This window comes from Sciurus carolinensis, unplaced genomic scaffold, assembly GCF_902686445.1.
Source record: "Sciurus carolinensis unplaced genomic scaffold, mSciCar1.2, whole genome shotgun sequence".
Taxonomy (NCBI): domain Eukaryota; kingdom Metazoa; phylum Chordata; class Mammalia; order Rodentia; family Sciuridae; genus Sciurus; species Sciurus carolinensis.
Window position 1 is genome coordinate 20,627 of NW_025920478.1, and position 66,935 is coordinate 87,561.

Below are 66,935 nucleotides of genomic sequence, written 5' to 3' on the forward strand. Positions count from 1 at the left end.
TACAAGTTTTTGTTTTTGCTTCTTTTTTCTATGGAAGGGGTCATGAGTTGAATTGTTTTATTTTCATTTTCTCATTTCTTATTACTGTTGCTTTGGGTGGAGTTACAATCATTTATGTTTTGGCTTCAGTTTGAGTTTCCTCAGTTTGACTTCCATGTGGAGATAGTGAGAGTTGAGAGTTCTGGGTGTCTCAGACCATATTAAGTACACAAGTGCCTGCTCTTATATTTTTTCATTTTTTTGTATAGTAAAAATATAAATGGGAAACAAGAATGAGAATATCATATACCTTATTGTTCTTCTTTGTTTCCTTGGAACCTTATTTTCTCTTTTCCTTCCTTTCCTTTACCATCAAATCTCCCAAGAGCACTTTTCACTTGAGCTTGTTCTCATCTTCCCCAGAAGCAGTGCCTTTTTGAGAACGACATGTCAAAGAGACTTACTCTTTGCTCTTAGATTCCTATTTTTCTATTGATTTTCCCAAAGTTATCATCCAGAAGAAGCATCTGAAAATAAAGAATGACCTGGAAGAATCATGTGGAAGGTATCCATTCTCTAGTGGCACACTCCCTGAGTGAATTTAATTTGGGACGAGTGACCTTGTGGACAATTTGATCATCTCAGTGAAGAACTTTGCTATTCATTGTTTATTAAATGCCTAGTCAGATCTCACCTTACCTGGGAGAAAAAATTCTCTTTGGGTATTAATGTAACTGTCAAGAGATCACTTCAATTCCAGACATGATCTATATTCACACTCTCCTGTTGATGCTTTCAAAATACCTCCAAAATTTTATGTTTTATATTCTCCAATACTGTGCACTGTTGACTAAAAATAGGTTTGTTCGGTCAGCAAATAGCAGTGAAGTTTTAATTTTTTTGCTTCTGGATATATTTTCTCAATAGCAACTTTCAAATTTGATGATACTTTAAGCATATTGACTGATTATTCTTGAAGACAACTTTGGATAAATACATGATTTAATCTGTAAAGTTTAATCTGCTTTTGAGAGTACAAACAGGCTACAGTACTTTTCTTTTCGTGTGACAAAACATTTATAGCAGTCACATCTGGATTGACATGGTGGCAATCCTGATTAACTTCATCAGACTCAGCCATCATCTTTTGGGACCAAAGGTAAAACTGCAGAAGCTTGGATTTGGAGTAAGTGACCAAGGAGGAAATAGAAAACCCAGGTTATATGTTTACAAAAGTTAATCACTACTATGATTAGTAGGGAAGCACAAGTTTACTTCAAATGAATTATATATCTTTCTTAAGAAGTATTTTTTTTTAAATTTACCTCAAAAGTTTTATGTCAAAACCAAGAAGGGAGTAGATCCATTTTCTTCATTTCAAAGAATGTTACTAAAATACATATGATGGCAATAAAATTCTCCATATTTTTATTAGAGGTATTTTAAATAAATACTAAATAGAGAAAGCTGGTGGTACAATAAAATAATATAGCATGAAATATTTATTATCTCTAATGTTTTTATAGTACAAAACATATCATGTGCATTTTTTATCATTTAGAGAATCTAACAATTTGTTTTTACAAATTGTTACCCTGCATATGGCATGAATGTTATTCTATTGTAAGTATATACCACAATTTGTTTATCCATGTATTAGTTGATGGACACTTGGGTTGTCTTTACCTTTGGGTATTATAAATAATGCTGGTATGAACCTCAGTGTATGAATGCTTTTTCTGGTCTTTTTTCAGTATGCTTTTTATGTATATGCCCCAACTGGCATTGAAATATGTTAAACTCCATATTTGCATATCAATTGAACATTAAAACTTACATTTTGTAGTATAAATTAATAACCTCTTATAAAATGTGGAATCTCATATTTAAAGAATTCTATTCATAAACCTACTTTTACCTATTGAAAGGATGCTTTAGTGGGAATAGAAGTTATGAATTTTGTTAGGTACAAGATCTAGATAATCTTAAAGAAAATGCCTTTCTTTCTATGGGTCAATCGTATGAATATTTTCTCAAATCTAGAGTCCTAAAAATATAGTGAATGCAACTGGGCACATGATATTATGCACTCCTTTACCCTCTGAATTAAAAATTATTCCTCAGTTGAATTTCAAAGATGATTTGAGTTGTGGAGAAAGAAAAAACAATGGATTTTCCTACAGTAATGTGATTGGTAAGTCTACATACCTGTAAACAATAGTGATTTAATAAACCCATCTATCCTCCAGTAATGCTCCATTGGGTACTTAAGAGAGCAATCTTTGGGGGAAATTCATACAAATCTACAAAGATGTGGCTTTAAGGACAGTAACACTGGGGAAACAAATGAGAGTAAATAATATTTTGCACTTATTGTGTTTATTATTTACCAGATAGTTTTTTTGTGATCTTACTTGCTTTATCATATTGGATTCTTACATTTTTTCTACGTGTTAGATGCTCTTACAATTTTTATGCTGCAAACAATGTTGAGTAATTTATCTAAAGTCCCACAATGGGAAAACATAAATTCTGAGGCTTAAATTCCAAACAAGAATTTAGAAACTGACATCTCAAAAGATTCACTAATGCAGGCATCCCAGTCAACCTTTGCAAAATTATTATACACACCTACACACAAAAACATCCAAACAAACAAATAAAAAATGGGCGGACCCTCCATATGATACAGGCAAACCATATTCCTTCTCTTAATTGGTTCTAAAAATACATTCAAATGTATGAAGGTTTTACAACAAAAAATTTAATTTTCTATGTAAAAATTAACTAGGAAAAAATGTTGTATTAATGTAAAATTCACTTGTTTTAAAATTATCTAATGAGTTGATTTGATTTTTATTAGAACCTAAAATTTTACCTCTATCATTTCTATTATTATTCATCTTTGGAAAAAGCTGTTGCTTATAGCATGTTTTGTCACCATAGTGATAAAGTATAGAATTTTGTGACATTCAGACAATCAATTATTTTCAACAGTCTAGAGTAATAATATGCTGAGGAATATTTTAAATACTGAAATATTTATGGAGCAGATACAATGTGGTATATAAAGAAGTGCTGTAAGGATTTGACATGTCAACAGGAGAGACCCTCCTACCAGAAGTTATCTCTAAATGCTCAGAAAGCTACTGTGAATGTCTTTACTTTCCATTATAAACATGGATATAGAATCATAACTGTGAATGAAGGCAATTAATTTCATATATATGCCATATCAGAAGACATAAAGATGGATATTTTTCTTTAGGCAGTTGGTCTTTTCTGCTGATAAATATGTAAGTTCAAAATCTGATTTTCCCATTTTTCTTTAACCTGTAAGATAAAGATTTCCAGAAACAAATGCTGATACTAACCCTCCCTTTAGGGCACCTCCTGATTGATATATCTGAATATCTTAGGCATCTCTACTCTCAAGTCATTCAATTTTCCATGCCTCCAACAAACCGTTTAACAATTGTAAATCATATTTGTGTTCTTCAGTTTCTGCTCTTTGCTGGTCGACCTGCTTTCTCTCAGTTATCTCTTATTTTATTTTTGCCCCCACTTGAGTGTGGCTTTGCTCTCATGGAAACACAAAAGATAGAATATTCCCCTGCTTTCATAAATGACCATTCAGAAATGTAGCACTGAATTGGGGCATATTAAAATAATTCTGCCAAAAAGAAATTGCATATATCACACATAAGACTAGCCCAGGATCGTGGCTGCATGGTCTGCTACAGGATTTATTTTCAAGTAAGAATGAATGTCTTCAACTCAGCATAAACTCAATAGCCAAGAACTACTTATATAAACAAAATGCTGCCTGAAATGATGACTTATGAACATGTAATCTTTAGAGTAGGCTAAGTCAACTCGATTAATACAAAAATGGTCTACCAGAAAAATGTGATGATGTCATTTCAGAGAATGTTGTCAATGATAAGTATTCAGAAACTCATGCATGTAAAAACAAACACAGTGTTTCCAATAAGGAATAGAGATGGGACACAAGTTTCACAGAATGACTTAGCTAAAATCAACAAATATTTCCAGACTCTCAATATAGAGTTCTTTCTTCTCTCCCGTGATTCTGTATCAAATTTTTTTACATTCTGAATTTATTCCTGGTTAGCCATTATCAATTGTAAACAAATTTGAAAAGTGTGTACAATATCTATGCAGTGCCCATCCACTTTGACATAATACTGAAATTCTGAGTTTTTTTTCTCTTTAATAACCTACGTTGCTATACATGTCAGTTCAGTTTGTGAATGTGTGTGTGTGTATGTGTGTGTGTGTGTGTGTGTTTTAAAAAAATCTGTTCTTTCATTGAATTTTCATGGCTAGAAATAAGTTAATATATTTATTTTTGCTCATTTGATCTTCTGGTGAGTTGTGAAATTCAGATTAATTAAATAAAGTATAATAAATATTCACTAAGCACTCACAGTGTCCCTGGTTATTTAATTACCATGAATTATTCCTAGATTCCTGGAACTTGTAGGAAAGTAATAGGCTGGCAAATACCTAAACAGTGACTTGTAATTTATGCTATTTATTGGATATTATTTTATATAAATGCAGGAATGAAGTCATTACCCATGAACTTGTTTTCATGGTAGATCTTGGAGGATGGAAATGTCATCAGGAAAATATAAGACCTATATAATGCTACAAATGCAGTCTTCCTGAGAGACGTTCTAGAGAATGTGACTTTATGATTGTTAAGGAGATAGTGTTGCAGATAAATCCTTTCACATGTTTGCCATCTAGAATCTTGAAGCCTCATCATTGATGCTGAATGAAGAGATTTATGAAAATAAGTACAATAATTGTGGGAAAAATTCCAAATGCTCCTTTTCTATTGCTTTGCTCTATGTGAGTCCATGGGGAGGAAATACTGCTGAGAAAGCCATCATATTTTCCTTGCTGTGTGTTTCCTTTTTATTAGCTCACAGTGATTGCTCTGAATTTTCGGTTTCATTGTGGCATATTCCTACCTGTGTACTACATGCTCTGGTCATTTCCAGTTTTCAAGTAGAACTTGAGATTATCTCAAATTCATTTTTGACCTTCTTCTTTGCAGGTTCTATCATCAAAGTTTACCACATTCTGAAGAACACATAGAAAACAGGAACAATGTGATTGAATTTATCGTTCTGGGCTTCATCCAGAATCCTGAAGGGCAAAAAGTTCTGTTTGTCACATTCTTGCTCATCTACATTGTGACCATAATGGGCAACCTGCTCATCATGGTGACTATCATAGCCAGCCAGTCCCTGGGCTCCCCATGTACTTTTTTGTGACTTTTTGTTTTTATAGACACTGTCTATTCTACTGCCATTGCTCCCAAAATGATAATAGATTTGCTTTATGAGAAAAAGTTCATTTCCTTCCAGGCCTGTATGACTCAAGTTTTCAAAGATCACTTATTTGCTAGGGTTGAAGTTATTCTCCTGGTGGTGATGGTCTATGATTGAGATGTGGCCATCTGCAAACCTCTTCATTACTTGACCATAATGAATCAGTGGGTGTGTATTCCCATGCTGTCCTTACTTGGATTGGGGGTTTTCTCCACTCCTTAGTTCAGTTTCTCTTTATTTATCAGCTGCTTTTCTGTGGCCCCAATATCATTGACAATTTCATATATGATATGTATCCCTTACTGAACCTGGTTTGCACCAATACCTACCTCACTGGTCTTTCCAAGACAACTAACAGAGGGGCAGTTTGCACTGCAACCTTCTTAATTCTCCTAGTTTATTATGGGATCATATTATACTCCCTAAAGACCCATGGTTTGGAGGGGAAACACAAAGCTTTCTACACTTGAGTGTCCCACATCACTGTGGTCATTTTGTTCTTTGTCCCCTGTATCTTTTTGTATGCAAGACTCAATTCCACATTTCCCATCCATAAATTCATGACTGTGGTTTTAACTTTCATAACTCCCATGTTGAACCCCTTAATCTACACCGGGTGGAATGCAGAAATGAAAAACACCATGAGAATACTTTGGAATAAAAAAGTGACAGTAGCTGGGAAAGAGCCGTATCCCTCCTTCAGAACCTGACCTTCTTTCCTTCTCTGAAGCAAACAATGCTTCGACCTTCCACAAATCCATTTTTATATCCATTCTCTTTTGGTGATTTATTCTATTTATTCTGAATCAACCATACAAATTAATCTTTAAGTGGAATATGCTATGGCCTTCCTGATTATTTGGTGGACAACAATATCTTTTTATTTCAAGTTCTTTTAATTCTCTTTCCTCTTTTTGAACTTGAAAGTTTATTTTTGATTGACATATGGTAATTAGATATGCTTATGGGATACAATATGGTGGTTAAATCCATGTATATATTATAAAAGTTTCAGTCAAGCTAATTAACATTCATTACCTCACTAACTTATCATTTATTTTTTGGTGAGGGCTGAAAATCTGTTCTTGTTTCTGGTTTATGATGCCTCCTTGCACACACAAAAAAGGTGGCCCAATAGAACTCATTCTCTTTGGTTCAAGAAAAGGACATTTTAAATGTTCTGATTGCCAAACTGTTAGTCTAGGAGCTTTCGATATAACTCTAGGAGCTGTAGAAAGCATGAGGCCCTGAGTTCAATTCCCTGCACTGAAAAACAACAAATACAGAATCCTTCCTGTCTCTCTAATCATAAACACAGTTCTTGGTCAACTGGATGGATTTTACATTTCATACCAAGTGTTCAAAGTTCAGGAGAAACTCAGAAGAAATTAACTTAGTTAACTTTGTACTATGTGGAGGTAAGATGCTCAGGTAGTAAATGGTTGAATTTCTACCTTCTGACAGAATTTTTGAAAATCTGCTCAATATCTTTGGGCATATACAGATCAACTGGGTTCTTCTAACAGAAAAAAAAATATTTTTAAGTCTGTCAAACCACGGTAGAACTTTCAGACCTGCTGACATAAAATCCAACTCTTTGGGTGCACTTATTTATGCTTTCACATATAAATGCTAAATGTTTTGGGAAGAGATTATTATATTTTATATGACAAATTCCCTTCTAATTCTCCATAAACTTTATGTTGTTGTTGACTTGAATGGTAAATTAAAGATGTTTCCCTGTCTTTGCTCTGTAGTGCATTTGGAGATATAACACTGTGTGTTACAAAGACCATATTTTTAAAAAGCTCTGGCATTACATTTTAGGCCTTGTTGAAAAGTGCACATATAACATAGATGATAAAAATTTGGCATTTATTTCTTCATCATTTTCTCAACTTATAATGGATTTACTTAAGGTACTTAGCAATATTAATGCTTCAGTTATTCAACTCATATTGAGTAAAAGTCAGAGTGAAAGTTCATTTCTTATTTAATAGATAAAATAAAAAGTACTCTGGTTATTTTCCTGAGAGAGGAATAAAATATAGAGAATGGAAAACTTTGTAATTATTGGAATTGCAGAACATGGCACCTGGACACAGGCGTGAACACAGTTGAGTTCTAGGATCCAAGATGTGCATGGTACAGAGATGAAGAAGCTGAACTCAGAAGAAAGCCCTTATGTCTGCTTCTTGAAGTTCTTCTTTGCCATGGTTGTACATAATGTTAGCTTTCTCTAAAACTTTTAAGTTTGTTTTCCAAATTTAATCCTTGTAGCATTTAAATTTTTGAATGTAGTATAAGATGGAAATACATTTTGCTTTCTTATAAAAGCATTTAATTTTTCCAGCACTTTGATTGAATAATCAGTTTCCAACTACTCTGAAATGTCACCCTTCCATGCATAAAAATCTGTAAGTCAAGTCTTCTCATTCTTAGTTTTTCTGTTTTGTTCATTTAGTTTGTCTTTGTGAGCCAATATTATAGTACCTACATTGCTGTAAAATTTCAGTTATATTTCTGTGTGCAAATCACCATAATATTTGTGGCCTACAATACCAACAATCACCCTATTACTCTATCAGATGACATTTATGGGTGAGGAATTTGTGAGCAGCTTAGCTGGGCACTCTGGCTACAGATATCTCAGCAGATTCAGTCAGAAATTGGTTGGTGCTGGTTATTTAAAAGGAACTTTCATATATATCTTGAACAGTTGGGGAGGCTTAAATAACTGGAACTTTCCTTGAGCACCTCTCTTCCTTTTTTTACATGATTTTCATGTGCTCTCTCAAGCATGCCAACTTCAACATGATGGAACTTTCCTTTTGGTGGCTCAGAGGTCTAAAGGGCATGAGTCCCAAGAGCTCTGGATTTGATCTCTTCAGGAATCAATCTTTCTTAATTTTAGCATATTTTCTTATGTGAAGAGGCTATAAATGAGAAGTAATTTTATATTTTAAGTCAAACAACCATTGCTGCCTTAGTATTTCATTGTTCTTCTTAAGCATGCTTCAGTTTCTACTTGAATAAGTAATTTCCAAATAGTATCATACTAATAAAAGCTTTACCAAAGTTTATGAAATTTTTTATTTTTCTTTTCCTAATGCTTAGATGAAAATCTTCAGTACAATCTGAAATCTGCAGTTCCCTTTGTGTAGTATTAATATTTTAGCAATATTATTTCTTCCAATCTATGAACATCGGATGTCTTTCCATGTTTTTGAAAATCCTCTTCAATTTATTCAGTCAATATTTTAAAGTTTTCACTTGTAGAGATTTTTCAACATCTTGATTAATTTTATTCCTAGGTATTTATTTGATTTGTGTAGCTATTGTTAATGAGATCACTTCTGACCTCAAGGCATGCTTTTGGTAGTCTTGTTTTGCTTGAAAAACCTATTATGCTGGAAGTAAGATTTTTTTTCTTGATTTTTTAGGTAATTCATCAGGAGTGCCTATAGTTGGTTCTTTTTTTTTTCTATCTAGTGAATTTATATCTTTTATTAAAGGAAATCTATCCATTTACACTTAGGGTTGTTATTAATAGATAATATGTTATCTTATCATCTTGTTAATTTTTTTCTGTCTATTTTACATAACTTTTTTCCCCTTCTGTCTTATTATCTTTGTGGTTTGTTGGGTTTCTGTAGTGATTAAATTTGATTCATTTCTTTTTCTTATTTGTGTATCTGCCTGGAAGTGAGTTTTGTAATTTTGCTTGATTTAATGATTGTAGTTATTACCCTTTTGCTTTCAAATGTATTACCCTCTCAAGAATTTGAAGGCCAGTCTAATAGTGATGGATTTCCTTAAAATTTGCTTCCTTAGGGAAGACTTAATTCCATGTTATTCCTGAAGGATATTTTGCTGCGAATGATATTCTAGGCTTGCATTGTTTTCTTTTGGCATTTTGAATATATCATCTTATACTCTTATGGCCTGTGGGTTTGATCTGTGAGATTTGCTGTTCCTGTAATGTAATTTCCTTTTTATGTGACTCAACACTTTTCTCTTGCTGCTTTTCAAATTCTTTGTTTTTGACATATGACAATGTGACTAAATATACCTGAAAGAGGACCTTTTTATGTTGAGTCCACTTAGCACCCTTGAACTTTCTGAATCTAGATGATTGTATCATCTGTACCAAGATTTAGGATATTTTCACTATTATTTCATCAAATAGGGTTTCTAGGATTTTTCCCATCTTTCTCCCTGCATTCTTCATTCAGTAGTCCAATAATTAAATATGCTTTTTCTTAGTAATATTCCATAGATCTTACAATCTTTCTTCATTAATTTTCCTTTTTTGTTCTTTTTAAATTTTATATTGCTAAGTTATTTAAAAGGACTTCTCTTAAAGTTGCAAAATTCTTCTGCTTCATTCAGTCCACTAATGAAACTCTCCATTGTATTTTTTATTTTATTCACTGAGTTCTTCATTTCCATAATTTGCTTGGTTCTTTTTAATTATACCTGTGGTTTAATTTTTTAATTTTAAATATGAATCTTGAATTGCTTTACTCATTTCATTGAGTCAATCAGCTCTACTATTTTGAATCACTTTAAGTTCTCTTAAATCATTTTAATTGCTTTAGAGGAGTTTCATAATTCCCTTTTTTCAGTATCCATTACTTGAGATTATTTTCCTCTATATGTGTCATGTTTTTAAATATTTCTTTGTCCCTACATTGATATCTGTTCATCTAGTATAATAATAATGTTTCCCCTTTTATGGAGTATCTTTCATAGTGAAATGATTTTTCCTATTTTGTCTTTTGCTTTGGCCTTGGGTGACTGCAGTATTACAATCTTTGTGTGATATTTTTCAGCATTAATCAACATTTGTAGTATCTGTAAGCGCTTTAGTGGGATAGACTTCAGGTGTCTATAGAGGCAGTTATACATCTTTGCTAGTGGTGGGGTCACTGTGTGGGCCAGTTTGAGACCCTGTGAGATATGTACTATGCACAGCAGGGTCACTGGTGCTGGAGGGTGGTGTTGCTTAAATCACGGGTCAGTGATTGGACTGTTCCCCATGTTGAATTTTGGGGTGTGGCAGTAGCAAGGTCAGTCCTCAGGTCTTAAGGTCATGTACTGTGCTGAGGGGATCACCAATCATGAGGTTTAGGACACCACATTTGAAATTCTAGTGTACCACCATGTTAATGCCCAATTTGGGATTGTTCTTTTCTTCTTGGGTCTTAGTTTCATCTTATGCAAAATGAAAATAAACAACTATATATTCTTCCCAAACCCATTGAAATCTTAATATTATTATTTGTTTACTTATCTATAGGTCATATTCTGACCTCAGTAATTTTATTGTTAATTTACACATCAAAGTCTGATCTCTTTGGACTTGAATTCTCATAAAACTCTTGCTACGATATAATATGAAGCCTAGCATTATTTGTTTAAGATGAAGCCAAGTCCAGCAATTTCCAGAGATTTTGCATTTTAGAGATGTCTTAAATCAGGCAGACAACATAGTGCAAATGAAAGAGAAGGAATTAAAGTGCAGGTCTATGATCATTAGTTACAGAATCCTGAGACAATAAATTATGCTAAGCCATAGCTTTTCTATCAATTGGAAATAATGTATTTCATTTCAAAGTTGTCTTGTAATTGATATGAAAGTGACTTAAAAATAATGTATAACCTATAAAAATTTTCTTTTAATAGTGAATGAAGGACAGATGAATAATTTGCTATTAACTGACCTTGAAAAAAAAGTAAATGAATGAGTTGGTGATTCTAAATTCTCCTGAGAGTGTACATGAGAAATTCACAAAGAATCTGAAAAGTTGACGTATTTCAAATACCCAGAGGTTTTTAAACTCAGTTTTTAATGCTTCCATGGGTTCAATTAAGAAACAGTCTTCTTAAAGCTGCTGTGAAAGGTGATGTTGAAGAAGGATAATGCTATTCAGGTAAGTTGTTACTTGGGAAATATTATGGGACCAAGTCAAAGTGAGGGCTTGAGGCAAGGCAGACCTGAACTCTACCTTCAGATCTGCTCCTCAATAACTACGTGCCCTGGAGCACAGGCTTGCCCCCTCCAAGTCTCAATTTTCCTATCCATGAAATAGAAGGAGTAAACATCCTGCCACAAATAGCTCTTTTAAAAACATATTAAATAAAACAATTCATGTTAAGTGTTTTTCACAGTGCTTGTGTAAATGAAGCAGTCAAGTAGTATTCATTTTTGATTACCATATACAATGATCATGCTTAACCATTTACACAGGATTTTATACCTCTCCAAATTATTCACATAACTTATGAGGGAAGTAAGCAAAATTTCCTCAGTTCTTAAACTTCTCAGAACTTGTCATATTTATGAGGCCACAAAAAAGGAGGGTAAAAGAAGATGAGAAAAAACTATAGAAACATTCAGAAGTATATTAAAATTTCTTTAAAATCATCTTTTCTAAAATAAGAATGATATGTAGTACTACAGAAGAATATTAAATAAAGCAAATAAAAAAATATTTAAAATGTCTCAGTTTTTCAGCAAACTATAACATAGCAGGACTGTTTTATGTATTTATTTTCTGTTTTTGCAATGTATAATTTTATATAATTGAATCTTTCTTTTCCAAAAAAGGAAAAAATTTAATAATATATGAATGATTGTATTTGTATTAAGGAAAAATTCTTGAAGAAATTCTTTTTATTTCCAGAAGGCAAAAGAGAATGACTTTTTAAAAACTCACTGGAACAACATAACATTTGTACAAATTGAATGATTAGAGCTTTTCCTTCTTGACATAATGTGTAGTTTGTTTCCTAATAAGAGATGTTTGCTTGGAAAGCTGCTCTTGGTTGTCAGTGTGTGTTGCTGTGTGAGGAAGTTAGTGAAAACATCACAGCTGATGAGGATGTTGCTTCTGGCATCAATGTTGAAAGCAGTCAAATCCATGCACTTCTTTCTCCCCCAGAGTTGAGATAGTTTTACTTGATAAAACATAGAAAATGATTGTAGCTTCATTGTTTCCAGATTGTTATTTTCTTTACCTGAGAAATATATCACTTGCTTTTGAAGAGAGAAACACTTGTTTCCCTCTACCAGGACATTAAAATAGAGTGTATTTATATTTTTCAATGCTGTATTTCTATGAGACACATAGTAGATAATTAAAATATTAGGCAGAAAGAAGAATATTCTCTATTTTCCCTGTTTTACTTTATTGCATTAAAAAAAACCCTCAAAGCATTTCAAATTGGAGAGCCGTGAATGAGTAGAAATTACTTTTTTTTGTTTGTTTTGTTTTGCTTTTGTTTCTGTTTTGTTTTGGAGGGAGGTTGCTGAGCAGTAAAGTAGAAAAGATGAGTTTAAAGGGAAGATTGTCAGTGAACATCAACTTTTGTAAAGTAAATATGTTATTGCATAAATTATATTTGACACTCATGTTAAAAATGTAATCGTGTCAAAGTTTGTGTATGTGTGTGTGTGTGTGTGTGTGTGTTAAATAGCTTACTAACATTCATTTTGATTAAGAAGGAAAATTCATGATCCATGTTGGGTGGTGAAAAGTCATGCAGAAAAATGATAAACACGTGAGTTACTCTTCGAGATAATTCATTGCTTTTGGGTAACATATATCAATGTACCTCAAAAAAATAACACTGTCATTTTAAAAGTTGTGGCACAGGTCATCCATTTTCACAGTAAGTTGTGGTATCCTATGCTTCTAAAAAGTACAATACAAATTAAAATAGCAGATGTTGGCACTTGCCTACTTTGTGCCAATAAGTGAGCTAATCTCCCTTTAATTAAGGTTACTTCCATTAGCTTCCCTTTACAGAAAATATTTAAGGATTTGAGGGATTAAACACATTTCACAGAATGACTTTAACCATTTATTTCAATGTCAGGTTTGGATTACAGCCTGTTAAACAAAGGGAGCAACTTCCATTCTGTCTCTAAGACTCATTTCACATCTTAAATCAGGATAAAATGGATCTGACTCAATGTTGAGGTAAGGATTAAACTGTCAGGAATTTGACATGCCTCATACATGTTGGCTCTGTGAGTTGTGGCTTCTGCACATAAAATTTCTCAATAAATGGCCTTGTTTATTTAGGGGATGGGGTAAGTAACTGGAGTGAAGTTTACACTGTTATTCCTTTTGACTTCCTATGTCAAGAAAATTCTACTAGGTCTAGTTTCATATTACAACTCTTTCCAACTTTTCCAGTTTAGTATTCACCCTTTTCCATCCTGGTCAAGATCCCAGTCACCTTTCAGAAGAATCCTAACTAGCCTCCCTGCATTATTCATTCAGTGGTCAGAGGATCCCACTGACAGATATCTAAGTCATGTCACGTGGAGCAAAACCACCCACTGCTGTGCTTGTCACTGAAAGCCATGCTCCTTACAATAACCTACAAAGCCCTGGGAGAGCTGCCCTCAGTCCCCATCCCCATGGCCCCTGGGTTATGGATACTGAGCCTGACCCCTCCTTGGGGATTTGCCCTTGCTGATGCTTCTGTAGGGAGTCGTTGTCTAGATACCTTCTTGGCTCTTTCCTTACATCCTTCCAGTCTGGTTATGTATTCCTTTTCCATGAAGCCTCCTCTGGAAATGGCTCTTCTTCTCAGACTCCATGCTTCATTGGTCCTATTTCCTTTTCTGATAGCAGGTGTTACAATCTGACATACTCTATCATTGCTTATCTTCATTTGTCATCCTCTTTCTCTCTTTCTCTACCAGGACATAAAAATAGAGTGCATTTCTATTTTTCACTACTACATTTCTATGAGACACATAGTAGATAGTTAAAAATTTTGGAAATGGCCATAAAATGGAATTATTAAACAGACCTGAAACCGTATTGCACTGAGTCAGCCCTTCCCCTCCACATATGCACACCTCTCTGGGGTTGGGGGTGGAGTTGGTAGGTTCACAAAAATATTCTTTAATAGCATTTTTATGTCCATTTGACATCAAATGAAAATATCCCAAATATAGGAAAACAGAAGAATTCATAGTGAAATACACAGTATAAGAATATAAGGATTTAAAAAAAAATTCATTGAACTTTCATAAGTAATTTTAATACCTAAAGAAAAGTATTTTTAAAAAGCATCAGAGTCATGACTCTGATAAAAATGTAAAAGAAACACATGACAGAGACTTTATTTTGCTCATTAGTGATGGAACTAGAAAATTATCATTAGTGTAAAGAAAAATGCAATATATCACACTTACATTGTTTAATCGGGGATTTGTAATGAATTCAGAAATAAATGAAAATGCTTTATGTGCAATACTCAGGAAAATAACTTGAACTTCCATCAGACAGCATTTGTATTTATTTCAACAAGAATTACTTGGATCATTAGCAGTTCTCTGCAACTTAAAGTATTTGTAAAATAGCTTCGGGCAGTGACAGACAAAAACTCCTCAGAATCCTAGACTCCATGCTTAAAAAGTGCTTTGGAGTGCACGTAAATTACATTACATTTTGCCTTTCACCAGAAAGTCTGAATGTTGCCCTTCAAAGTCTTTCCAGACAAAAGGTAAATTTAATTTTCAGCCATGCCATAAAAGAAGTATAAATGACTCCTGAATAAAATGCATTTTCAGGAAAGCAAAATCATTTTCTCATTGTTTTGAAAACAAAAAATATAAACTTTTTGCATCCATTGTAGTCCATAAAACAAAGTATAATAATCAAGTGGAACATTAAAAAATTTAATCAAGATTACTTACCAGTACAATTCCTAGATTTATACATGATGATAGAATTCACTTTTAAAAATCACACATAAATGGAGTATAATTTTTTATTTTTCTGATTATCCATATTGTGGGATCACATTGGTTATGCAGTCGTATAAGCACATGAGGTAATAATGTCTGTTTCACTCTATCATCCTTCCTACCCCCATATCCCTTCCCCTCCCTTTATTCCCTTCTACCTAATGTAAAGTAACTCTGTTCTTCCCTAGTGCCCTGCACCCCTATTGTGTGTTAGCATCAACATACCAGAGAAAACAGTCAGCCTTTGGTTTTTGACTTATTTCGCTTAGCGTGATAGTCTTCAAATCCATCCATACTAATCAGAACAAATACCAAAAATTAAAATAAACTAATCAGGGATAAGGAATAGGGTAGTAATAATAGGCAACCATTACCACAACCAATCCTGAGAGAGGTAGATGAAGGCGACTATGGGCACCCCAAACTGGAGATGTCATAACATCTGCCTGATAGAGCTGCTGTCTTGGTGAAAGTAACCCCTCATTTAAACCATGGAAGGGAGACAGGCAAACAGATCTCTTGGTGCCCTTCCCTTTCCACCTGGCCTTTAACTTTCAGCTGACCCTACGTGTTGGCCAGAAGTAAGGTCACTGTTGAAACTGGATGTGGAACACAGCCATCCAAGGTAGAGAGGAATGAGAGGAGATCTGGAATGCTGAAAGGAGCATAGGATCATGAGCTCTCCTGTTTGGAGTCAGCAGGGAACAAATGAAACAAGAAATCAGTAAAGAGTCCTTCAACTTATTTGATCAATATTTACTGAATACTTCTTTGAGTCAGACATTGAACCAAATATTGCAATAAAAAATAAAACAAGTTATAAACAGCCTTGTTTCTCTGTAGTTTACTTAAGAATTTTTAAATAGAAGGGACTGGATTAATTGGAGTGTCAAGTGTACAGAATTATTACAAGAGGTTTTTAAAAACTCTTCTAACATTTTGAACTGACTGAGAAGAAATTGGGTTTATTACCAGGCAGGCTCCCTATGCCTAAATGTCCTCCAGCAAAGGTCTAGTGACCACCTGTCAGAAGCTGTTGTAAAGGGGGTTTCAGCATCCTTGTTATCAGAAGCTGAATTGGACACCTGCAGAGGCTTAATATTAGCTCATTTTTCAAAATCAAAAAAGTGGTTTGCTTCTTCTTTTCCAGCTTACATGAAAGAAAATACCTTATATTCTTAAGACGAAAATTCGATATATTCCTCATCATATTTGCTACTTAAGAATATTGTTTTCGCAGGTTAATCCACAACTTCTGAATTCATCACCAACACAATAAAGAAAGAAAAGGAATGAATGTTACTGAATTTATCCTGCTGGGACTGACACAGAACCCCCAGATGCAGAAGATTCTATTTCTGGTGTTATTTATTACCTACATTGTCACAGTCACAGGAAACCTGCTCATTGTGGTTACTGTCCTCTGCAGCCAGACTTTGCACTCCCCCATGTATTTCTTCCTGGCTTTCCTGTCTTTGATAGATGCATGCTATTCCTCTTCCATAATTCCTAAAATTCTAGCCAATTTGTTTTCTGAGACCAAAGCTATCTCATTCAATGGCTGCAAGATGCAGCTTTTTGTTGAACATTTCTTAGGAGGTTCAGAGATCGTCCTTCTTGTGATCATGGCCTATGACTGCTATGTAGCCATTTGTAGACCTCTGCACTACGTGACCATGATGAGCCACCGCATGTGCTGCCTGCTGGTGGGCCTGTGCTGGGTGGTGGGTTTTCTCCACTCTTTTGGGCAGATTCTAGTTACTTTCTGGCTGCCATTCTGTGGCCCCAACACACTGGATCACTTCATGTGTGACATTTCCCCCTGATACAGCTTGCCTGCACGGACACTTTCCTCCTTGGTCTCTTGGTTGCTGCCAATGGAGGGGTGATTGCCATGATCACCTTTGTGATGTTGTTGGTGTCCTATGTGGTCATCCTGTGCTCCTTGAGGACTCACAGCTCTGCGGGGAGGAAGAAGGCCCTGTCTACCTGTGGCTCCCACATCACAGTTGTTGTCTTCTGTCGCGCTCCCTGCCCACAGAGAAACGAGACGCAAACCTGGTTCTTTTGAGCTCTTTATTTTGCGCGCTTACTTCCTCATAGTTCTTTCTTTGTTCTCCCTTTTGAGGAACTTACACTCCAATATATACAGTACTTGTAACCAATCAGCCTTTGAGCACGAGGGGAGAGCATGCACAGATACAGGCAGCAAAGGCAGGCATACAGTGGACCTGCACTGTCCATCAGGGAGCTCAGCCAATCCCTCGAACTTCCTCAATACGATGTCAGTTGTTTGTGCAAAAGTTAACTGCTCTGGCTCACTGCCAGGCGCCATCTTAGCCTTGCCACACCTAGGGCCAGGGGTCCAGCCGAAACCCCGACAGTCTTCTTCTTTGTGCCCTGTATTTTTATGTACATGTGACCAGTAACTACATTTCCCATGGATAAAGCAGTAACTGTATTTTATACCCTTGTCACTCCCATGTTAAATCCTGTTATCTACACAGTGAGGTACGCAGAGGTAAAAAATGCCATTAGAATGTTACTTAACAGGATTGCGATTCCAGACAATAAATGATCCAACTCAGATATTTTATCTCTGTCATGACCTTTGCAATTTTATATTTTATCACAGTAATCCATCTTATCATTCATGGGGGATACATTCCAAGACCTGGATTGGATGACTAAAACCAGGGGTATTATTAAACCCTATAAATATAGTATTTTTTTTCTTATACACATATATTGATGATAAACTTCATTTTATAAGATCAACCCCAGGTTAACAACTGATAACAAAATAAAACAATTATAATATGTAATGAAATTTTGTACTTTGGGATTATTATTGAGATAAGTGTTTGAACATAAGAACTATGATACCTACCATAACAGTCTGTCTGATAACCTAGACACATACTAAATGACTAACGGGTGGGTAGTGCATAATAGATGTAAATATGCTGGACAAAGAGGATGATTCATGTCCCACCAGGATGGGATGATGTGAAATTTCTTCATACCACTAAGGATGGCTTTTAATTTAAAATTTATGACTTATTTTTGGAATTTAAACTATGAGCATGGTTTACCATGGCATGAATACATGAAAATTGCTGTACTTTAAAGCCTTTCTCACACCTGTGGATTTACTGTCAAAACACTTTCACAAAGTAAATGTTATTTTCATTATTCATGTTTTATAGATGGAGAAAAATGCAGTTCAAGAAGTTTCATTAAATAGTTCAATGTCAGAGACAGACCTAGTGTTCAGATCTGCATTCTTTTAGGTCCAAAATCAATGTTCTTTCAAATATATCAAAGGGCATTAGAAAAAGGGAAGTGTTTGCATTAGAGCCTCTCTTGACTTGTAATGAGTTGAAAATTTTTCCATTATAAATTCAGATCTACACAACGTGCTGAATATATAATCAATTGGTTTGAGAAAGCTGTACTGCTTACTGGCATTTAAGACATTGTGAAAAAAAGACACAGGATTAGACCTTGGAATACCTTGATATATCTGGTTTTAAATTTATATTTCATTTCTGGTTGCACTGAGTAAATATTGACAGTAATAATAAAAATGAATTTTTTGTAAACCTATGTGAAAATTTTTAAATGTCCTCACATGGTTACAATGAACTTATAAAATTGAAATCTATTGTTCTATATTACAGAGAAAAAGGATCAGAAAAGTTAAATAACTAAATCATACAACACATACATTCACTCAATTCCAAATATTCTTAATACATATCCTGTGGTATTTTCCATATATAGAATTCCCTTGGGCTAGTGTTTAATTAAAATTTGGCATAAAATATTTTTATCATATGTCATAAGAAGTGCCAATTTATTAGGTTAAAAATCATCAGTGGTAACAAAATTCTGATTTTTTTCAAAAGCACACCACACAACTATTCCACTGTTAAAAAGTTGTTTTTATATTTAGTTCCTTGAATCTGGAATCCTTTTTGACAACTACTTTAGGAGATGGTTTATAATCATATAGAAAAAAAAAAAAAAACTCTACAGTTGACCAAAGAAAATACTTCTCAGCTAACCAGCTCAGCTTACTTAAAAGTCTTTGTTGGGAATAACTTTCAGGTCTTTCAAAAACTGCAGTCTGTGACCACAATAGAAATACAAATGTCATGCTTATAGATGTGTCTAAGCTGTCACTTTGGATAGAGTCAGTCTCCCACTTCACATCTACCACATGTTTTGTTTAAGGAATCAGTGGACTCTGATATGTAACAATATTTAGCAAGCTTATACTGATTGCAGAAGCTTCCTGGAGAATAAGAATGCAGGCTTCAGCATCAGGAAGCCTGGGTCTACCTCTCACTGAGTCATCATCTCATTCCATGACCTTAAATAGCTCATCCTATTTCTACAAGCAGGTTACTTAGGAAATTTAGAAGGTGTATAAGTGATTCTGTCCATGTTAATATGTTTATTACCTTAATTATTGTTTTATTCTACTTTACTAGAAGAAGTCAAACTGGAAGGCTTTTGAGAGATTATATATGATAGATGAATAATTGGCCATGTTTCTAAACTTTTTCATTTTTGTGAGCAGGTTAGGAGTGTCTTCCTGGGACAAAAGGGGTTTTGAATTGGACTAAGGCAATATGAGCCCTGCATGTGAGTATTTTGTTGCCCTGAGGAGTGTTCCTCTGCCTATGAAAGGCCATGAAAATTTCTGTAAGGCTTCCAGGTAGGCGGGTATGTGGTTTTTGTTGTCATGAACCTGTCAAATGTCATGCTAACACAATGACTGCCTTCCTACTGACTGCGATCTGATCCATACTTAATTTCTCCCATTTTTCTTTCTGGTTTGCATTATGTTTGAAATATCTGTGGTGCTGTCCCTTCAGAGTTTTGTAAACTCACTCCTTGGATTTCCTTCTGGAATCAGACTTTCCCTTATAGCTCTAGGAAGTCCTCTATTAAAAAGTTCCCTTCTTGTACAATGCTCACTGATCTGGACCTAACTCCATAGACTCTGCCTATCTCCAGTTCACAGAATTCTATGCTCTGGGGAGCTCAACTAGACAGCAGTGGGGAATCCAAAATATTCTCTACACATCTGTCTTTTCAGTAGAGGATGGATGAATGATGAATGGCTGTGAAGAATGGGTTTTAATCTTTATTAGATTGGGCATGAGAAATTTAAGTATGCGCTCCTTCTCTATTCTGAGATTGTGCGTTTATTCCAGAACTGAAGGAAAAATTGAAGAACTTTACACAAATGAAACTTTAGCAAAATGCATATTCATTATAGTTATTTTCACAGTTCCAATCCCTCATTCAAATTTCTTTGTCACCTTCTATCACAAATGTAATAGCACTATAATAATTCAAATATCTGGTCAAACTAGATTTGATCATTTGGTTTCAGTTTTCTGAAACTGTTTTTCTACGCTGATACACACTGCTCACAGTGATGACATTTGTGCCAATTCAGAGGTATGTACAATTTATTTTTCTTATTTTAGAAAATATATTTGAACATGGATGAGTGAATATAGTTCTATATAGGAATATTCCTGCTTTTAATTTAATTCAGTTTGTTCTTAAAAATAATTTTGAATATTAGTGGATGATTCCAATAGGCCTCACAACTGGTGGCAGCATAAAAGTGTTATCACACATTAGTTACAAAGCAAAACAATCTAAAAATAAAGACCCTGGCCCAATGCTTTTGTGTTACCTTGAGAGATGATGTTTTGATTCCTTGACTTAGTTTTCCATGCTATTAGGCAGGATGCCTTTTGTCCATTCCAGAGGGATTTTATTAGATTAAATTTAAATGGTTGAAAAATGTACTTTACAAGTCTAAATATAATTTGGGAATGCAATTATTTTCATTATAACATTAATCTAGTTACAGAGTTGGCATTAGAAACGACTGCTTTGAAGAAGGACTATGAATTGTACCTGCTGTGAAGTGCTGTTCTTATGACATGGGTCACAGTTCTGGGAGTGTAGCTCAGTGGTAGAGCCCTTTTCTAGCATGTTCAAAGCTGGGGTTCTATTCCCAGCACTGCAAAAACAAAAAGTATAACAATGAAGAATCTGTTGATAAAGACAATATTATAATAAAATTTAAGACATCAGAGTTACCTACTCAAATGTTCAATTTATAGCACACCAAATATTCAAACTCCATACTTATATACTAAGTTCCTGTGTTATCAAATATCCAAATTCTGTAATGATAGACTCATTTTTGCTGTGTTTTCTCTTGACAGAGAGATTTGTCTTCATGTGGATTTAAGGAAAAAGTTAACAATTAAACATGAGTGCTGTGAAAGTCCTCTAATGTTCAGTTAAGGTGAAATAATTGGGTTTTGGCAAGCTCTGCTAATGGCGTGAAACATCCCTGAGGTCTAATTAGCCACAGCTAAGATAGGTCACAGAAAGTGTCTACAAACAGGATACGTGGCAGCTCTTGCTAAGGCTCCAGAGAAAGGTACCATCCAGAGGTGCACTTATAAATCAACAAGGGCTCACTGTGGCTGAGCTACATGGCATTTTTACCCTCACTTTACCTCTTGGTGAACTAGCACCTGCTTGGGGTCCTGGCCATGGAGCTATGTCAGACAAGATGATAGGAGATATGTGAGAAACTATGTAATTACAGATTCACAGGATTTAATGCACCTTAAAAATCATATAACAACCTCTCATCTCTACCATGCTGACTTTTTAATCTCTTCTTTGGCATGTCAGTCACCAAGAAAGATTGAGGGGCTGGGGATATGGCTCAGTTGGGAGAGTTCTTGCCTTGCATGCACAAGACCCTGAGTTCAATCCCCAGCACCACCAAAAAAAAAAAAAAAAAAAAAAAAAAAAAAAAGATTGAATCAACTATAATCCTACCAATTTAGAAGTAAAAATATTTTGGGTCTTTTTTTTCCTTTTAGATTCAAATATTAAAATTAATAAGAATTATAGTAGAAATTAAAATTTGCATTCTTAATTTTACCCATTATTACAACATAAAAATTATGAAATTATACAAATTTTAAATATCTCTGTTAACAACTACCCATTATGGGATGCACTATATTATACTCATAAACTTATCTAATGTTGGACCTGCACAGTTTCCAATCTTCCATGGTTTTTGTAATTGTGCTGAATGGGTTTTACCTAAGAATTCTCCACTTCTAAAAATATTTCCCTAGATGGTTTATTTCCAGAAAGGTTATTGTGAAGTCAAAGAGAAAAGACAAAATGATTTCTATTTCTTCAGAGTTATTTCTCAGTCACTTTTATTATTGATTGTTTCTCATTTTACGTACACCATACTCTTCATATCTACCAATTAGACCTCAGAATAGTGGAATACAAGGAAAGTGCTCGATTTCCTTTGCCTTTATGTACACAATTTTTTAAAATTAAGAAAGAAAGCACTTTATCTGCTTAACTTTGAAAGGGAAAGAAATGTTTGCTTTTCTCAGAATACATTTGGTTATATTTATTTATTTTTTTTCTGCTCATTTCATTGGGGAATGTATGTCTCCAAATTGGGATGATTTTTCCCCATTCTGTTCATGGTGAAATATTCTTTAACCACGAGTTATGCATGATGGATGCTGTGGGAAGATGAAGATATGAGACTGTGCATTGCAGAAACATAGAGAAGTAGAGGATATCATCCAGCTCATGAATGGATGAGCTGCTGCTGTGTAGTGAAAAAACCAGGGGAGGGATCACTAAAGGATTTTGGTAGCGATGATTGTATAATTTGTATCCACAAAAATACATTAATATGCATAACAGGTATCTAGTGAATATTTGTGGAGTTGAGTATAATAGTTACTTGCAGTTATTATGAATCATGCATTTGTATTTATAGGTGTGTGCTGAGGCATAGTACCTTATCTATCCATCTGACCATCACTTTCTAGTCTCCACATTAAATTTCTTTTTTAAGAACTTTGTAATAAGGTTTTCTTTTGGCTTAGTAGATCGTAATAAACTGAAATCCAATTCAAAAGGCTTTTTTTGGTTCCAGTATATTTGAAATATAAATTTAATGAAAGTAATTATATTAAATTATATGTATAGCATAATTTTAAAGGAGTACTTTTAATTAACCAACATTATTATTATCTTGAAAGTCAACTTACCCAGTAACATTACATAAAATTATGCCAGAAACTGAACTGAAGTTTATGTTTGAGAAGTTTATGTTTTTCATAAGTAGATGATGTAGAGAAGCAGATTGGGAAGAGAGGGATACTTGAGTTCTTGGTTTATGGCCACAGAAGCTTGTGTATCATCACATATGGAAATGTAGGAAGTGAGGGAATTCACTGTACATTTATTCATTACCTCACAGGTACCTGATGTTGAAGACACTGTGCCAGACCCTGTAGTAAGTATACCAAGAAAAGAGACACAAATAGCATATTGCTATGGTAGGTGCCAGAGAGGTGAGTCTCCTGTAATTTATGTATATTTCCTATCTGCCTGCTCACTGCAGATATGTATTGTCCATGTCCTTTCAAGGGTAAAGCAGTGGGTTCAAATGTAAATTTTGGAAGAAAGAATAGCCTTTATCAGTGTGCAGCACTTTACAGCTTACAAAATACATACCGAAGTTATAATTTGTGAATTCACAGATGCAGAAGGGACTCAAAGGCAGAGGGCACTGGGATTATTAGCAGGATCACATGGAGCTGGAAACAGGGGAATCAAGAGCTTGTGTGTATAGCTCAGTGTTTTCTCAGTAAATTACACAATAACTGTCAACCCACGGAGGCTATAGGTAACATGTAGGTATCTGAGGAGAGGAAAGCATCATGGAGGAGAGTGAAAAAGAATAACTGAGGCAGTTACTAGGGTGGGGGACTGTGGGCAAGGATATGCTCCGCAGTAGCAATGACTGCTCCATCTCCATACTATGACACTCAGCATGCAATACATTTATAACTAGTGGGTTATTTTCTTTATCTTTTTTTGCAGGTAATTCAGGCCCCAGGAAGGCATTACTTCCTGCAAGGATAACCTCATGCCTCCAAATAACGTGACTGAATTTGTTCTCCTGGGGCTCACACAGAATCCACACCTGCAGAGACTGCTCTTCATCATCTTTTTGTTGATATTTGTCTTTACTGTGCTGGCCAATCTGTTCATCATCATCACCATCTCCCTCAGCCCCACTTTCCGCTCCTATGTACTTCTTTCTCACCTACCTGTCCTTCATAGACGCCTCTTACACCTCTGTCACCACCCCTAAAATGATCGTTGACCTGCTCTACCAGAGGAGGACTATCACTGTGGGTGTCTGTCTGACTCAGCTCTTTGTGGAGCACTTCCTGGGAAGCTCAGAGATCATCCTCCTCATTGTCATGGCCTATGACCACTATGTGGCCATCTGCAAGCCCCTGCACTACATGACCATCATGAGGCAGGGACTCTGCCGCCTCCTGGTGGTGGTATCCTGGATTGGAGGGATCCTGCACACAACTGTGCAAATTCTCTTCATGATAGCCTGCCCTTTTGTGGTCCCAATGTCATTGACCACTTCATGTGTGATCTCTTCCCATTATTGAAACTGGCCTGTAGAGACACCTACAGGCTTGGAATGGTGGTGGCAGCCAACAGTGGAGCGATGTGCTTGCTCATTTTCTCCATGCTTCTCATCTCCTACATGGTCATCCTGAGCTCCCTGAAATTCCAAGGCTCTGAAGGACGGTGCAAAGCATTCTCAACCTGTGGCTCCCACTTCACAGTTGTAGTTCTTTTATTTGTGCCTTGCATATTCACCTACACGCATCCTGTGGCCACCTACCCGGTGGACAAATTGGTGGTTGTGTTCTTTGCAATCCTCACTCCCACACTGAATCCTATAATTTACACAGTGAGAAACACAGAGGTGAAAAGTGCCATGAGGAGTTTGTTGAAGAAAAGAGTTATGTAGTCCATTCATCGTGCCAAGTGATCACGACCCTAAATATGGAAGATCAAACCTACTGCACACACAGTGTAAGAGGAGTAGCACATTTTACATATCACTGGAAAAACACAAAAGGGCTCCCTCAAAAAAACTAACATTTATTGGTTACTCAATCGTGGTTAGTTAGACTTTTGCTATGGTGCTTTTGGTAGTGTTTAATGTGTTTTACTAAAGCTGAAATGTTCACATGCAAAGGTTCTGGATCTTCAATGGAAAGAACTGTGAATCTTTGGTTTGATGATTCTGGAGTGTGTTTCTCCACAGTTTCAGGGAGAATTTAGTATATTCTTCATACATGGGTTATTTGTGTGAAATTGGCTTTCTACAGAAGGGTTTCTACAAATTGGTCTCAGAGCTTTAAAAAAAAGATTTGCTTGGCCTTTTGTGGTAAAGGAAATCCTTAGATGACCATATGAAGTGTTGACAGTTGAAGAGTGAAAGAATCATTGTTGATTTTCTTAATTTTGCTTTTTTTGCAACCTGAATACACAAAATAAAGAAAGGGACCCATAAAAGGATGAAAGGAACAATTCATATCCTAACAAGAAATGATTCCTGATCTGTCTCTGTTTCTCTTCCTGTCAGAATAAGTCAGAATTTTTGAAATTACTCTTAATTTCTTCTTCTTTTCTTAGATATTCTCATGGTTCAGTTTTTCTTGAATATCAAGGATTTTTTTTCTTACCAATACTTTAGGAGTCATTTGCAGCAACAAGTGTAAACATTCTTTTATTTACTCTTACTAAAAAGGTATGAGTTTGTAAAGCTGTTGGATGTGATATGTGTCATAAATATATTTATCTTATATTCAGAAAATATCAGGTCATTCTATGTTACCATAATATCTTTGTAAATCAAAGCTTCTGATTTTAACTGTCCACTTTTGTTTCTTCTAACAAATGTTTCCTTTCTCAGACTCACTGGTCACCTGCAGCTTTTTCTCCTTTAATTTCAACATGCAGTAAATTCAGATGCATAACTCCCATTTTGTTGTGGGGTAGGGGGACTGTATGTTCTGACTTATGCATGAATGTCTAAAATTCATAAGAACTAGAATCTTTTCCTAATAATGTATAGGCCTGGAAGCTCATGTAGTCAGCCCCTGATCTAGTAAAAATGATAAGTTTTCATTGCTGGTGAAAAATAATTATTTCTACAGACTCCAGACTGAATAATTTGTGATTCACTTTGTCTTATGATAGACAGGAGATAAAGGTAATGCAAGAATAAAGATGGGAACAGTAGTGAGAAAATTTTCATTTGTACTCCAAGTTAAACGAGAATGTTTGAAGGGGGAAACTAAGGCCAAGGGTTATGTCTTTGAGGTTACATCAACTGCTCAGTGGAGGATTGAGTTTAATGAAATTATAAATTTTCAACAGCAAACTTGGAAGGTGTAGGACTCAAAGGAAAATATCTAAGTAATCCTGACATCCTCAGTAGATGGTCTTACTGGTTTGTAAAAATTTTAGGGACTGTTAAGATGATCCTTGGCATCCAACATTAAGAATCTCTCATGCAGACACTGCATATGATTATTTCTAGCGCCTGAAAATAAAATAACCTAAAAAGAAATATGTAGGTTTTCTTCTAAAAGCTTTTAAGAGAAACTACATTGGAAGTTTATATTTAAGGATTCTTGCTTTAATCTCAATGTTTAATTCAATGAAAATATTAGCCATTATTTAATGAGGAGAGTAAGTGAACTATAGTTAAGCCTGCTGGGAGGCATGTGCATTGTTAGTTCCTTTACACATTTTATATCTCTTAATGCAGCAGCAGGTATTATTAGTTCAGACTGAATACATTTTGTGCAAGAGAAAAATGAGACTCAGCAAAGCTAAGGGAGGTTCCAGATATTTTGGGTTTTACCCTCTCTGCCATTCTTGTCACAACACTTCTTGCTGGTGGCATGCAAAACATCAAAACATGGCCCGGGTCTCTGTCTGTGTTGTGAAGATTGTTCTCAGGTCTCTCTCCTTGTTTATTTTGGGGTTACCTTCCTCCCTTTAGCTCTGCATTGGCCTCCACTTCCCAGAATACACACACTCTCTTTATTCCTCTTGTGTCAGGGAAAAGCCATCTGGCCCTCTCATTCCCACCCATGTATGATCATCATCAAAACTGGGATGCACTGAACTCCAGGAATGAATAACTAGTGATTCAATTCCAAGGAAGTTGACACATGGGTGAGGGAGATGCTTAGAGGAAGATAAGCCATGCAGTCAGGAAGATGGTTTGATGCCCTTTATGGATATAAGTTTGGGAACTTGAAGAGACAAATGATGTTTCTACAGGGATTTTCCCAGACTCTTCCATAGCATGAATAGGACTACTTGACAATTATAATCAGGAAATTTTGACTTATGTTATCTATTTCAAAATGTTGTTTAGTTCTTATAGTAAGTCAGATAATTTCAGGGGCTAGATAAACAATGTTTCACAATACAAAGTTGTGTTTGAACATAAATTTCAACTGGAAACTATTTCACAGGGTATTGACACATGGTAAGGACTAGTTGAATATCAGTGCTATACAATAATAATAATATTATTATCCATTATTCAATTTTAGGAAGTAGACATATAGATGGAAACAATGTAATCCATAATAAATAGAGAGTCCTTTAGCTACGACCTATCTCAGAATACTTCAGCTAGAACATTCTATACTTAAGTGTTCAATAAGTATATGGAATAAATCAATGGAAAAATCATATTTTTCTACGATCTTGGGTGTGAGAAATGAAGGGAAGTAACCTAGCATGGTAGTCTAAAAAACAACAAAAACAAAAACAAAACAGGTTTATTCTGGAAAACTGAATGGAAACACAGGAGAGAATGAGGGAAATAAAAGAAAGTTAAGCTGGTTCCATTTATCCATTGACTCCTATGGACCAATGGTCAGTGGATTCCCCAAGGGTGTTGATGTCTGCATACCACAGGAGTAGGTATGTGCACCACAATGAAGCAGTTTCTTAAGTGTCTCAGGCACAAGCAGTGGGACAGAGAGCAAGAGTTGTGCCGGTGGGAGGAGGAGGTGCTGAGGGATCAGTAGGGTCAAGCTGCTGTCAGGCTTCGATTGTTAGCTGGATTCTGTAGTAGCAGCTGGAGACAAAGGCAGGTTAGGAGGGTCTGGGACAGCACCTAGTGGTTGATAATTAAAAATGATAATCCTTCTGCAGATTTTCCAGTGCAGAGTGACATGCTGTCCTCAGCCCACATTCAATGGAGAATCCAAACAACGTGACTGAATCCATCCTTTTGGGCATTACAAAGCATCCAGAGCTGAGGAAAATGCTCTCTGGTTTGTTTCTAATCATGTATGTGGTCACAGTACTGGGAAACCTACTCATCATGGTGACCATAAGTGCAAGTCAGAGTCTGAAGTCTCCCATGTACTTTTTCCTTGCTTCCTTGTCCCTCATGGATGTCACCTACTTTTCCGTCCTTGCCCCCAAGTTGATCGTGGACTCCCTCTCTGAGAGCACTGCCATCTCCCTGGAGGGCTGCATGACACAGCTCTTTGCAGAGCATTTCTTTGGAGGTGTGGGGATCATCCTGCTCACCGTGATGGCCTGTGACCGCTACATGACCATCTGCAAGACCCTGCACTACAGCAGCATCATGAGTCCTCGAGTGTGCTGCCTGATGGTGGGAGGGGCCTGGGTGGGCGGATCAATGCATGCAACAATACAGCTTCTCTTCATGTACAGAATACCCTTCTGTGGTCCCAATGTCATCGATCACTTTATGTGTGACTTGTTTCCACTGTTGGAGCTGGCCTGCATGGACACCCACATCCTGGGTCTCTTGGTCATCCTCAACAGAGGGGGGATGTGTGTGACCCTCTTCCTTATCCTGCTTGCCTCCTATGTGGTCATCCCTGCTCCCTGAGGTCTTACAGCTCTGAAGGGAGCCATAAAGCCCTCTCCACGTGTATCTCCTACCTCACGGTGGTGGTGTTGTTCTTTGTGCCATGTATTTTCTTGTATGTGAGGCCTGTGGTCACTTATCCCATAACTCAGCCTGCCTGTTAACACACTCAAGAGGCCCTTCTGCTCCACCCCTGGAACACCTCTTCTCCTTGGAAGCTCCTGGAAGCAGAATTTTCTCCATTGCATGGCACTAGTAAGGGTTCCCCAACCCCATCTTTATGATTTTTCAGAACACTCTGGCCTCAAGTCTTCTCTGTTATATGTGACAAAACATACCCTTCACTCCAAGACCTGAATCTTCCTTCTCCCAAATTATGTACCCAGAAGAACAGGACTCCAGTTTTAAAGTAGATCATGTACATTTTTATTCATGTGAACCTTCCAAAGTAGAATTTTTCACCCCATATTGAATACAAACATGTTTGTCAGCTTTCTGCCACTGTAATAGAATACCCAAGGAAAGTAACTTATAAAGAGAAAAGGTTTATTTTGGCTCACAGTTCTCAATAGGTTGGTCCCATTGCTTTGGGCCTCTGGTGAGGCAGCACTTCATGATGTTAACTTATGGCAGAGTAAAACCAATTGTATCTCAAACCAGGGGACAAAGAGAGGAAGACAAAGAGGTTAGGGAACCTGGAACCTAAAGACCCTGGAACCTAAAGACCTCCCACTAGGCCCCACCTCTCAAGGTCTCCACCAGCTCCCAATGGCATCGTTTTGGAGACCAAGCATTTGACACTTGGGCCTTGTGAGACACTCATGATCTAGACCCTAGCAGCAAGGAAACTGATGCTTACAGAGGCTAGATCATGTACCCGGTTGAGTGACAACCCTGAGATTAGCTCCCAGATCCTACTGACTCCAAAGCCCACACACTTAATCCCCTGGCTCTGCAAATAACAACTGGTTATTTGTATTTGAGATTTGGTGACAGGCCCAGCAAGCAGCACTTGGAAGCCAGATTGGTAGATGTCTGTGTCTTTGCTAATCACTCTTCCAACTGCTGCTCCACACAAGGTAGGCACAAGGTGGCTGTTGACTGTGATCACTGAAAGTTTAACTTTAAAACACCGTGAAGTTACTCTCATGGTAATTCTTGGAACAGAAACATGAACAAGATGTACTGGGCTAAAAAAATGAACCCATGAACACTTGTTAATCTCTTTTTTGTACTTTTTAACTGAGTTTTTGCATCCAAACTGGATCACTTGTTGTGGTCCTCGCACTCATCAGACTTGGCAGGGAAAGAGCGAGTGCAGATTCAAATTGACCCCTCTGCGCAGCCCACATGTCCACTCAGCATCATCCTTGGATAGCCCAGTGAAGATGGTCAGGTCCCTGCCCTGTGCTGCATTTGGGGTGCTTGGCTGTACTGCCCATGGCTGAGCAGACGGTTAACAGGGACATGGGTGATGTGGGACTCATGGCGTCTCATCTTCGTGTAGAATGCAGGATGATAGAAGGATGGATAGAATGGCAGAGGAGGCCAGCCCAGGGAGGCTGGAGGAAAGTGCTGCTGTCAGAATAGCCCGGACTCTGGTTTGTTGGCTTCTCCCCATGAGCATTTCCATCCCAGCCTCACGGCCACCTCGCTCAGTCTTGATGCTCCTCCCGTGGAAGAGTCCTTGAATTCTAGTTCAAGTTAAAGAGGAGGTCTGATAGGACAGGGAAGGGCACTCTGCCCTCCTGGCTTGGACACTTTCGGGTGGGGGCCAGTGGGAAGGTTGAGCTTCCTCCTGACCTTGAGGGTCATGGCCATCCTGAGGGTCTACAGCAAGGCTCCCTGGAGTCCTGGCTCTGTTCTCAGCTCTGCTTATGACCCAGTCCTAAAAGTCAGGTCTCAGGTCCTAAGCTGGGGCCGAGGATCTGCTGGGGAAGGGAGGGAGGGAGGCTGGCTCTGCCCTGTATCCCTCTGCACCTTTGAATTGCACCTCGCTGTGGTGTAAGCTACTATTTGAATATTTAAAGTATTGAAATAAAGGGTCAACTGCCCGGAGCTTGCTTTGTGCTCTGAAGGGACACTTTGGACACTTGGTCAGGTAATCAGGTCAGAGTGAGGGAGCCTGCCCCTCCCCTTGCTGTGGAGCAGGCCCAACCTCTGCTTCCGCAGTATCATGGACTCGAGGTTGACACATCCATGTGCCATCTGTCATGTTATTTGCTTCATGTTATGAAGATATGTTCACTTTTAAAAGTTGAATTTAATACACTTCAAAAATACCTTTTCTAGCTCAGTGGACTTTTACCCATATTTTGTTACACAGCTACTAGACATCTGAACAAACCTTTTACCACCGTTGCTCTGACTGCCACAGATGGGACATACTGGTGGTGAGAAAAAAGACTGAGAAGACTCCTCACCAGTCAGGACCAAGCACAGGGAGCCCTCCCGGGCTCATTCCTAGGCCGGGCCTGGCTAGTAAAGATCCAGCCGTGCAGGTGACACCTGGGGCCATCAAGGAAGTATGGGAAGAGATGAGAATTTTCACACAAACAGGAACCCTACCACATTTTGGTACCAGTCCCAAATAAATGATGTATAGAATATGGACCCCTGGCAGGAGCTCACAGGAAGGGGCACCTGTCAGAGGCGGGGTTCACACCACAGGACCGTCCCTGTGGGCAGCAATCTAGGGTAGCCGCCCCAGCGGCCCACCTGCATTCCCTTCCACCGGCCCAAGTCAGCATGCGGGATCGCAGGGCCGCACCTCCATCCACCGACACTACACCCAGCGCCCTTCTCCTTAAAAACACCGCTGCAATGTCAGCATTCTGAGACTGGATTCCCGAGTGCATTAAAAGAGAAAAGGAGAACCAAACTTATCCCAAACCACAACTCTGAGTAAGCCTCAGGGGAGAATAGCAGTGTGGGCAGGAAGGGCCGCCCCACATTTGGGCAGATGTGCCCTGAGCGCAGTCCACAAGGCAAGAACGTCCCTGGGGAGGCCGGTGGTCAGGGCGACCGTGAAGAAGCAAGTTCGGGGATTGATGCTGAGAGGGTAACAGCTCTCTGTGTTTCGGGGTTTCTCAGGCCCTGTACACAGCCGTCTCCCCACCATCCTGGGGGTAGGTACTTTAGACATGAGGGAATGAGGCTCAGAGAGGGTAAGGGCCTCGCCTGCGGGCTCCTGCCTGCCCCTGACCCCCACATGCTCCTTAGCTCAGCACACTCATACTGTGCAGGGCCTTTGAGGGTTCTGACTTTGCCACTAGCAAGGAAAGGATTCTGGGGAATTCAGTGGAAAATCCAGAAAATGTGTTGCTTGCATTTCTGCATTTCAGCGTTTCTCATTTCTTTGTCCATGAGCCCCTCTTGCTTTCTTAAGATGGGGTTATTACTCAACTAGAGAGCCATGAGGTGGGGTATGGGGGGGTCTCTCACTTTGCAGGCCTGGAAGCAGCTTCTTTCCCCAGCCCCCTGCTGTCTCTGAGCCTTGAGCACCCTGCCCAAGTTCTGTCAAGCTGTGGTCAGGGGACAGTGGGGCTTGGGCAGGATCCCTCAGTGCAGGCAGGGTTCTGTGTGCTGGGGCTGCACCTGGAAAAGCACCCCCACCCCACTCTCCAGGATGTTTTAAATTGCAAGAGAAAAAGAAGTGGTATTTTTGTTGTTGTTGTTATTTTTCAAAATTGGGTTGAAGGAAATGAAGTTGGTCCCACATCTGTCTGGGCCCAGGGACTAGAAATCTGTCTCTCTGAGCTTGGCCCTCACAGGCAATGGCTTCCTTCTTGGTACCACTCCCCCATGTGAGGACGGTGGCTCCAGGCTCCATGGGCTCCCACCCTGGAGTTCCAGGTCAAGCCCAAGCTCCGGCTCCTTCTAGGCTCAGCGGGTCAGGAGCCCACCTCTCAGCCAGCTCTGGCACCAAGAGGGTGGACCTTCTTTGATTAGCCAGGCTGTGCCACATGCCCAGGAGTGGCTGAGCCCCACCTTCATCACATGGAGAGCGAGCAGGGACAGACATACCTTCCTGCCCATTCTTCACAGTCTGTTATGAGGGACCTCTGGCAGATAAAACCTGCAGCGCACACAGAGAGGGTGGGTTGGGGAGCTGGGAGCAGCATGCTCTGTGGCTCCCCTTCCAAACAGGTCTTCTACTTCCTAGAGCTGCTGGCCGGACCTACGCAGGTCATTGAACAAGTATGCAAAAAATGGTGTGCAAACATATAATATTGCTTATAGTAGAGAAAAACTAGAAAGTCGGTCCAAAGAGAATTGTTTAATGAGTGATGAAGTATTCTTCAGGGTTTGTACAATCTTTTCACATGACCACATCTGCAGTAACATGATCCTTTGCAAGGAATCCTTGTAAATTCTCCTAAAGTGGAACACGCTCAACTATTCATCTGTAATAGGTCTGAACTCCTATTAAAACTTAAATTTTCATTTAAAAGGGAATTGTATGAAAAATGGGATTTATTAAGACAGGAATAATAATTAAATCACTCACATCTAAATACTATGCAACCAATAAAAAATGAAGAACTGTATTTGTTCATGTGCACTATCCACAATGTATTACTGAAAGGAGAAACTGGTTCCATGAATCACCTCATGTTGGAAAGATTGTTGACCTTTTCTCTTGAGTCTGCATGAATAAAGAGGTTTTAAACCATTCCCCAAGCATTAGCAGTGTTGATTGCTGAGTTGGAAGCGCTATGGAAATTTTTTAGACTCTTACTCCTTTCCTGAATTTTTGCCACAGATGTGTATTTTTGTCATCAGAAAAAGTCAAGCTACTTATTATTTTCAAAGAAAACTCATTATAGTCTTAGTTAACGTAGGACTCTGTCACGCAGGTGAGTCCTAAATTGTTCATAGAATCTGTATATTCAAGGACGTTATTGCACCAGTGACCGCTAGGGAATTGCCCTGGGCTCCTCCTTCCTGAAGTCCCCTTCCTGTGCTTGTGTGGTCATCTGGGAGGCCTGGCTTGGAGCCTACCTGTGCTTCAGGAGGGTTTCCATCTCAGGTGTGCTGGGGAGGTGGCCTACTCTTGTAAACACACCTCTGATTTACCTGGCCCCCTTTGGGTTCTGCCATCTCGTCTGTATGCCTGGCACAGGGAGTCTTTCCTACCCAGTGTCTCTCCCGTCCCTCCCCATAGACGAGGCTGTCTCCAGTAGCAAGGCCACCAGGGGCCTTGTGTCTCCTCCTCTGGGCACATGAGCACCCAAACCAGCCTGAGGGCTTGCACGCTGGTCTGGAAGTTGAGAACCCTTTCAGTCTTGCCATTAAATTGCTTTGTGAAAAGGAACGCTCTGTCCTCTGACTTATTGTCACTGTTACTGAGTTGTTTTTTAAGCTGTCCAAAAGACAAATGGACCTTCCGCTGTGGCTCTTTGTCAAGCATCCATCATGCCTTCGTTTAAAATTCATGAAAGCTTTTCCCAGAGGTTGAGCTCACCTTTTGAGTTGTTATGATTTTAAGCTTTTGCCATTCTTCAGTCCATGTGTCACATGAAGTTATTATTAAAGGAAAAGTGCTAATTAATTTTGAAATAAGAAGCTGGAAGTTTCAAGGTGTTTATCTTGAGTCACAACGTAAGGCATAATGGCCCTCATGCGGTCCCCAAAGTGTAGTACAGAGATTGCACTCATTTGTACTTTTGCTCAACTTGAAAGAGTGGAGGATCATGGGAAGTGGTATATTTTCCAAAGAAATCTGTTTGGATGGTCTGAGTTTCAGCAAAGCCAATCCTGACACCTGTAGTGTCCATTCTCCATGCTGCTGCCACGTTGGTTACCTAAGTTACTAAGTCGAGTTCTTAGCAAGTAACTCTGCTGCTTACAAACCTCTGAGTGACCCTTGATCATGCAAGCATGTCCACACCCCTCACTGCAGCCCTGCAGATCCCTCCCCACTCAACCCAGCCTGCCTGCCCCTTGAGAGCACAGAAGCAATTTCTCACCTGTACATGGGTGACCCTTCTTCCAATGCCTGCCCTCACCCTCCCTGGGGGATCACCAGATCTCCCTGAGGCTGCAACCCCACAACCCTCACATTCCCTGCAAGGCCTGGCCATGTAGACTCAGAGTCAGTAGCTCATCTTCACTAGTTTCCATGGGAGAGCCAAGGCTGAGCACCTTGGCTGAGCACCAGGGTCTCCAGGGCACTTTGAGAAAAATACAGTTTCTAACCCCCATCAAACCAACAGCATTAGACCTTTCAGAGAGGTGCCTGGGAGTCCTATGAATTTAAAACAATTTTGCAGGGGGTTTGGATTAATAGGCAGGAGTGGGTACTGCAGGCCATGCACTTTCCATGGGCTCAGGCTGGTGATGTCCAGGAGGAGGCAGAGACAGGTGGGGTGGCTGAGAGCTCAGGCGCAGCACTGAGGGCTGTCTCTGGGCCAGGCTCTGCTCCAGGGAATTACACCTGCTCTTGAGCAATAGGTGTCAGCATGCCCATTGCTGCAGATGAGGAATCCAAGGCTCAGGGGGTTGGGCACCACGTTCCAGAGACATTGGTAAGAAGTAGAGCTCTTTGGTTTTTGTACCAGGGATTGAATCCAGGGGTGCTTAAACTCTGAGCCACGTTCCCAGCCCGTTTTTATTTTTTATTTAGAGACAGGGTCTCACTGAGTTGCTTAGGGCCTTGCTAAGTGGCTAAGGCTGGCTTTGAACTTGTGCTCCTCTTGCCTCAGCCTCCTGAGCTGCTGGGATTAAGGGTGTGTGCCCCACGCCCCACAGTAGTGGAGCAGTTTTACAACCAACCGGGTCTGCTCTCCATGGGCTCCTGTTGTTTTTCTACTTAACCCTTGTTAAGTTGGTAATGGTTAAAATAAATAACACTATATTTTCAAATGCTGGGTGCCTCACTCCTCTCCGTTCATCCAACCTGCAAGCCCCCTCTGTTCTATGGCTCATGTCCTTGCTCTGTCATGGAGACCATGGAAACAGACCCAGATTTCCAAAACCTTGAGCTGAAATACATCTTTCCTCTGTTTAAGCTGATTTATTTTGTCACAGTGATGACTGACTTACACACATGGTATGATTCTATTTGTGCATGTCCATAAAATTCTATGTGCATTTGTTTGCATATTTGAAAATTGAGAAAAATGAACAATGCAAATGTAGGCAGTTCATTCCTCTAACTGCCAATGGCTCTTTGCTGTCCTGTGGGTGAGTTCAGATTCTCTAGCCTGGCTCCAGAGGTCCTTGTTCCCTCTCCACTCTCCTGCAACTGAGCGCCTGCCTCTTTCTCTGTGTTGCAGAAACACATTTCCCTGTCCTTCATCTCCCCAGGGGCCCCCAGCTCCCTGCCCCTCTGCTCCCCTTTGCTGAGACAAATCCCCTCCATTTTCCTGGGTGACTCTCGCCCATATTAACTTGCATGTATTTAGGGTGTACGGTGTGGTGTTTTGAGGTGCATATCCATAGTGAAGTGGTTATTATTATGGTGTAGGTCTGGCTTAAGCACCAGTTTCTTGGAGGGCTTCTGCTGGCCCCCAGAAGTGTTTGGGTGTCCCGGTGTTTGTTCCTGTGGTTCGCTGTCCTTACTGAAGTTCTGTTTTATTGTTAGCCTCCTTGTCCATACTTTGCTTGGCTTTTGCAGCAGGGGTCTAGAGCTTATCTGTTGTATGCAGACGAATAAGAGCCCAGATCAGGGCTCAGGCATCAAGCATCATTCCCCAGATCTCACTGTGATGAGTGTAGTGAGTCGATCCTCCTTGCTCCCTGTGGCTCTCAGTCATGATGAGGTCTCTGGTTTTCCAGAGCAACAGGTCCTGACCGCACATGTCATCCATGAGGCCTGATATGTCCTCCCCAGCACTGTGACACTGCGCCCCCACTGCCCCTCTGTCTCTCTGGTCCCTGTGTTCCTTAGAGGCCCATGCCTCCCTGCTCTATGTCCTCTGCTTCTGTCTTTCAGTAAGAGCTCCCGGGCAGAGGAGCACTCTCCAGTGCCACTATAGAAGGCCACGACCTGGGACCCACCAGGAGGCTAATGTGGGATGGCTTCAACTTTCAGAATGTGTCTGGGGCAGCTGACGCTGACGCTTGCTGTACCAAAAGAAAACTGGCCAAGGCAGGTGTGTGAGGCCAGGGCAGGCAACGTCAGGGCGAATGCCCAGGGCAGGGACCCACTGTTTACTTAGTACTGCTCTGCTTTCGCCCCTCCCTCCGTCCCTCCCTCCCTTCCTTACTCCCTCCCTCCCTCCCTCCACCCCTGCCCCACAATGGAGAATGAACTTGCTGTTTAACCACTGAGTTGCATCCCTATCCCTGGCCCTTTTTTATTTTGAGATAGTCTTGGCAAGTTGCTGATACTGGCCTTGAACTCACAATCCTCCTGCCTCAGCCTCCTGAGCTGCTGGGATCATAGCTGTACACCCCTGCACCTGGCTTCTGACATTTTTTCAATTTAACAGGTTTATGAAAAACCAAACCCAGAATCACAGGAAGAGAAAAAAATTGAGTTCACTGTCAAACCATCCTGTTCAATTTTTAACATAATGATAGCTTTATTTCTGCAGGCAATTGCATCTCTGTATACACAAATGGGGGAAAAGATAGCAGAGAGCCTTTTTGCTGTGCTTTGTTTTGTTTTTGACTTTACAATTCCAGGAGATATGGGAAAGCCCAGTTTCCATTGAGATCTTTACCTTCTGGAAGTTGAGAGGAAACATTCAGATTTCAGAAGACGAAGAGGATGGGAAGCTAGTGTATGCTACGTGGATCTTTGAAACCGGGGGGGGGGGCTAATTTCAAGAGCTTTTTATATTAAACAACCAAACTTGTGATCCCATTTGCAGTCAACCTGTCCTCTGTGCAGAGAGGACTGAGCAGGATAGTAACTCCCATTAGCACTCAGGGTGGGGGGTTTCCCATGTAAATTCCTTCACAGGTGGGTGAGCAAATGGAGCCCCTGCTCAGTAACTCAGCATGACCTGGGTGCTAGCTTTTTCTCCTAGAAAGGCCCTTGGTGTCTCGCTCTCTTTGAAGCTGGTGAGGCAGGAAGTCCTCAGTGCACAGGGTCAGCCAGTTTATCCTTCTCATCTGGACTGTCCAGCACCCTCAGCCTCTTCTCCAGCCTCTGCTTCCATTCTTCCCAGAGCCTGGGGAGGGGACATAGCACATGAGGTCATCAGCACACTTGTCTCCAAAGCTGCCATCCCTCAAAACATTTTCTTTTTCTTCTCTGTAGTATTTTTAAAAAGAAGCCCAGGGATTTTACAGGAATAAAGGAAAGGAATAGAAAGATGGGTGAAGACTGTGAAGAGGTAGTTTCCCCAACATTTAATCTTTCCCAAATTGGTATTAGACTTCATGCAATTCCTATCAAAGTCCAAGGCAGGCATTTCTGTAGCAACTGACAATCTGGTTGCCAATTGTGTCTGGAAAGCTGCGTGCGCATAGTCCCAGCTTCTGGGAGGCTGAGACTGGAGGATCACCTGAACCCAGGAACTTTAGGTCAACCTGGGCCTTAATAATATACCCCATCTTAAAACAAACCCAGCAAAAATACCCCTATAATAATTTATATTGTCTTAATAATTAATATAAGTTAACACAAATTAATCTTAATAGTTAATTTATATTGTCTCAAAATCACTACCTGATCACTAGTTGATTAATATAAACCTGGGATCATTATAGTGTTACCTTGGCAAAGGAACAGGCAGGCAGGTGTTGGCACAGAAAAGAGTTCAGAAATACACACTAATGTGGCTAATTGATTTGTGGCAAGGGACAGAGACAACTAAATGGAGGAAGGAGAGTATTTAAAAAACAATGGGTGCATCAACATAGTTAAACATCTATGTTAAGAAAAATGGACTTTGAATCTGCTGTGGTGGGAATACTTTTCCCACACTCCCCCAAAAGCATGTATTGAAATCCTAACCACCAAGGTGAAGGTGTTAAATTTACTCAATTATGGGCTTGGAAGAAAATGGAAAGAATCTGGAGGTGCTGGGTATTAGGTAGTACAACCAGCTTAATACAGAAAAATCCAAATGTATAAAAAAGAACAAAGAAAAATTAGATGTGCATTAATTTTCCACTCTTGTGAATAACTCTCAAATGAATGCAATGCTTAATACTCTTTCAATCTTCCAGTCTACTTTCCTGAGATTCCCCAGGTGACATATCGTAACTTAGAGAAGACAGATATTTTGAAGACTCTAGGCACCAAATTGGCTCCAGGAAAACTTATTTAAGACTCTGCTCAATTATGGGCCCAGGAAAGAATGGAAAGAATTTGGAGTCAGCCTGTTGTTTAGTGGTGCTCATGGTTGAAGCACGTTAGCAACCAAGGACTAGAGTTGAAGTGTGGACAGAATGAGGGATGCAGGGGAAAGTCACAGGACATCAGCTGTCATCTTCCTCCATGTTAACTTAGAACAGAGGTCAATAACATTTCAATAGGCCTTGCCTGCTTGAAGAGGGGACAGAGGGCCTGGAACTGCTGTTCCCAGAGCGGGAAGATGGCCTGAGAAAAATGTGTCGAGCTTCTAGGACCTCTATTCTGATGTCCACCTACTAGTAATTTTTATAATTATATTTCTTCACTGGGTTTTGAACTAGTCATTCCGTGTCATAATTTGTAATCAGCTTCTTCAATCAGGAGAATGTCCAGCTTTACAAAAGCTCCCTGGTAGCCATCTCTGAAAGGCCCTGTAACAAAGTCCTCTTCTACCTACATTGACTTTTGTCACCTGGGTTCTTCCACCCCTAACCATCAAGGTTTGCTGCGGGGGTGGCATGGAACTTGATGGACTTCTTAACATAATGTGGATTCTTTCATTCACAAAAGGAGCTTGGCTCTGACTTGGGGCAGTGACCATGAAGACTGGGCTCTCGGATGTGGCCTAGGCTGACTGGGGGCTGCACTACCTGGGCAGCTGCTGGGGCTCTTTGCAGATATGGCTGTGTCTGCCCCCCAGGCAGATGCCAAGGCCAAACTTCCTGCAGGCTGCCCCCAGCTGGTGACCCAGCACTGCTGAGCACAGCCATTCCTACAGCAGAACTTCTTTCCCAGGTGACTTTAGCTCAAGGTCTCCCCATCAGTTTGGCCCAAATTAAGAGGCCTATCCTGCTGTCCACCCAAGCCTCCTTCCTCCCCTTCCTCGGGCACGGAGGTCAGGCCTGCATCAGAGTCTGAAGACTCTTGCCCCCTTCTCGGGTTTCCCCTGAGGTGTGCTGGAGCTGGCTTATGATACACAGTCTGTGAGGGCTATTTATTAATTATTAGATTTTTTAGTTATTAAATGCAGACACTATTAAAAGTAAATTATATAAACTTATAGTTAATTAAATTGTATCAAAACAAAAAGTGATAAATATACAAATTTCACCACTTCCTATTTTATCACGTCTCACAGACCTCTGTGCTCCACTGGGGTCAAGGTCTACTGCCTCTGTTTGGTGAGGGCAGTATGTGACGGTGAGCCGTAGCCAAGAATCACCTCAGAACTTGTCTGCATGGACAGCAACGGCAACCTGAGTAGACTATGGTGGGAACATTCACAACATGCAAATCAGCAAACACTATTAAACACAAGATTTGATTTACTTTGTTCACTGCCAAACAAAGAACTGTCCCTCCGGTCAAATTTAGACAGTAGCCTGTTTTTGTAAATAAAGTTTTATTGGAATAGGGCCCTATTTATGTGTTTACCTATTTTGTTGACAAATGGCCATAGTTGCTTTCTCGGTACAATGGCAGAGTTGAGTCATTGCTGCACAGATTATATGACTTATTAAACCAAAAATATTTACTACTTGGTCCTTTTGAAAAAGTATTTGCTGACTCCCTGGTCTACATTTAAGAGAGTCATTGAGGAAATTTTAATAATGCAGATTAAAGTTAGAAGCATGTCATGTGTATAGCTAACATTTTGGAATTCAAAAAATTGATGAAAATGCTCTTTTAGAATTAAAAAATTGATTATGATCAATGACATGAACTTTGCTGAGCTGGATAGTAATCAGACACATATTTGTTGTCTGATTTTGTCAGTCTTGGTTGAATTGCATGGTTTGCTGTAGATACAAGAGACTGGCAAAAACTCATAAAAGCAGGCTGGGAGAATGACCTGGCTACCTAAAATTTCCAACTCAATTTGGATTATGGGCATATGCCACCATGCACGGCTCGTAGGCTAACTCTTGTGAAAAGTTTGAAATTTTGGTTCACCTGGATGGCTCATTAAGAGCAGGATATTCTGTTGCTGGTGGCCACAAGCATCCTGATGGATAGAGCTGATGGGCAGGCATCAGAGCAGAGGGAGCGAGTGGGCTCTGGAGAGGCCTGAAGCTCTCTCCCCTTTGCAATGTCACCAGATTTGATGTCTGTCCAACACTGAGTTCCTCTAAATTCTGAAGAGGTACTTTAAAGACCTCACTGTTTGCCTTAATACATTACTTTTTCACTGAATCACTGTACAGTTTATCAGTTATAGCTATAGGCTGGTCACTTAGATTTAGATGTTGACAGATTTATCATCTAAACAGATGCTTTTAAAAATAAAAGAAAATGAAAGAAAGTTAGATTGGAAGGATAGCTGTAGGGCTGGCCCACCCCAGACAAACCAGGAGGTATGACTGGCGCAGAATCCACGCCATGCTTGACTGGTGTCACTCTGTCCCAGGGGGATGTTTACAAAGAGCCCCCAACATCTCCAGGGGAACAACATTACCACAGGGTTACTGGACTGGAAGGAACAAGGGGTGGTGTTGGACCGGGGTTTGCCTTCCCTTGTCCTGCCAGTACACACCAGGGGACAGTCGCTCTGTTAGGACAGTGTTTCAAACTGTTCACTCAGATCAGTGGGGGGTTAAACAGATGTTCTGCCTTTCTGGTTTCAGTTTCAAATTTTCTAGACTCCTCTTGGGCGATCTGGTAGCAAGAAGGTTTTCATTTGTTGGCTTCCAGATGAAGAAGGCTTCAGGTTTTCTCCTTTTTTTTTTTTTTTTTATTTACAGTTGATAAAAGTGTAGCTTTGGACAGTGGGCTTGAGAATGGGTGAACAGACCACAGAAAAGTCCTCTCCCACCTCCTCACGACCCTCCTGTCCCGAGCAAGGCAGAAGTGACATCCATGTCTCTAAACATCCATTTGGGAGAGATGACAATGAGGTGTATCGCGATGACACATGTCCAAGGAAGAGAACATGACCCTACACTTTGGAAGGGGTCCTTTCTGGGCATATGGGTGCCTGGGGAAATAATGCATTTGCTCTATGGATCACTGGCCATTGGTGGCCTTTTAAACAAATTTCTCCTAAATACCCAATGCCACAGTCTTGTTAGAGCAACTGGGGAAAGTAGGAGCATGCACGTCCCTCCAGTCCACCATTCTGCCATCTAAAAATAGCCACTTACAATATCTAAGCACATTTTCTTCTAATTGTTATCCTATACAAGCATATTACATGTGTTTAAACACACACACACACACAATTGCTATCCCTAGAAAAATCAAATCATATCAAAAAATTTGCCTTTAATCCAGCACTGCAGGGCTTCTGGAAAGGAAGTTACCGTACAGGGCTCAGTGTGGGGTCCGGCTTCCAGAGAACCAGTGGTCCAGGACTAGGGGAGGGAGGTGTCCTCATTCCCTGGCTGCTCTGGAGTGAGACCCTCCGAGAAGTGCCCAATTTTACCTGTATATGGAGAGAGGCTCCTCTCTGGGCTTAAAAGGTGTTTTTAAAACTTGATGTTGACAGCCAGGTGCAGTGGAATGCTCCTATAATCCCAGTGGCTCAGGAGGCTGAGGCAGGAGGACCCTGAGTTCAAAACTAGCCTCAGTAACTTAGGGAAGTCCTAAGTAACTCAGTGAGAGCTCGTCTCACAAATCAAAAATAAATAAATAAATAACAAGGACTGGGGATGTGGCTCAGTGGTTAAGCACTCCTGGGTTCAAATCACGGTACCAAAAAAAAATAGTTTAAGCCATCAGAACTGTGCCTATTGTTAGCTCAGCCCACACTGGACAGACACAGGAATCAGGAGCCCTGCTGTCCAGCAAGTCACGCACCAACCATCCACCGAGACAGCGAGCTGTTCCCACCCGATAAAGCTGCTCCAGGTCACTGCACACCTGGGGCAAGTGCTGGCCTCGTATCATAACCACACACACACACACACACACACACACACACACACACACACACATGAGACGAGACGCATGTTCCCCACACCCGTGAATGCGTCCCCTGTTCAGGCAGCTTCTGCCTAGAGCGAGAACGTCCGCCTGCCAACGGGATGGCCACGTTCCCCTTCTTCCCCATCTTCCACTCTTCCCATCCCACTGGAGGGTATTTTTGTGAAGCTGGTTTTGTGCACACACAGTCATCTGTCAGTGAACCCTGACGCTTCGTGTGACCTCACGTGCTGGAGACTGTAACAGTGAAGTGGAGAGGAAGAGCTATTTTTTTGGTTTATGGAGATACAGATGACAGGACTTCATTTTGTTTGCTATTTAAAAAGGTGTTTCCAACTCTGTGAGCCATTAGCTCTTAACAGGGACCCCTCCACTCTCCAGGGAACCTCTGTTCGCCAGATGGGAATGGAACACTCCAAGCCAGGCTTGTGCTGAGCACCTTACAAAGCACAAGACAGCCCCGCACAGCCAAGAGTCATTTTGGCTCTATGTCTAGTAGTGCCACAAACCCTGTGGCAAATGGAGTGCAGACACACCTGAGAAATTCTGGTGTGGATGTGGCAAGACTGGGTGCACAGCTGTACTAACCTTGGCTTCTAGTTTCTGTGTGATGTGTGTTTGGCATCTTAAGAAGCCTGCTGGCTGGGGCAGGGCTGCCCCTCCCAGAACTGGCCTTCTCCAAGGTGGGAGAAGGTTCAGCCAATCTCCAAACCAACCTTTGCTGAGTCTCCTCACCTGGCTGGCACACTCTGGGCAGGACATGCCCTGCCCTAGAGCAGCCTGGAGCCGGGACCATCTGCAGCCATGCCACAGCCCAAGGCCCACCAGAATCATTCAAAGGTGCCAACTGGGTTTGCACCTGTCCCACGGACCCCAGCAGGCTCTGGCCTAGACTCCCACTAGTTCCTGCCTTCTGCCACTTGACCCAAGCCTGGACATGTGGAGAGCCCTCCCTGGGACCTGCTTCCTTCCAATCTGCTCTCACTTCCTCCTGCGCTGCACAGCCCATGGCACCCCCTCCTCTGCCTGTCCTTGGACAGTGGATGATGAAGCTCATTCAGCCCCTGCTCTTCACGTCTGGCGAGTTTCTGGGGAAGCCTACTGACCAATGGTAATGGAGAAACAGTCCACCTACTTTCTCAGGGCACTCCTTCCCTGGCGGTCCTCCTCCAGCTCTCGGTAGCAAGTCTGTTTGCTGATTTCTTTTTCCCAGAAGCTCTAGAACTCGCGGCAGGTTTCACAGCAGAAGACTTCCCGGCGGATGTATTGATTGTTCATCCCTGAAGCATAAGAGGCACAGTGAGGCCCAGCCCTCTCAGTAAAGCCACTTTAATTTTGGGTGAGTCTGAAGCCAGCTGCTGCCTGATGCTTTTTCCTATAAGTGTAGACACACCACATGCTCACATTTGAATCTGTTTTCTCAGCTGCAGATGAAGATGACGACAGTTACATCAGAGAATGTTGGGAACACGTTTTTGAAGTGAACAGAAATAAAAAGGATGTCTGGTAGCCCTTCCAGACTGGTTCTGTAATGGCCTCCCTCTTCCAGTGCCTTTGAACAATTTTGCAATTCTGTAAATTATAGAAAAATTATAATAATGTAAATGATTCTCTGAACATAGAAATTCAAATGAATTTTGTCCAGTGGGATGCAAATGATAACACCTATGGATATCAATCCATTTGTCATCTGCTTGTATATTCATTTGAGGATTCCCGATTGCCTACATTTGTGTGTTCTTTGAATTTCCCTTTGAATATTGGTTGAATATTTTCTCACTATTTATAAGTAAAATAATATCCTTGGCATGCATTCATTCTATATCTGTATGAGATTCATGATTTAGACTTTTTAAAACTATCTTTACCATTTATTTTATAGTTTGCATGTGGGTGTGTACATGTGTGTATAAAATGAATAATCAAAAACTTTGGCCAGGCACCGTGGCACTTGCATGTAGTCCCAGTGATTCAGGAGGCTGAGGCAGGAGGATCACAAGTTCCAGGCCAATGTCAGCAATTTAGCAAGGTCCTAAGCAACTCAGCAAGACCCTATCTCAAAATAAAAATAAATAAGGGCTGGGGATGTTGCTCAGTGGTAGAGCACCCACGGATTCAATCCTCAATAACAAAAGCAAAAACAAAAATAAAAGCACACACAAAAACCAAACACAAAGCAGAGCAAAGGCAGGCACTCAGTAACTGTTATATTTTTTCCATTGTTCCTCATACAATGACATTGACCTCTACCATTTATTGAGTATTTACCTGCACTTTTACTTATCCCCAATAAGCATCTTACACACAGTTTCTTTGCTTCTTGCTGCAACCCTGTGAAATGGAGGACTCTCCACTCATGTCAGATGAGGACACTGAGGAGACCCTGCCCACAGCCTTACCACTGAACATGGGTGTGCTGGGTGGACGTGAGCCTAGGTCTGCTCATCTACCAGAGCCTGCTCCTTGCTCTTCCAATCCTCAGCACTAGGAGTGGCCACCATCTTTGCAAATGGCTACGTTCTCAGCCAGCTTGCTGGGCCTGTGTGTGAATCTCAGGAGAATGCCATGCTTCAGGGTGCAGGCTTTGTGCCGAAGGTGCCAGTTTTCTGGACCGCAGGGGCTTCATAAGGCAGGCAGATGGGAAGCAGAGCAAAACAGATCTCTCCCTGCTTCTTGGCCACACCTGCTCAAAGCCTCAGCCTGGCTGCAGATTGGAAAGGGACCTCGTTCCTCCTCCCCTGCTGTGAAGTCCAGTGATTCCATGCCAGACAGGTCCCCCTGGGTCAGTCCACAGGACTGGGTTTGGAGAGGAGTTTAAAATGGACTTCAGAGAAAAGAAATAAATTATTATTTAATATTTACAGTACATAAATTTCTACTACCATTATGTTATATTTCTAATAGGCTCTGAGGCCACTGTCAGAGGGACAGTGAAGCCTTCTCCACGGAAACGTCCTGAAATAGGAGGAATCTTGGAAGGGGAAGCAGCCGCTCTATCAATTCTGTAAGATTTTAAAAGCCCACGTTTCTTACTCTTCCTCCTGGGCCTGTCTTCTAATCATCTGGTAGTTTCTGTGGCCAGAGCCAGGATGTGGGAATGTGGGAAGGAGACTGTGGGGGACGGGGAGAGCACACTTCCCAGGTGCCCCCACTGGCTGCTCTCTGGGTAACTCCCACCTGTAACGCAGTCACATGACAGCCATTCTTTATTGCCCCCGCCTTTTCTTCCCCTCCATTTTTTACTTTTTTTTAAAATAGATATTTCTAGCAGCTCAATTCACAATAGCTAGACTATGGAACCAACCTAGATGCCCTTCAACAGATGAATGGATAAAGAAAATGTGGTGTCTATACACAATGGAATATTACTCAGCCTTAAAGAAGAATGAAATTATGGCATTTGCAGGTAAATGGATGGAGATGGAGGACATCATGCTAAGTCAAATAGGCCAATCCCCCAAAATCAAAGGCCGAATGATTTCTCTGAAAAGTGGATGATAATACATAACTGGGTGGGGGGAGGGAGTAAGGGAAGAATGGAGGAAGGATGGATTGTGTAGAGTTAGATGAAGGGTGGGGAGGGGCTGGGGAAGGAGAGATAATAGAATGAGACAAACATCACTACCCTATGTACACGTATGATTACACAAATGATGTAACTCTGCTTCGTGTACAACCAGAGAAAAGGCACTTGTACCCCATTTGTGTACAATGAATCAAAAAATTTAAAAAATAAATAAAATAAAGGTATTGTGCCCATCTACAACTGAAAAATATTTTTAAAATGCATTCTATTGTCACATTTACTTAATTAGAACAAATAAAAATAGATAATTACTAGGGATTTTTCTTAATCAGTGCATTATAATCATATGTGGTAGTAGAAATCATCATGCCACATTTGTACATGAACATAATGCAATTTGATCCTTTATAATTTTATTTTTTATTTAAAAGGTAAACACTATTTTTTTTTTGGTATCAGGTATTGAACCCAGAGGCGCTTAACCGCTGAGCCACATCCTCAGCCTTTTTTATATTTTATTTAGAGACAGGGTCTCACTGCGTTGCTTAGGGCCTCACTAAATTCCCTAGGCTGCCTTTGAACTGGCGATCCTCCTGCTCAGCCTCCGAGCACTGGCTGGTGCCTCCATGCCCACCCCAAACTGTTTTTAATTGACAAGTGAAACGTCCATACTTCCCACCTATGACATGATATTCTGAAACACCTGCACATTCTGGGATGGCTAAAACTATTGAAAGAACGCCTCACATTGCACAAGAGGAGGCTGATTGTAGAGGCAATTATTGCCACTGCCGAGGTCACAGGGCTGGAGAAGCGCAGAGCTGGTCCTGTCCCCAGTGCGTGGAGATGTCCCTGAAGAGCATGGCTTGAATCTGCCACCTCTTCCCCATGCACTCAGAGGTCTTTCCTGTGACTGACAGAGTCTTTGTGATAGGGAGCCCAAATTTCCTGGAGAGACTTATTTTGATATTTTTCATATGAAATGCCTCAAAGCATTTGGTAGGGCTTCCATATTCTTAACTAACTTAATCCCTTTATAAATTATTGTTTTCAAAAAAGACCTGGCTGGAGAGGACAATAGCTCCTTTGGAGGCCTCTCAGCTACTCAGGGGAGGTCAGAGAGGGAAGGGTCAGGGAAGAGCTCCATTCATGGCCCTGGGCTGTCTTTCCTGGCAGGACCAAGCCCTGGAGCCTTGTCAGGGTACCCGGGACCCCTAGCCCCAGGCTAAGCAGGATGGTGGCTGGCAGTTTGCCAACGTACGGTCCATGGCACATACTTATGACGCGATAAGCAGGAGTCGCGCTGATGCCGCATGAGGAAGTACTTAACTATTGGCTCCTGTTTCTCGTGTGCAGCGCGTGATCTGCTCGTGCCCCATACACTTACACATTGGGATCATGCATGTAGCTCATGCCTTGTCTGTATAGCTTTCTGATTGGCTGCCTTACTATATATATTCTTTGTGTGCTCCCCTGAGGGGGGACAATAGAACAATAAAGAATCTTGGAAAGCTCTATGTTGTCGGGGCATTCTTTCCTGTTGGCAGGGGGATCCCCGATAAGTGGTGCCGAAACCCGGGACACGGATAAGGGTGAGTGACGTGGGAGGCAGCCTCAAAGTTCGCGGTACGCGACTAATCGGACTAGCGAAAGGCAGTCCGGAGACAGAGTCAAGCGGAACGCGGCTCGGAGTGGACTAGCGAAAGGCAGTCCGGAGACAAAGCTAAGCGAAGAGCGGTCCACCTTAAAAGTATTAAAGTGAAAGTAGCACACGAAAGGCGGCTACACCCTGGACTAAGTGAAAAGCGGTCCACATTAAAAGTATTAAAGTGAAAGTGGCACTCGAAAGGGGGCAAATTAATCATGGGTTCTGAGGTGTCTAGAGTTCGCATGGAAGGACTATTAAAGGCTTTATTAAAGGCTAATGGAGCACCTTTAAAGGTTTCCTCAGCTAGGAAGTTTTTAAAAACTGTAGAAGATAAAGCCCCTTGGTTTTTAGATGAGGGACTGTTTGATCAAGAGAAACTATCACAAGAGACAGAAAAAGGCCCCCCTCCTGATCCCTTCCACGCAGCTCCATGGCCACCTAGGGAGGGAACACCCATGTCCTTGAAGCAGTCCTCCCCCTAGGCAGAGAGCTCAGCAGCTCCATTCCTCAAAAGTAGTAAGAAATAATGTTTTGTGATTTTCTGCCTTCAAACCTAACCTGATTTCTCAATCAGGAAGAAAAAGTGTTAAAAAGTCCTGGGTGATCCTCCCTCCCCCCTGCCTGGCCTTGCTGAAGCCTGCATTGGAATGTAAACTGCAGCAGTCTCAGCGGGAAAGGGGGGTAACCTGAAGATAAGAAAAAAAAAAAAAGTGTCTGTTTTAAACTTCTGGGCTGCTACACAGAACTAACTCATTTTCCAGGATTCTTGTTTTGTTTTGTTTTTCTTTAATGCTGTATTTTTGAGCTCATAATTTTGATCCTGCATACCTAGGTTAATGATTTTTTTTTCTTTTTGATCAGTTCTATTTTTTATTCAACTAGAGTTTTTGAACATCTGTTACATTGCAATGGAGATTCACCTATAAAGTTACAAGGCCTTTGATTTTGTGTTATGTGTATGTTGTGCTGTCTAATGTCATGTTTTGTCTGTATCAAAACTGAGCGCTCCTAAAATTAAAATTTAAAAATGGACCCAAATACTTTTATTCACGTGATTTAAAAAGGTTCAATTTAAATTGAGTAAACTAATAAAAGTGAAATGTCTTTAAAAATAACTTGCAAGTCTCTAGGTGGTCAAACTAATGGAATGTTGATGTTAAACAATGTCTAATATCAATTGTTTCTAGGACTTTTCTTCAACAGGAAAGAGACAGCAAATACTGTTCAGGACACTTGTCTAATATCTTGACTAAAAACAAGGTTACTAAGAGTTATGTCTTAACAAGTACAATTCTATATACAAAGGGTTCTAAAGGTTTCAACTGTGTTTCAGTTAGAGTACTATAAACAACAAAGTATTTTATCTTGTTAAAATGGTGTAATTTATCTAAATTCAGAAATTTCATAAGAGTTGTTTCAGAATGTGAACAAAAGGGGGTCAACACATAAAAAAGAAAAAATAAAAGGTTCTAAAAATACAACTATATTTAGTGAAGAAGAAAATCTTTCTGGATAAGAAAGTGTTATATAATGAAATACATGAGGGTCTAAGTAAGTGCTAAAAAAGTCTGTGTGTAAGTGAAGGGCAAGTTTCAACAAGTCTGTGTGTAACTAAGTTGGTTGTATGTATGTGAAACAGCTAAAGCTATTTAAGGTTTTTCCTAAGGTGAAGTACTAATGTTCTGATATAAGCCAAAGTTTAATCTATCTGGTAAAATGACATGGTAAAATAACAAGGATTTCTTAGAAACACTAATTTACTCTTAACTTTGTGTCTATTAAGTTTTATTCTTTAAAACAATTAGTCTTAAAAATTGGGGTTTATACAATTATGGTTAAACAACTGTTAAGAGTATTGTACTGTTACAGAGTCTAAATTTTTCTTTAAAAACTAAATTTAGTAAGATTAAAGTGTCAAGGTAATTGTGAAATGGTCACTCCTTGTATATTAAATGTATTCATATTTTCCAAGTATACAAGTTTTAAAGCAGGGTATTTATCAAGCTGCTATTCTCCAAACTTCTCTCTCAATGTTGGAATGCTTCTAGGTTCTCATGAGCAGTCTTAATGCCTATTCCTACCTTCCTACCAGTCCCAGTCTCTGTTACAGATACAGAACTACAGTGCTATTATCAAGAAACAAAAGAGATTTTGGCATCACAACAGCTGTGATCACTGCCACTGCAGCCTCTGCAGCAGCAGCCACAACCGCAGCAGCCGCGTTGACAACTACAATACAGACAACAACTACAGTTAATCATTTGGCAGAAAACACTGCCACTGCCTTACAGACTCAAGAGACCTTAAACCAACATTTAAGAACAGGAATCCTCCTAGTAAATCAAAGAGTGGACTTATTACAAGAACAAGTGGACTTGTTATAAGAACTTATGGGTCTGGGATGTGTTCTTTCTTTAAGAGCAGTTTGTGTTGCCCCTATCACTTTTTATAATGATAGCCATGCAGCTATGTTGTCTAGAAATCTTCTCACTATCTTACTTGTACTTGGTCATATGGGTTTGACAATTTAACCTCTCAACTAAGAGCTGAAATTATGAGAGTTAATACCACCAGGGTAAATGTGGCACCTGTATCTGAAATGGTCAAATGGTTCTCTACTGCTCTAGGTTTTGTAAAACAATGGGCAGGCCTTGGCTCCCTAGGACTAATATTTTAGGTGTTTTATATCTCATTCGCTTAATTTATCAATTACGAGCCACCAACAGAGAGATTGAATCATCCTTCAACAAGTCATGACAGCCTTAGAGGCCGGCAGTTCCCCTCAAGTATGGCTGAGTATGCTGGACCGGTAGTCAAAGACGGGTAATGTAGGAGGTGGCCGTATACCAACCTAAGACAGAAGCTGTAGCATGATCTACAGTCTTTGATGACAGGTAAGGATACGGGCTGACCTCTCAACCTAAGACAGGCATGGTCCCAAGCCACTTATAAAAATAATAAAAAAGGGGGAGCTGTCGGGGTACCCGGGACCCCTAGCCCCAGGCTAAGCAGGATGGCGGCTGGCAGTTTGCCAACGTACGGTCCATGGCACATACTTATGACGCGATAAGCAGGAGTCGCGCTGACGCCGTATGAGGAAGTACTTAACTATTGGCTCCTGTTTCTCGTGTGCAGCGCGTGATCTGCTCGTGCCCCATACACTTACACATTGGGATCATGCATGTAGCTTGTGCCTTATCTGTATAGCTTTCTGATTGGCTGCCTTACTATATATATTCTTTGTGTGCTCCCCTGAGGGGGGACAATAGAACAATAAAGAATCTTGGAAAGCTCTATGTTGTCAGGCGTTCTTTCCTGCGGGCAGAGGAATCCCCGATAGAGCCTCTCTGAACTTGACCTGTCTCTGCCCAACCGCAGACACGCTCCTGTCTCCCAGGGGCCTTATCTTTCACTTCTTCTTTCTCCCAGGATAAAGAATCCAGTGCAAGGAGTTCTAACAGATTCCTAGTGACTGGGATCCAAAAGAAAGCTGTTCATGAAAATAAACCAGCCTTTACATTTTCCCGGAACTAAGGTGGAGTGAAATTGTATGTGTGCGCCCTTCTGCAGTGACTGTATTCCCTGGTACATGTGGTTGGCGCTGCGGGGGGGTCTAAGTCCTCTGGTTTCCTTGAGACTCCAATGACAGGAGAGAAAGCAGCGCGCACTTTGATGAAGAGGAGCTTGTTAAACGTGTGCCTTGTGAACACACCTCACAGGTAGGACGAAAGCGCTCCTAGAATCTCAAGCTCCTAGCACGTATCTGGCACTCAGAAAGGACAGTTCAGCCAAATAGGTCCTCATGGAAATGTCTTCCTTTTCTCAATATTTAGAATTAGCATTTTAAATGGAAGAGCATCAAGGAGAAGAAAAGAGAGGCCCGGTCAGGAGTCCAGGCCTCAGATGCGGTACTCACAGGTCATCCCATCTGTTCATGGGAAGGTGGTTTCTGCATTTGGAGGAGGCTTTATTCCAGCAGCCGCACGGTTGCAGAATCGTGAGCTGAAAGCAGAGTGGTGTCCCCAAACCCAGACAGTAAATGGAACAAGAATGACCAAAGGACGCCAGGCAGTGGGCTATGAGGGGCAGCATGCTGGGCTTTCTTCCTGGTCTCTTTGGGGAGGAGGCATTTGGGGAAGGGACAGAGGACTCTGTTTTCATGAGGAACTGAGTGCAATGGCCGTGACCTTTGGGAGGACATAGGAAGGAGTCCAGAATTCTGATGCCCTCAGGGGCCAGGCTAACCTGAGCCCCAGGGAGTCCCAGCATGGTGCCTGCTGACCTCAGAGAAGGTGCAGGCTGAGGGCTGCCTCCCCGCTCCTCTCGGGGTGCACACTGCCTGCAGCTCTGGGTTGTGACTGGCTGCCTAGCTCCTGGCAGCCATCTCTCCTCCTCTGCACCTGAGCAGACTGAGAAAATCCACTGGACTCCGCCAGACCCCTGTTGGAAATGGAATTCTTCCCCAGGCCTCCCCTGGCCCCTAGGGGACATGCAGGCCTGGCTGCTCTCCCCGCCTTCCTGCCTGCCTCCCAGACCTGCAGGTTGCACCCTGGTAGCCGGAGGGGTGAGGGAGCTGGGAAGGGACAGAGGACTTTGTCACCACTGTGGCGTTGAGTAAGCAAGCCCTTTGCTCACTCCGGGCCCCAGTTTTATTACCCATGAAATGGAGACTATACAGGAAAGGGCCTCAGACATGACCTGCCATCTATCCCTCTGCCCCAGGGCTGCATGCTGGTCCCCAGGAGCTGGGGTCTGTTGCCTGCCCCTGGCAAGCATGGATGATGCTGCCTTGGCCACTGCCTCGTCGAACTCCCATGGTCTTCCAATTACACATGATGGCAAGTGCTCATTTCTTACTCACTCAGCCCATATTTAAGGTTCATTTATCTCTGTTGCTGGGCTGTCAGAATCAGAGAGCCTGAGATCATGGGGATGAGCGGTTTCCCAAAGTGTCCAAGGTCCAGTATTGGCAAGGACAGAGACGCCTTTGGCAAAGCTCTCAGTGATGCGTCTGGCCCTCCTACGATTTAGGATGCTGTATTTGTGGGCTCTTCATGGTCAGGCCTTGAGGCACAGTCACCGAGGGCTGCTGAACATATGGAAGAAGTGACTGTATTGCTCAGATTGATAGTTGCTCTCTGCTAATGACGGGGTTCAATCCTCTTGCAGTATTGCAGTCCAGCTGCTGGTTTTGCTGGGAAACTTGAACTTCAGGACTATGACACATTCTATAATTGGAAATACATTTTGATTCGGATACACTATGCATTTCTCCCTCCCATTTACATCTGCTGTTTGCATTTATGAGCAGCGCAGTAGTGCCTGATACCTGCTGCTTTGGACCCTCAAGAAATGGACTTGATAGACTTTTTAGGGAAATATCAAAATAAGGCAGAAAAGAGGAATTAAGGGTGTCCAGTTTCCCTGGGGGTATTGATGGAAAATCTAAGCTCTGATAATTGCTTTCTCCACACCCGCACCTGATCCAGGAGGAGAAAATCAACTCTGCATCATAGGCACACAGTGCTGCCCCCTGCTGGGCTCATGCAAGCACTGAAAGGCATTGCTTTCTCCAGTTGCTGTCTGTAGGATTCAGAAAAATGGAAAGCTGCTGTGATCTCCTGTGGGCTGGATCAGTAGTGTTTTTATAGTCACAGAAATAAGAAATGCTAAAGAATGTAGACACGTCAACTGGTTGGGAACCTGACCCATCCTGGGCCACTGTCGAAGAATTGCAAGATTAAGCTCCTCTTTTTTTTTTTTTTTTTTTTTTTTTACATGAGGAATATTTTAAATTCAGGTGTCTCCATTCTGTTCTTGTGTGATTGATTTTTTTATAAACCCAACTTCAGATCTTTACATTCACCCCCTCTAAGTTTCAATTTGTGACTTTCGGATCCCGTGGTGTCTGGATGGGAGGGAAAAATTTCTCATGTGAGTGTGTGAACGCTTTGGTCTTTTTCTTTCCCTCCAATTATGAGATTCGCTAAGAACAGAGAATGGTGCCTTTTCCTGACACCCAGAGAACTGAGTTGTCCCGCAGCCCCAAGAGCTTCAAAATCAAGAGCAGCAGATTTGACTACAGCAGTCAGAAGTTCATGTCAATGAGTTATTCCAGTTATTTTCATGAGGAACACTTAGGGGTACTGTCTGCTTTCCCATGCACACTTAAAAAATGTATCAGGTTCCCTGCATTTATGTTTTATCTCCCCAATTTTTATAAAATCTTGGGTAGAGAGAATTCTTTCTCTCCTTAAAATAAACAGGAGGGTGAAATGTATTGGCATTGGCCACTGAAATGCAGCCTTGGGGCAGGCCTGTCCCCCAGGGCTTCAGATCAACCCACCTCCTTGATTCGCCCAGGGCTGGTGGGCTGCGTGGCCATGGTCTCTGGGTTACTTCATGCTCGTTGTTGAATATTTCCTTCTCACCTTCCATCCTCACCTCCCCTTTGTTACCCTCCCTTAGCTGGGGAAGTGGAGAGGCATGCCACTGCCCAGCATCACCTGTGAACTGTGATGGGCTGGGATTCCAACCTGGCCCAAGTGAAAATATGGCCAGCCAGACAGAGGTCAGCTCCTGGGGTTGCTGGGTAATGCAAGCACCAGGTGTCCTTCTGGACTCTACTCAGACTGAAGATCTGAGCTCTCTCTGCACCTGCAACCTATTCTTTATCAGGGCAGAACTGGATTAATTTTTTGTCTCCAAGATTATTCCATGATATCGCATCACAGCAAACTTCCTTTCTCCTCTCCAGTACTTTCAGTCAAATATACTCATGGTGCCAGTTTTATGTGTGTCATGAAAAGAACCAAATAAACAAGATCCAGGGTCCTAACATTAGTGCTCCTCACCATGGGGCACCCAGGTCAGTCCCTTCCCCTGGGGCTCATGCCTCTGCAGGTGCCAGGGCCTCCCTGACACTCCATTTCCTCTAGGGGGGCTTTTCCACACCTGGTGGCAATACATTTAGGTCAGAAGTTGCTGGGTTCAGTTGCTAAGAGGCTACAATTGACAGTGGCCTTGAGACCACAGGGTTTCTTTCCCGTCCCACCGCCAGGCTCCAGGCTCCAGGGAGTAAATGTCTTCCTCCTCTTTCTTCCTTTACCTGCACCCATGGAAATGGCAGTGTGATGTGGAGGTGCCTCTCAGTTTACCAACTTGCAATAACACTTGTTTACTCCTCCCCTCCAACTTTAGTCAGACTCTTTGCATTTAAATCTTGAGTCTTGCTCCACAGTTTTCCAATTAGTATAATTAATATCCTTCAAAGTCACTCAGATTGTGCTAACAGTATATTGGGTCTTATTAAGAGGCTCAAGGGAAATAAAACTACCTGGAACCATGTAAGTTTTGGATAGCTGGATTTTTCAACTAAAAGATTTATAAAGAAAACATGCTTATTCTGAACATGTCCATCATAATTCAGTCCCATGGTTTCCTCTGGGTCTTGCCTGACTTGATTAGGGGGCATCATGGTTGGGATCCGGAATGTCTGCCAAAGGCTCATAATACTAAGGCTGATTCAGCCACGTTCAGAGGTGGGGCTTCTGGGACATCATTGGATCAGAAGGGCTTTGACCTCATCAATGAATCCATGCATGGATGGATTCATGGCTGAATGAACTCTCAGAGGGTGGTGGGAATGACAGGACGTGGGCACTAGTGGATCCCTGGGGACCTGCCGGTGGGTACTGTATCTCAACCCAACCCCTTCCTCTCTCTCTCTTGGCTTGCTCAGAGCCACGATGGGATCAGATCTTCTCCACCAGACCACTCCTCCTTGATGTGCCATCTGACCATGCACTGAAACCTCTGAAGCTGTGAGTCAAAATCAATCTTTCCTTCTCGGGCATTCTGTCACAGTGACAAAAAGCTGTCCATCACAGGGTGACCCTAAGTCATGAAGGAGGAACGCCAACAGTTATTAGGGAAGTCACTATGACTTTGGGTTCTTATGACCTTGGGAAAGGACTGAACCTTTCAGAAGCTTAACTCCTTTATATGAAAAATGCATTGTTCTGAGAATTAAATGAGGAAATGTAGCATGCCAACACTTAACATAATCCCTGGCTCTTAGTAAATGCTCTACATCATCTCTATTCTGATTAGCAACCTGCATTGAGTGAAATTCCAAGTGTTGTCTCATTTACTCTTCAATATACTGTGATAGGTTTTATTATGCCTGTATTTGGGGACATGAAAGGGATCCTGAGAGGTTAAGTGATGTCCCAGGTGATTTGTCCAGAGCTGCTCATTTCACAGTCCCCAGTCTGCCAGTCCTGCCTGAGTGACATCACACAGAAGTGCCTGACAGTAAAAGATGAATCAAGCTTTGCAATTGCTATTTGTCTTGAAAATGATCTCATTTAGTGATATCAATAGCTCCAGGAAGTGGGTCTTATGACTCCCTAGTTAGCAGACAAAAAGCCAGGCATGGAAAGTGCAAATGCTTGTCTGGATCATGGAACCAGACAACCCAGGGTTGTCTGAACCTGTGCCGTCTGATGCCCATGCACCTGCCATCACAGCCCGAGGTTTGAGCCACTTTTCTCACTCATTTAGGGGAAAGTTCAAGGACTAATGAGTGTCCTGTCACCGCAGATTATAATTATCCCAAGATGCTCTGCAACAGCGCTCCTGGACCCCTCCAGGTCCCAAGAGTCCCTGCTCCTGGTCAGGATCCCTGCTCCTGTGGAGCATAAGGGATGAGGCCTATCGGAGCACCATGGGTGCAGCTGGGTGCTCTGGTCAGAAGCTGAATTTCAGACTGTAACAAGGGCCAACTCTGAATGAACATGGATGATGACAGAGTGGTACCGAGGTTGGATTTCTTCAAGTTGACCCCTGTGCTGTGATTATATGGGAGTGACCTTGTCCTTGGCGAGAAGACGCTGGCATGTTTAGAGGGGAATGAGGGGTCACCACGTGTCAACTGGATCTCAAATGGTTCAGCAAAAATACGTAGGTGGACAAAGCAGCTGCCGAAGCCATCAGGCCACCATAGGCACACCTGGGCTTGTGCTGTGTGGAGTTCTTGGAATTATTCTTGTAACTGTCTGTAATCTTAAAATTATTTCCAAGTTAATGTTAAGACAATCAAAATTACTTTTATTTCCTTATAAGAGAAAGAAGCCCAGCAGTTTCCTGACTTCCTGGCCAACCTCTCAGCAGAACCTGGGTCTGTCTCTACACCGCCGAGGGGCATGGACTTACAGCCCTGGGACTGAGCTTTGCTAAGAATGAAAGGCTTAAAGGGTGGGTGGGGGCATTGACAAAGGTCAGAGAGCCATGCTGGAGCCCCTACCCAAGTCACACGGCTTGGTTACCCTCCAAAGACCGAGTCCGAATGGGTAGAAATGATGGAGATAAATAAATGAAAGAAAAAGAATTGTTCTTATATTTCCAATTAGTTGATGTAGAAGGAAGGAGGGGTGAGACCCTGGAGCAGTGTGGAGCCTGCGCAGCAGACTTCATCCACCAAAGAGGAACCAGGCCTGGAGCAGGCATCTGTGGAGCCTCGGGCCAGGACCTTCTTCTGTGCCCACCTACCTCCCCCAGAGACCAGATGACTTGGTGACTAGGGGAAACAGTGACGTTCCAGTGCAGAAACAGAGCCCACCTCAACCCGGAGGTCAGGGGCGCATCACCTGGGGTACGTACCACCGCATCATGTGCCCCTGATCCCACATGGTGCTACAGAGAGATGTGTCACCACTGTGGTGCACATCCCTGAACTCCAGAAAGCTCAGTTCTTCCTGAGAAAATTAGTCAAGCCAAAATTAGTCAAAGTCAGGTGCCTTCTATGAAATACTTGAACACCCGTATTAAAGGGTCAAGGCTGGGGCTGGGGTGTAGCTCAGTGGCAGAGAGATTACCTCACGTGCACGGGGACCTGGGCTCCATCCAAAACAGAATAAATAAAAAGAAATAAAATAGAATAAAATAAAACAAGATTAAGTAAACAAAACAAATGCCATAATCCAGGTCACGAAAGATAAGGAGAGACTGCAGATCTCTCACAGACTGGAGAGCAGGAGACCTGACGCACCCCTCGCCCCAATACTGTGGTAAGTGCATGCGCTCTCCTAGATTGAATCTGAGGACACTGTAAAGTGGGCAAAGTGGCACAAAGTCCACAGTGCATTTCGTTGCACCAGGGTTAATTTCATGGTTTTGATAGATGTTCTGCGGCTCTGTCAGATGTGCACATTAGAGAAAGCCTGGTGATAGATGTATGGGCACACTCTGTGTTGTCTTTATAACTTTCCCTAAATCTGAAATTATTTCAAAATAAAAAGTAAAGAAAAAAAAAAAAAGGCTATACCAAGCACATGCATATTCCTGACGCCACTGACAGGTGTGAATTATGGGCTGTTCTCCATCTAAGGAATGTTTTCAATGCACACAAGATCCTGTGTCTTAGAGCCAGTGGCCCCATGGAGCCCAGCCCTACTGTCAGGGAAAGAGCCCTGGACGAGGAGTTAGGAGACGCCTATCTCCCGTCTGGCCCAGGTACTTGAATTGAACCTCCATTTCCTCATCTGTCAAATGGAACAATACTTCACAGTACAATACAGTTAGTTCACAGGTCTAATCAGATTTCAGTCAAAAAGGCTACTCAGGGTAATGCTGAGCACCCCACGAAGTACATGCTTATAAAATCTTTTTTTTTTTTTAATATTTATACTGTTGATTATCCACATAGCACAGGCCACAAACTCAGAAGCCTAAGGGTTCTATGGCAAATATTAGAATGTGTGGTTCTTTCTAAAAGAGACATGGCCACTCAGCTCCCAAAGAATATTTCCAGCAGAGTGTGGTCCCTGCATGACCTCATATTCAAGTTTTTCAAAAGAAGATAAAAATCCTGAATTTTTAAAAAAGTATAATCTCCTTAATTTAAAATGTTTCTAATGAATTTAAGATATTTTAAAGCCTTGGGCTGAACATCATTCAGAACTCTCTGCTGGCCTAACAGGGTTTGTGTGTTCAAAACAAAGATGTCTCTGGGTTTGCCTGTCCTCACTGAAGCAGAGAGCTGACTGTCTGGAACACTGTCTCCTTGGTTCCGCGGTGGTCCTGCTAAATGACATCGGCCGTGGGTGGAGGCCCACAGTTCCAGCCCCAGCCAGCTGGATTACGGACTCAATACAGTGAGGCCCTCAGAAACTCAGGAGGCCCAGAGGAGGTCCCAGGAGGAGGCTGCCAGGGGAGGGGCAGTGAGGGACAGTGAGCTGGCCAGGAGAGGGGCGCTCCGCTCATGGGGGTGACTGACCCAGGACCAGATGACTGACAAGAGCCAAAAGCCTGGCGACCAGGAGCATGTGCTCCTTGTTCCTCTGAGTATTTCAGGGCCACCCCTCCCTTCGTTTTCTTCGTGTGGTGATGGTGCTTGGGTTTCAGGATGCGTGCGAAGTTACCGCAACCCATAATTTATTCATTCTCTCTTTGTCACAAAATCTCCAGAACTAAACAACAAACAAATAAAAAAACCCAAAACAACAATAACAAAAATAACTCCAGAATAATTTGGTCAAAGGATTAGAAAGTTCTACACTATTAGGAAAGATGTTCCTTCCAGATTGTATTTGAAAAAAGGGAAATAATGCCCATGGTAAAATGTGTACACAATACTGAAGGATATGAAATAAAAAGCTTTCCTCCACATTGCCACCAGCAGCACTTCCAATGACGTCCACTGTGAAGGATGCCATGTTCATATTTCCATTTTAATGAAAGCCTACGAGTGCATACTTCTGTGTATGTATAAACATATGTATTCTGTTCTTGCAAGCAGGGCCAAGCTGCGTGCACTGTTCCAGATTTTGCTTTATTCAGGGAAAACATTTTCCTACATCTCACAATGTTGTTCTAGGCTGTGCTCTAATCCCCTCACAGACATGCTGGGCTCTGTCTAATCGTTCCCACACCAATGGGCGTCCAGTACTGCTGGGGAATTAAAGGACACCTTCAGAGGGAATCACATCTGGTCACACACTTAGGTCTGAAGCATCAGGTCTAGGAGGATCATTGTGGGGCAGGAAAGACCAGGTTGCCCCGGATCTGCATTGTAGTGGAAGACAGCACAGATGAAGGTCACGTGCTGAAGAGGGTAGACCTGAACCTGTCACTCAAGGCAGACCCAGGACAGCTGTGGTTGCTGGAAACATATTTGTCAAATTAATAAACAAATGAATCATGATGGTGCTTATAGAGAGGCCGTCGAGATGTGTCTCAATTCAATTCTGCCTCAGCCATGAAAATCCTTCATCTGAACAGATAAATTTCAACTTTAACCAGTTTCATTGCGTTCTTATGCTAGTAGGAACCACATAGAGTTTGAGGTATGTAAAAAGAAATGCTGAAAGTTCTAACAGCAGATGGGTGTTCTACCTGGCTAACTATAATTTCTATTCTCCTGTTTTCTTTGAATGGTATTTGGTGTGTAGTTACCCTATGATTATTAATGTGCAGCTGTTTCTTAAGTACAAGTTTAAATGCTTTTTATTTTATGGGTTTTATTCACTTTGCTTGGAAGGTTTCTTTTTTTTTAGATGTTGGGAGAACTTTGGTTTTGAGTCCTTCTCTGTGGATTGAGGCTCATCCATGTCCCTCTGGCTCTGACAGTCAGGAAATCACTAAATTCAAGGGAATAATCATATCTAGTAAATTAGTGGGGCTGCGGGGGGTTTTGCTTCTTCACTTCGAGATGAGGGTATCTGATTGTCTTGTATATATGTGAGGGGAAAATATCAATAATTAGAAAGGCCTTTGGCAACAGGGACTGCTGGGGATAAAAGAATCTATTTCTTTGCATCCCCTACAGCAAAACTAGTTTTTGCTAGTTTCTATCTCCTGGGAGAATGAGTCCTATTTGCAGTACATCATTACCAGTTTGGAAAAGTGTTTATTCCAATGGTGATTTACTTTTCTGATTAACTTACACTTGAAGACTACTAGAATTCAGTCTTAAATAAATTTTGAATGACTATTCATTTAGCCAAATAACATTTATTGAGTCTTAACATTGTGTGGCTCAGACATTTTTATCTATGTAAGGAGAGGCTATGGAATTATCAATTGTATATACCAAAACAAAAGTGAATTCTACCATTTAATTTCCCAAGTCCCAGGTTACTCAGCCAACAGGAGCCCCAAGTTAAAGGTTAATCCTCCTGAGCACCAGCTTCTTCAGAGACTCCCAAGGTCTGGCACCTACAATGAAGGTTTCTTGGGACTTAGTTTTCATCAATCAGCATGGTATATTCCTTATTTTGGTTAATCTCAGAACCTTCTTCACTGAGATGGACACTGATTTCTGACTATTCCACATTCTTCAACTTGAAATTCATGCATCATTTACATTTAGAAAAAGATGGAAATAATCAAAGACAGAAAAAAAATCTTTTGGCTCATTTAAGTCATTCCCCACTGGTTATAGGTAGGAGAAAATTAGTTCCACCAAAGATCACATGTATAAGGGGCCATGTCCACTTCAATGTCTATCCCCAAACTGAGATGTTCTCACACCCAACACGCACGAGCTCAACACAATTTACCTTAAAGGTGAACTTGCAGGTGACCGATCTCCTGCTGGGTGCAGAGGAGGGCAAGCATCCAAGCCCCAGTCCTTCCTCCTCGACTCTGGTTTGGGAAGGTTGCAGGCTTAGTCCTGAGATCTCATGGCTGCAGCTCTTTATATATAGACTGGAAGGAGTTACAGAAATCCCTCAGTCTTTCAAGGTCATTTGAGCCAAATTAGTAGCAGAATCAGACAATATCTTTCCAGGGAAATTGTAGCCTTTCCTTGTGGTGACAGATGACTCTAAACAAATTCCATCTCCTGCTACCCCACCCGGGGGTAAGGAGCTTCTGTTCTGGCAGGTGTCATGATGCTATGACTTGGCCCGAACCAGGAGATGGCTTAGAGCAAGGGCTGGATTATCCAGGTGCCCCATTGCTCGGTGACTCCTGAAAACCATCCTCGGCCCCTTGGTGTGTAAAGGGGACTGGAATGGTGGGATGAGTCACCCTTGGGTGTAACGTTACAGGAAGACTTAGAGCATCTTGTTCTTGGGCTCCATTAATCCTTGAATAGAAGCTGGTGATGACACATCATGGCCTGTTCAGTTCTCTGCCCGTTGGAGCAGGAATTGACCCCTGGTGAGTGTTTTCCAATAAAAGGCATCCAAGTGAGATCGACTTCTCACTTTAGAGTGGCTCTTATCTCATTAGGGAGGAGCACATGTTGTCCTCAGGAAAACATTTAGAAGCCCCTCTCATCAGGGCACAGAAAGAGCTCTGTTTTCATCAAATCCTTTGACTAGGCTACTAATTGCAAAGCTATTACTTGGTTCAGTGGGTTATAAATTTATACATAATAAAACATGACAGTCTTGTCTAATATTGATGTTCACATTTTATCTTGCTGAAGTGGTAATATTTAATATGGAATCTGCGAAGGTATTTTAATTATCCCATTTACTATAGTCTAGATGCCTGATGTAATAGCAGAACCAAACTTTACAGATGAGATTTTTTTTCTTAAGGAGAAAGAAGAGTTAGTTCTTAAAACTTTTTGCAGAGTACCACCTGCACAAACAATTTAATGAGGAAAACTTCAATTAAAAATGTTTCCAAGGAATATATTTAAACTATAGTGGTGAGTTTTATCTAACTATCTATCTATCTATCCATCCACCTATCATTTCTCTATTCATCCACCTATCTCTATATCTACATATGTCTTTCTGCTTAAGAAAATATAGTGAAACTGCTGGGTGAGGTGCTACACACCTGTAATTCTGGTGACTTGGGAGGTTGAGGGAGGAGGATTGTGAGTTCAAGACTAGCCTCAGCCATTTAGCGAGGTCCTAAGCAACTTAGACCTTATCTTAAAATTAAAAATAAAAAAGGACTGGGGATGTGGTTCAGTGTTTAAATGCCCCTGGGTTCAATCTCTCCGTACAAAAAATGAAAAATAAATGAAATATAATATAGTGAAATTGAATGAATAACTATCACACAATAGATCAAAGAGACCCCATGGCTCACAGCCTTTGTTGGGATTTTTCGGTGAAGAAATGAATATGGAAGGAATGGTGTGATGTGTGAGCTTAGGATTGGTTAGCCATACTAATTTGGGTGGGCTCTGGGCTCCAGGGGTTGCCTGGTACCTGCCCTGTCCCCAAAGGAAACCTCATGCTCACTAAGCAGTTAATCCCATTCTCCTTTCCACTCAGTCCCTGGAAATGGCTAATCTGCTATCTGTCTCTATTTACCTATTCTGGATATTTCTTAAATGGAATCATAACATAGGTGCCCTATTTTTCCGTTTATTTATTATTTATATATATTTTGATTCATTGTACACAAATGGGTTACAACTCTCATTTCTCTGGTTGAACATGAAGTAGAGTCACACCATTTGTGTAATCATACATGTAATAGGGTAATGATGTTTGTCTCATTCCATTATCTTTCCTTCCCCACCCCTCATTTCCCTCTACACAACCATCCTTCCTCCATTCTTCCCTTACCCCTCCCCTGCCCCCTGTTATGTATCATCATGCACTTATCAGAGAACGCATTCAGTCTTTGGTTTTTGGGGATTGGCTTATTTCAGTTAGCATGATGTCTTCAACTCCATGCATTTACCAGCAAATACCATAATATTATTTCTCTTTATGGTTGGACAATATTCCATCTTATATATATACCACAGTTTTTTTTTTTTATCTATTCAACTATTCAAAGGCATCTAGGTTGGTTCAAAATAGGTGCCCTTTTGTTTATGGCTTTATTAATTTAGCAAAATGCTTTCAAGTTTCACCCATGTTGTAACATGTATTAGAATTTTACTCCTTTTTCTGGCTGCATAATGTTTCATGGTGTGGATATAACCACCTTTTATTTATCCATTTGTCAGTTGAGGGACACTAGAGTTGTTTCTGTCCTTGGCTATGGTGAATGAGGTTATTATGAAAATTTGTTTACATGTCTTTGAACACCTGGCTTTAATTCTCACTGCCTGTTTTATAAATAAGTTCTTTTTCAAATACAGCCTGGTCATTCACTTAGGCATATGGGCAGAATTGGGTAAAGACTTGCCCTTTACAGAAAAAGTTTGCCAACATGCATGAACCACTGCTCCAAAGGACCAAGGCCAGTGGGTTGAGCTGGGTACCTCCTGAGATCACAGAACAGCTGCTCTTCCTGGGATGCAACACTCTGCTCTAGCCAGTTAGGGTTAGGGTTAGGGTTAACCTCCCATGAGGGGCTCCCCAGTTCAGGTTGCAAGGCTGTGGGTGCCTGGGAGGGCAGCTTGCAAGGGGTTTCAGAAACAGGGATCCCGTTTTGGTACAAATGTCCTCTACCTCCGATCTCACTGCATGTCTCCCAGGGAGCAGGTGTGGCCTGGAGTTCCTCTGAGGACCATCACAGAGCTGCTGGTCTCAGAACCACATGACCATGATTAGCCAAAAGGACTCCCAGGCTTCACATGGATTTGGTGAAACTGGCTTCTGAGGGTGGAATTAGAGTCTTCTCTTCATTGACCAAAAGCAATTTTGGTGGCAAAATTTGAAACTTTGGATCTTATAAATCATATCACAGTCTTCATCCAAGTGTGGAAAAATAAATGTGGCTTGAAGTGGAACCACCGAAGGCAAAGGCTGCCCATCCCTGTGCTGTGCTGAGCCATGGGATTATATCAGTTAACCCCCAGACCTGGGCCATGCTGGGCAACAGCCCAAGGTAGACTTTTTTAGAAGTTATTATTTCATCTTTTTTATTTGATAAATATTTTATTTGAGAAGCATTTGACCTTTACAAGAAAGTTAGAAGAATATTAGATAATTCCCATGAATCCCACGATCCCTATTACTGAACATCTTTTATATTAATGTCTTACTGCAAGATAGATATTTTGAGAAGTGTATGTAGAGGTTCCCTTATTATTTCTCCAGTTTGAAACATGGATGAATCGGGCTTTCAGTTGTTTAATATTTATTCGTACAATGGCATTTGTTGAGGAAGCAAAGAATGGGATGAAATCATCAGGAACACTTCTGGTTGCATTTACAGGTGGGTAGGGAGTGCACATACGTTCATACCCATGTGCTGGGATGGGGCTGGAATGCTCCTGCACCCAGTTAGCGGAGGCCTGTTATTGGCCCCAGAGACCAAGGAAACAGGGAGGTTCCTCCCTGCTCTTCAGTAGAAAAAATGATTTGTTCTAAACCCAGTACATGCCATGGAATCACTATGGCTCCACTAACCATTGGTTCCATGTGCTGAAGCACAAAGAGCTTGATATTCGTAGATGTTTTAACCAGTTTTTCTGCTGCTGTGACCAAAAGGCTGACCAGAACAATTTTGGAGAAGGAAAAGTTTATGTTGGGCTCACAGTTCCAGAAGTCTCTGTACATAGACAGCAGGCTCCATTCCTCTGGGCTCCAGATGAGGCTGAATATCATGCAGGAAGAGTGTGGTGGTGGGAAGTGGCTCACATGATGATCAAGAAGCAGAGAGAGAGAAGAGAGGGTGTCATTCCCCAGATATAAAATATACACCCAACAGTACACCCCCCAATGACCCACCTCCTCCAGCCACACCCTACCTGCCTTCAGTTACCACTCGATTAATACGCACTAGGGGATGATTCACTGATTCGGCTTTCATAACCCAAGCATTTCTCTTCTGAATGTTGTATTGTCTCACACACGAGTTTTTGGAGGACACCTCATATCCAAACCCTAACAGTAGGTGAAGAGGGATGAACTACCAAAGAAAGAATAGCCCATTCAGATGGACCCAGTAGCTTGTGAGAGGAAGATCAACAACCCCACTTGAAGTCCTAACTTTAGACCGCCGCTTAGCTCATGAGTTCCCCAGGCCAGGTGGAAGCTGTATGCATGTGTATAATGCAGTAGACATAAAGTCCCACCCATTCCTTTCTAACATGCCACTGACCCTGATACCAATTTTGATATAGAAACTGTGAAGCCACTGGCATGATGGAGCATGACTGTGATCCCAGCAGCTCGGAGGCTAAAGATCGCAGGTTCTCGGCCAGACTCAGCAACTTAGCAATGGTGCAACTTAACGAGACCCTGTCTCAAAATAAAAAATAAATAGGACAGGGGATGTGACTCAGTGGTTAAGCACCCCTGGGTACAAAAAGAATGGAGAAAGAGAAAATGTGAAGCTAGCTACCTGTGCAGGGAACAGGCAGCCAGTGACTATAACTTGAAAAAAAATGTGCAAAAAAAAAAATCAGAATTCTCAAGGGGCTGTAATTGTAAAAAAAAGCCCAGGTGGGACTTAAAGCAGGACTTCTGAAATCTCAAATCAGTACAGACACGGAGAAAGAGCATGGTTACAGATGAGGATCAAAGAGCTATTCTGGATGATGAGACTGAGTCATAAAGAGGAAACCATGAGTCAACATTCAGAATATATGTGAATAGCAGGAGAGTCAGAAAGTGAGAAAGGAACAAATGGAGGAAAAGTAATCGTTCAGCATATATTAGGAAATTTTCCTATCTGAGAAAGACCAAACTACTGTTAGTGAAAAAATAAAAATAAAAAAAAAAGACCAACT

General features: G+C 41.1%; 5 pseudogenes; 4 read left to right on the forward strand and 1 right to left on the reverse strand.

Moving 5' to 3' along the window:
- LOC124975770 (olfactory receptor 4A15-like) overlaps positions 1 to 6,055 on the forward strand; it is a 9,893-nt pseudogene extending 3,838 nt beyond the window's left edge.
- Positions 6,056 to 16,412: 10,357 nt separating this feature from the next.
- On the forward strand, positions 16,413 to 17,698 carry LOC124975767 (olfactory receptor 4C12-like; annotated as a pseudogene).
- Positions 17,699 to 24,154: 6,456 nt separating this feature from the next.
- LOC124975771 (olfactory receptor 140-like) lies at positions 24,155 to 25,066 on the forward strand (annotated as a pseudogene).
- Positions 25,067 to 28,330: 3,264 nt separating this feature from the next.
- On the forward strand, positions 28,331 to 29,142 carry LOC124975772 (olfactory receptor 4C6-like; annotated as a pseudogene).
- An 8,867-nt stretch (positions 29,143 to 38,009) lies between these two features.
- On the reverse strand, positions 38,010 to 44,432 carry LOC124975766 (protein FAM240B-like; annotated as a pseudogene).
- Between the last annotated feature and the right edge of the window lie 22,503 nt (positions 44,433 to 66,935).